This window comes from Diadema antillarum, unplaced genomic scaffold (genome assembly GCF_040938485.1).
Source record: "Diadema antillarum isolate AM-2024a unplaced genomic scaffold, OU_Dant_1.0 seq00000688_RagTag, whole genome shotgun sequence".
In the NCBI taxonomy this organism is placed as follows: domain Eukaryota; kingdom Metazoa; phylum Echinodermata; class Echinoidea; order Diadematoida; family Diadematidae; genus Diadema; species Diadema antillarum.
Window position 1 is genome coordinate 1404144 of NW_027271593.1, and position 72089 is coordinate 1476232.

At 38.3% G+C, this 72089-nt stretch overlaps 3 protein-coding genes across 5 annotated transcripts in view; 2 read left to right on the forward strand and 1 right to left on the reverse strand.

Annotated features, from left to right (window-relative positions):
- Positions 1-25164: 25164 nt before the first annotated feature.
- On the forward strand, positions 25165-30796 carry LOC139737302 (E3 ubiquitin-protein ligase TRIM45-like). Its single transcript, XM_071647974.1, has 2 exons — positions 25165-25281; positions 28933-30796. The coding sequence occupies exon 2, from the start codon at positions 28942-28944 to the stop codon at positions 30790-30792; it is 1851 nt and encodes a 616-aa protein (XP_071504075.1). The 5' UTR covers positions 25165-25281; positions 28933-28941; the 3' UTR covers positions 30793-30796.
- Positions 30797-35878: 5082 nt separating this feature from the next.
- LOC139737263 (major vault protein) lies at positions 35879-57420 on the forward strand. 2 transcript variants are annotated; one of them, XM_071647938.1, is made up of 15 exons: positions 35879-36018; positions 40969-41161; positions 42182-42377; positions 42822-43169; positions 44377-44502; positions 45306-45416; positions 45920-46045; positions 50094-50246; positions 50827-51062; positions 51676-51873; positions 52893-53037; positions 53239-53450; positions 53887-54130; positions 54804-54992; positions 55773-57420. In XM_071647938.1, exons 2-15 carry the CDS (start codon positions 41019-41021, stop codon positions 55914-55916), a joined length of 2571 nt encoding a protein of 856 aa, XP_071504039.1. In that variant the 5' UTR covers positions 35879-36018; positions 40969-41018; the 3' UTR covers positions 55917-57420. The 2 variants fall into 2 exon arrangements, with proteins under 2 accessions (XP_071504039.1, XP_071504040.1); XM_071647939.1 differs by lacking the exon at positions 35879-36018 and adding an exon at positions 36067-36170.
- Positions 57421-67016: 9596 nt separating this feature from the next.
- LOC139737264 (uncharacterized) overlaps positions 67017-72089 on the reverse strand; it is an 18048-nt gene continuing 12975 nt past the window's right edge. For both annotated transcript variants that reach the window (XM_071647941.1, XM_071647940.1), the window contains exons 3-4: positions 68256-70466; positions 67017-67152 (exon numbers count right to left, since the gene is read on the reverse strand). In XM_071647941.1, the coding sequence (XP_071504042.1) occupies positions 67085-67152; positions 68256-70466 (2279 nt within the window). In that variant the 3' untranslated portion in view covers positions 67017-67084. The remainder of the gene's footprint in view (positions 67153-68255; positions 70467-72089) is intronic.

Here is a 72089-nt window from a genome sequence, read left to right on the forward strand (position 1 = left end):
ATTCTTTTAGCTAGTTTATCACGTTTATATTGCATTTTTTAAACCGACATAGTATATAATACTTCGATTGTCCCAATTCTAGAACCCAGCATATGAAAGTATGGACATTTTAAATGTCTATAAGCGCAAACGTGATTTAACATGCGAAATAACTTTTGCATTTGAGGGACAGACAATATTTTAAGCGCAAAATATCCTTCAAACGATGTGTATACTTTAGACCTTATGCTTTGACACCATACTAAATATTACTTGATAATACAGTAAAAGCAGACAAAAGGAATAGTAAAAGTTCAACTTTCATGAAATAAAAAGATTTGGGAATTTAAAGCTCCACTTTGAATTTTCATCTTAAAGTGATTTTGGTCTCAACCACATTTAGAAGTCAGCTGAGGTGTTGATGCAATCAACTCATAAACTCATCCTTTGATTTGTGCACATACGAGTAATATTTATGTCCAGTGAGAGAAGTTGGACTAAAGCACCAAACTTTTGGGTTAGGGTGTAACAAATACAGAGATATATACATCAATAACACAAATTAATGTAACACAATTGCAACTGTCGACGTAAGTAGGCAAATGCAACGTTTAAAGAATATAAGAGAAGATCAAAATGCTCAAAGAGCTTGACAGTGAACCTTGGCAGTACGTCATTAGAACGCGAAGATAATATAAAAATGATTTTTTTTTTGCTTTTATTGTTTGTTTCTTTGTGTTCTTTGTTTGTTTGTTTGTTCTTTTTTTTTGGGGGGGGGGGCTCAACCAAATTTTCTGTAATCATCATGTTTGACAATGAAAGGACGCTATGCTGGACGTAAGTACCGTAAGGTGCATGCTTTCGCCCAATTCTTCCCATTAGACATATATCATACTTGTATGTGCATAAATCAGGATGAGTTTATGAGTTGATGGCATCAACACCTCAGATGATATCTATATGTGGTTGAGACCAAAATCACTTTAAGATGAAGATTTAACTTTTGTTCCCAAATCTCCGTATTTCATTGAAGTTGAACTTCTACTATTCAGTTTGACTGCTTTCACTGTATTCAACGTAGCACTGATTGACTGAAGGCTCAAAGAAAGATGGGATTATTTTCGCTGGTAAGGAATAAAGGAAAAAAATCATGGCAGCCAAATCTTTCCCGTAGTCTGCAAGAGCATTTCTCTGGACGCTAGATTCATTTCATGTAATACATCAACCAAGAAAGGACATCGAATCGATGATGTAGAGACTTTAGATCACAAATGACTACCTTCAATCACAAAAGGGCTGGAGGATCATTCCTTCTTAACTCACTTACCTTATTCAATACTTCCTTGAACCATTTCGATAAAATTTTGTGACCATGGGAGGCTACGAAGGTCTTTTAAAAAGTACTGCTTCCGGTTTTGTTTGTCCATATGAAGTTTGGGTAATCTTTGCTCTTGCCTTGTTTGGTAAATGAATAAGATTCTAACAGGAAGCCAATATCTTCAAGCAAATAAGAAAAAGGAACTATGTAAAACAAACACCCGTGGATATAGATATTTTGTGTATGGATTGAAGACACCTTGTTCATTGGTTGAACGTGTATCGCATGTATTTTTGCAATGTCTTTACTGTTTGTTTGATTCGATTTGATTTGATTTGAATCCATTTCCACTTTGTGTTCACAAAGACACAAATAATATACTGAGTTAATATGATTTAACTATACAAAAATATCTTTTTATAATTGAAACATATATTCTAATAACCTATACATTTGCAACAAATCTTAAGTAAGTAGTAGTCATTAGAACCAAAGTGGGGAGCCTAAATCAAAAGAACAGTTTGTGTTACCCAGGTCCCCGAAAATTAAATCACATCATAGTGAGACAGTTAAACACAATAAACCATAACAATAACAGAGTAAATACCAGAATAGCGTAAAGAACAACAACAACTTAAACTAAAGCTCCCCATTTGATATGTGAAAGAGATGGGAAGAGAGGATAAGAAATAGAGGGATGAAATAAGATTTTTGTTTCATATGACTGGATGATAATAAATATATTTGTTTTATCATCAGTTTCATCGTCATGTTTTTCATGTTTGCTCTAAAGTGTTTATAGCTATGCAAAAACAAAAAAAAAAATCTTTCGATTTGATTTTCATAGGAATGTCTGCTCAAGAGATTCATTAAACAGTCCAGACTCAAATCAATTCTGTCTGTATTCAAGATTTTGATTTGATTTGATTTGATTTGCTTTATTTCTGCATTCAATAAGATAAAATTTAAATACAAATTTCAAAAGTACAAAGACAAAGAATAGCAAGTGCAGTGAAATAAATCGATAACCTGATAACAGTACACTAACAGATACACATGGGTGATTGCATTGAACAGTGTGCATACACAAAAACATAAAATAAAATGTACAGTATTTTTCAGTAAATAACAGAGATCATTGGATGCAGGAGACAACCATCGTAAGTGATTAAGCTTGAAATGGATGGAGGCCTCATAAAAGGACTATCCAACGACACACTACAACTCTCTTGGAAGAAAGTGATCAGTTGGGTGCAGTGCAGTTGCAGGTGTGAGTACAAGATGCAGTTGAAGGAAGAAAATAGAGCTAGAAAAAACAAATAACAATCATTTACCATATATATTTGTTATCTTGATGAGTGGGGGAATATGATTGTATCAAATATCGTTTTAGTGAAGCTTTCAAAGAATAAATACATTATACTAATATTGTTTATGATTATATTTTTATCTAAGCAAGCCATAGTAGTAACTGGCTTTTAAACGTGGGAATCCAGCTGCATTGCTGTTGCTGTCATTCAGATTAATATCCAGCTTTGTTTGGTTGATTCAAACTAGTGGGTGTGTGTGTACTTATGTGTTTGTGCCTGTCTGTCTCTCTGTCTCTCTGTCTGCGTCTGTGTGTGTGCGTGTGCGTGGTGGTGGAAAGATGAGGCAACATTATTTGGTTCACGTTTGTTTTATACACTGCCCGGCATGGGAATTTCTAAACTTTATAGTTCTATTTCCACATGTGAGAAAGTTTCTCATAGAGCCAATTGAGGCTTTATCTATAAGGCCTAAACCCAATTGGTTGTGAAGCTCCTGAGGGCTGGGGACTGGCAGAGCTCATAGAACATGGTTTTATGAAGCATGGTAGAGATTACTTAGAATTCATCATATTTGGGGTTAGTTTTGAGAGGAGGAAGAAGAAATGAAGAACAAAATAGGATTTTAATACCTTTAAACAAAAAGATGAATTCATGTGCTTTAAGCAGTGACATCCTGTCTTTGTTTATTTGACGATAAATTTAATCACGTTGAGATAATAAACCTGAAAATAGTAGTAATTAAAAGATAAATAAACATGTGACTACGTGCGATTTTCAAACATAGTTGACAAACCTTTGGTCATGTTGGTCTAATAACAACCTTTGGTCTAGTGGAACGTCTCATGAAAAATTAAATTAGGCTACTCAGTATTTTACCAGAGGCCTATATGCGCATAGGGGTGTTCTTTTGGTGTTTCTTATATCCTCGACTCTCCGTTTGGGACTTATTGGTAAGACCTACATCCTATCCAAAGGGGCTCAAGATACAATAAGTTGTGAGTCCCTTCACCTAAATGCCAGACAAACGCCGGACATGCAGTGTAATTGGTAAGCACATGATAAACATGCTTATATCAATTTGTGCTAAAATTCCTCTGCTACTATTTGATATTCTACTACTGTTTTTTTCTTCCTGTAATTCCGTAATACAGAATAAAAAAATGCACTATGGCAACTATTCAATTCCGAAATCCTACACGTAGTTTCACGCATACAAAGGATCACATTTTGTTTAGAATTGATTCTTCCCAGTTTGTTTTGTTCATGCTGATGTAATAATCTTGTTGGGTTTATTGGACATCTTAACCCCACATAAGCCCGACAATACTGTATCAATTTCACTGTAGTTCTACTATCAAACAGACGTATATAACTATTTTGTGATTGTTTGAGTGATTGACATTTGGTTTTTCTTTTTATATCATATCATTCTATACTTCATTCATTTCAACCATTTCCAACAAAAAAAAATGTAAACAATCATCAGCACAACGTGTTACAGAATTCTTTTTGAGAGATGTATGTTCTTATCTAAATTATGACCTATTTGAGAAATTATAAATGAAATACATTCGCAATTGATCCTGTACTATCAATATGCACATTATTACGTTTGATATTAGAAATACATGACTTAGAATTAGAATAATTAGTTGCCATATCAAAAGTTTAACAAGAATTTATAATTTCATGTTCAAACAAAACTAACTGTTTATTTTGATATTCACTTATTTCATTTGGAAGTATTCCAGCAAGTGTATTTTTATAAGAAGTGTATTTAAAGCGACAATATTCAGTTTTTACATTATATCCATATGATATATGTCGTGTTTTCGATTGATAGAACGCAACGAGGACTTAGAAACTCATGAAAGTCTTTTTTTGATATATTTCGCTTTTACAAACGGAATATTCTTACCTTAATGATAAATTAACATTTTCATAAGATTATCATAATATTATGAAGTACTTGCATCTAGTGAAGTGTATACATTTGTACAGTCAGCAGCATTTGAACTGTGTTGTAAAATAGCCAAATTATTAATTGGAAGTCTTATTTTTTTGTCAATTCCTTATTATTTCTAGATTTAAATGGAGATGAAATAAGTATACGATAATGATCAGATATGTCTGGTAAAGAAAAAATCCCTGATTAAGTTAATGGAATGACATTAGTAAATACATGTGAATTATCTATCAGAGTGGCTGTGCGACTGGTCCCCGAATTAATCTATCAGTAAATGGCAGAAAAGAACCAGTTAACATAATGTTTTAAAAAAAATTGTGGGGAATAAATTCAATTGAATTTACATGAATCTATATTGAAATCCCTCGTTATATAACAATCTCTCTTTCTGAAAACAGGATTGTGTATTCCATATAACTTGTAGAAAATCAAAGAAATCATTGGTATTTGGATTTGGAGGCCTATGAATAATAACTAACTTAATGTTTTTTATTCTCTTAAATTCTAATTTCAATTACCGGAGATTCAATTGCATCACTCTTACGATTAAGATGATCATGAACAACATAATCAAATCCTTGCTTTAAATATATGGCTACTCCTTCATCCAGCCTGTCTTTTCTACTATTTTCAATGAGGTTAAAGCCGTGGAGAGTAAAAGATGAGGCAACATTCCGTGACAGATTTTGAGGTATTCATAAATATCATATGAGCTCCCTCGTGGAGACCTAATTAGCTCCTTTGTGGAGACAATAAATGAGCTCCCCCGTGGAGACGATATGAGCTCCCTCGTGGAGACTTGGTACATACATATATATTTAATAATCTTGTTTATATTTTTCTAAGATTTATAATGTCTGTTTTATGTTGAGTGCTGTCTGGGGCAAATTATTTGTATAGGGCCCCATTTTTCTCTCTCTTCTTTCTTTCTATAAAACAACAACAACAACATTCCGTGATAGTCATGTTTCCCTTAATCCGATAATTGGACACGAAGTTTGATGCGAATCATCCATGGGTAAACAAAATTATCAAAATTGTAATTCATATTTCTTATGTTTAAATGAAAAATAGAAATACTGTCATTTACTTTACTGAAAGCTTTGAAATGATCTAGCTGGAGAAAATATTCTGAAAGTTGGACATGGGACCTTCGTGGGATCAATGAATGTCTGATTTTCTATAAAGTATAGGCATGCATCTCAGTGACATTGGCATATCATTGGGTAATATTTGGTATAAGGGATATGCAATTTGCTCTGGTCTTCCCTCAGAGATATACCAGCATCTCAAAATGAAAAAAAAGGTAGTACCCTGCCGATAAATCAAGTTGAATACACGTTGATAGCATTGCTCAACAAAATAGATTTGTGTAAAAGCCCATAGCCATATTTTGCAGACAAACACACTGACAAAATGTGTTAATTGTTGCCTTATTTTACTCAGTTTCGCGATATTGTGCTCCTCTTACGAAGCGACTTCTTTTTATGTCTTTATGTCTTTATCTGTGGAATTAGATTCTGCCATAAGCTTAAAGTCGCAAAAAACCATGGCAACAATTGGTGGTATTATATTTTTCGCTGTGATTTTGTGTAAAGACACGTATAATATCTCGGATAATATTGCAACAATCGGAGTCAGACGAAAAATACATAGAGAGGGTCCAGTGTTCGGGAACGAAAGTCGTTCCCACTTTCAGATCGTTATCCCTCTGCGATCAACAATGCTTCCACAAAATCTTTTCATCTAGAATGTACCAACCCCCCCCCCCTTCATGTTACATCGTCAAGATATCTGTAATCGAAAACGAAAGAAAATACGCTAAGAATAAAGTTTTGTGTGTATCTTTTTTTCAATTTGTGTGTGTTTTTAAGTTGAGCATTGTTGTGAGTATTATGCAAGGACTTATTGAAAAATAGTCTATGATGAATGGGTGCTCCCGTGTTGAAATCAATAAAAACGAATGAATGAATATGAATAGCGCACACAAAACACATCTCACTAAAATAAACAGTTAAGAATGCACCATTAACGGTAATTGTGCAATGTGATTGCAGATGTATCAAAAAAAAAAAATCAGAGAGAGAGAGACATAAAGAAAAAAAAGCTTCGAAAATTAAAGCTTGTAGGAATTACAGGTATCCAAGGAAACTTGTTAGTTCATAGCATTTTGGTTGTCGGAAATGGTTTGAAACTGACCAAAACAAAATACACATACGAAAAGATGCAACGAAACAAATTTCTGTTTTGAAGCACAACCATGATGTATAGAAGTAAGATAGAGTAGTGAGTTCACTCACTGAAGAATTGCAAATGGAAAGACAATATAATTACGTAGTAAATAACACTTGAAATCTGAATACCTGTTTTCATCGATATCTATACTGATATAGTGCCAGAGTAGTTACTCAGTAAATATAATCTTAATTTACATTTGAAAGCATGAAGAGATACAGTATACTCTTCGGTAATTTCAAGCACCAAAACTTTATGTCGTTAATCTTGTTAACGTTCCCTTTTCTGTCTGGCGAATATTCATGTGATGATTCTGTCAATATAATGTTGACACTTATGTTTTCTTCTACGTGTATCTATTGCTGTTAGACTGACAACCACCGTATGGCAACGTTTCATCAAATCAGCAGCCACAATCTGGAGTGTTCAATATGTCTGACACTTTTCAGCCAACCTAAGCTACTGGCATGCTCTCACACCTTCTGCAAAGACTGTCTGGAACACATCTTTCAAACTCAGCCTAACCAACAAACTATAACATGTCCTGTGTGCAGGAAAGGAACGCCCGTACCAAGTGGGGATGTGGGAAAGTTACAAACAAACGTACCCCTGAGTTCTCTAGTGGACGAAGTGAAAACCAAAAGCCCAACGTGCACAGTTTGTGAGATGGACGAAAAGCCGCCAGCTGTGTCCTATTGTCAGGACTGTGAAAAATATATGTGTAAATCGTGTGATAAGGACCACTCTATCTGGAAACCGCTTTTCAGCCACAAAGTAGTGCCCATGAGCGAGGTGCTCTCCGGAAAAGTTCCGCTGAAGAGACGACGGAAGTGTAAGAAACACCCCAGCGCTGATGAAGAGTGTTTCTGCACCTATTGTCGGGAGTACGTCTGCATTGCTTGTGGGATGCTAAAGCACTTGCAAGCTGGTCATCATCTAGAAGAATTAAACACCTATCCATGAGAAGATATATGAAGGAGTTGAGATAAAGAGCAAAATCAAAGAAAACAAACGTTGGAAACGACATTGACTTCATGGAGACACAACGCAATAAAATCAAAAACACGCTGAGAAGGCTCAATGATGACATCGACAAGACGTACAACGAAGACATGAAAAATTGTCAGACAGAAGAGAGGCGCTGAAATGTCAAGTGAAACGACGGTCGGAAAAATTCGACAAGGAAGAGAGTCGTTATCTGTTTTTCACTGCACTGCTCATTGTCATTTTGTTAATCATTTCAATGATGCAGCCATGCGAGATTATAAGGTTTTTCATAGCTGACAATTTGACAGCAGCTGAAATGTGACTGATTCACAGCTCAGGATCACGAGTCCAGTATGAGCCGTGATTTTGTGTTCTACTTTGCCTTAGATACACCAGTACACTGTATAAGAACGAGTAGACTTTACATCGTTCCACTGTACCCGAATAAGAAAAGTTGTATGAAGAAAGCTGAGTAGTAAAGTCAGGAAAGGAAGTCACAATCGACTTTACACTGTCGTCGCTGTCGCTTTAGTTTTCCTAATAGAATAAATGAAATTCATGCAGAAAATTGTAGTCTCCTGACTCTATAGGTATTAGGGTAAGAGAGCTTAGAGGAAGAGAATTTGCATAGATTTTGGAATGTTTTCACACAGGAGTTCTTTTTTTTTCTATTCTATTCTTTCTCATGTGTGCAAACACATATATATATACACTTTTGAAAGTACTTTTTTCGCACTTTAGGAACGCTTCCCATACTGTAAATTCTAACCCAGAAATGTAATACTGAACCATTGATAAAGTCTTCGTTAAACAAAATCTTGTTTTGTCTTGACACTCCAATATAGGTATTGCCGAGACTAAGAAATATTATATCCAGCACAAAGACATCTATATCTGAAATGATTAAAGATACTATCACAATCAGGAATTCGGGATTCTATTGTCATTTATTTCATATTTGTATGATATAACAACGTTGATGTGGTATTTTGCTCAGGATAATGTTATACCGTTCCACACCAGTGTGTGGTCATGACCAAATGTATATGAAGTTTATTATCTATCTGTGAAATGTTGATATTGATATGTACAGTCCCTTGTTAATTGCTACATAATTATGATTATTATAACGCCATACTACAGTAGGCAAAATGAGATCTATTCTTCTTCTTGTTCACATTAGTTGAAAGAGCGATGCTTACATGATTACGATGAAAAGCGTATTTGTATTGTAATGATTGATGAATGGCATGTGATCTGACACTTCGTCACATAGTTTCATTAGACTATCATTGAGAAAATAAAGTAATCGTTAGTACCACGTGATGTTTCGTTATTCGCTCTACATACAGGGACGGTTTCTTCATCCCCTCAACTCATCATCTCTCATTTTCTTCCTATACTTGTTGGTTGAGATTGTTATTATGTGAACAGACATCAATCGAGCTAATATGCCTTAATGGTATCCCGAATCTGCTTTAGTTGTTCCTGTGACATGGCATGTATGCTTGTTGTTCTTCCAAGGAGTCCAGTGCAGCCCAGAACAGATATGTCACAAGTTGTTTGTATATGGTACATGGATTATAATGGTACATCATGTATGAATATACTATAGAAATATGCATGCTGTCAATGCTCTGTAGATAACACTTGAATGCAAATGAAAGCGTTGACGGTTCAACAATAATTATTTTTTTGCTTTCTAGCACTCTCATTTATGTTTCTGTGTGTGTATGTGTATTTGTGTGTGGGTGTGTGTGTGTGTGTGCGTGTGTGTGTGTAATGCTCGCCTCCATGAGAGGTATCAAATAGAGCTTTAAATTTCTAAGTGCAAACATGTAATGCATTTTCCGGAAGGTCGTGACTCAGGCCTCATTGCGATAAAATTAGTGTCAATTAAGATTACAGTAAACATAATATTGTAACGAAATTCGGTGGAACCGATTCGATTTAACTGTTCGATTAGTATTTATTATGTTCGATAGTGTCTATAATATAGAAAGGGGCACAATATCGAAACGTTGGACAAACGTTTCAAGGTGGTAGAGCATCAGTATGAGTTTAAACATTTATCATCTAATATGTGGTTACTTGTTTGTCATGGGCAAGTTTGGATTATTTTAATACCAACTCCGGTTTAGACCGATGATACATGCCGAATTATAGTAACCATGTACAAGAGATACTGCTAAAATGTATAATCCTTGTACGAATTTGATAACCACGCCAAAATTTGTAAATAATTTAAATGAGTACTGGGGGTATTCTTCCAGCTGCTTGCGGCCGTGCGGGATTGCCTCCTCATTCCGCGATAGGAGAGGCATATAAAGTGGCCGTTGTGTGACATAGTCCACAACAAGTAGCCCGTGTATGCTACATTTGCAATGTGTTGTTAATGTTTACTTCTATATGTAATAAAGTGTACCTGTGTTCCTGAATTGCTGTCTTCACTGTGTCTTCTTGAGGGTTCTACCACAGTACAACAGCTTGGAGAGTGGTGGCACATGTTCCTGAGAAGACCAACTAGCAAGTCATTGGATTTCGGGTAAATGGTAATGTGACTTGTCGCATAGTCCGTGCCCAATCCAAGTTCCAGTCGTCGCCGTTGGATTTCGGGTATATTGGTAATGTGACTTGTCGCATAGTCCGTGCCCAATCCAAGTTCCAGTCGTCGCCGTTGGATTTCGGGAATAGTGGTAATGTGAAGAAGTTGGTAACGGTGCGATACAGCACTTTACCCCGTGCCATCAACGATACCTGTGCCACCATTATGGTTGTGAAAGGTGTTCCACGTTAGCGTGACTGAGTTGGTAGCAAAAGTTGGTAGCAGAACTTGGTAGCAAGAGTTGGTAGTAAAAGTTGGTAACAAAATAAGTGTACCAATTTAACATCCTCTACAAGTGACACTTGGGAGTGACATACTTTAAGTGATGCTGAACTTGGTATGTGTGCCGCTTGTGTTGGTGAGCTGCTTCTGACACAACACAATACATGGTAGCATAAAGACTAGTAGTTTTAATAATTTAAAGGGATCGTTGTAAACTGCAACAAAACGAACCCCGCCTACTCGGCCATCCTGACACGGCTCGCGGAGACATTTGTACAAACAGTCAAATACACTCTCTTACTTCACGACGAGAAGGCGAGTTCGTCACAATATATATATATATATATATATATATATATATATATATATATGTATAGATGTATACATATATACACATCCCACACACACGCATATATATTCATACATATATATATACAGTGTATATATATATATATATATATATATATATGTAATATCATGTATACCAAGGAGAGACGGACAAAGAGAAAGAGAAACATAGATTTTATATATTATGCAAGTGCTTTTCTGGATGCCAACAGGGAGGTGCCGAAAGTTAGTTCATCTCACCTTCAATGATGTTAAGAAAAAAAAAAGGAGGATTTCTTTTCATGTTGTTTTTTTAACATCTCTGTATAATGTATCAAAACTTCGTTATTTTATTTTTCCTCGAATAACTTATAGGTAGCTTTAACACAATCACAATAATCTTCAAAGACTTAACCCATCCTTCCCTGTCATGTACAAAGGCGAATGATAAGTAAAATGAACACATTGTGAAGGTCATGCATGAAAGAGATTTTAAAGAGAAATTCAACATTACATAGAATCACTGGAAATCACATACATGATAAATAAATATACAAAATTGTATTCGTTAACAAGTACATGTATACATGATCAGAAGGGGAAAAAGTGGATATACCTATCAGAACTATTGTGTCATGAAATACATCAAATGGCTGAATTATCTTTTCGAAACAAGGTGAGTGGGTTACATCATTCTAGCATGGTTATTATGAAAACTTAGTGACGAGAAACTTTCTTTGTCTTTACACGTTGAAATTAAGGTAATTCTGCAGCGTAATGTGTTTACAGTGTCTTCCCAGTTTTTGAAAACTGAGTACACGTGTATTATATAGACGAATTTTGATGGTTACTTGTCAACGTTTACTCTTTGTAAATTAGTGATATTGTCCAAAGAATGACTAGAGGATCTCAGGAAAAATATTTTGATGTGTATGCAGAACATTTTGTAATTATCGTTTTCATGTTTTCATAAGCAGCTTTTAGAAAGTCAAAAGGACATTGGGTGCCCAATGGGAGAATTTTAGCAATAAGGCCTGTAAGCATGTAATACAACTCAGTGCAAAACAGGTCAGTCTGCACGTAAAGCAACAATGAACCTGAAATGACAATGCTAAAACAGAAGCCCTAACGAAAGAAATCATCGCATAAACACCAATATAAGAAGGTACTCGGGAGCCTGCGGTGGAAAGGGTCGGTGACGCCCTGAACAGCAAACCCAAACTTGTGACCATTCATCGTTGGCGAAGTTTTATCGAAAACGCCAGCGTGAAGCCTCTGACGGGTGTTCGTCTATCAAAGTGAGTATTTTACGTGCATATTTGGTGTATGTTCTACGTTATTTGCACGGGTCACAATATTCAGACTTCGACTTATTAATAAAGATTTCTTCGCCTGTCTTTATCTAACAACTCACTATGTTCATTTACATTTGTCTTAGGTTGTGGCATTTCATTAGAAATTGGGATTTTACATCAATTTAAGCATTAGTTTGTCGTTGATCATATTATCTTAAGTATTATCATAATCATCACATAGCAACTATCATTGTTTTCACTTTTTCTTTCCCAAAATAAATTGTGGAACCGGGTCTACCATAATGAATCTATGATGAATATCACGTCTGGTAATAGAGTTGTTCCCGACCGAAAAGTATAAAAAGAGAGAAATGAATGATAAATTATGTACAGGCATGTGTCTACGTGCATTTACCCATACAACAACCTTTAGTTCATAGAACCTTTGATCTGGTTACGCCCAAGACAAAAAATAACCATACAGACCATGTTATGAGTGCTTATGCCTGTATTATGTTGGTGTCTCCTCAATTCACAGCACTCCTTTTGAGCTCACATCGGTAAGACTTTGATTTATTTATTCATTCGAATTTTGATATGCACCCTCCTAGAGGCTCAACATGCAAAAAGTTTTGATCACCTTTATTGAAATAAATTCCATCAGCAAGTACAACATAGGAGATGTCACCTCCCTGATCATACTTGGTGAGCACAACAAACAATATTCACACGTGCATGTTACCTTTGTGCCTCTATAAACACGCCGTATGTCCTAGATATTTGATATTTTAATACTATATGTTTGTGCTTATATGCATGGAACAGACCCATGACAACGTTTTATCAAATTAGTAGCCCTGCCGTACAAATAAACGCATTTGCTAGATTTCTTTTGACTTTGCTAAACGTTAATAGCCCCACAGTATTAGCCTGAGCAGGCATGTCGTACCGCGGTAGACTGTAGTTCCAGTATACCTGACACACTCTTTTGTATGCATGTTCATTATACAACTGTGTATTTTGTCAACTTTGTGCATTGCAGTGTCATGGTCGTTTCCTTGATTATACTTACTGGTTCTTTCTTTCTTTTTTCCTACGTTCTACTTCTGCTTATAGTTTACCACATTTATGAATGCACTTCTGTGAACCCTTCGTGTACAAAATTATTCATCTATGCCATTGGCCCTAGTTTTGATCATCTAAAATTCGATAGATACATATTCTGAATGTTCTTTAATGATGCTTCCTCTTCGTTTGGTCCATGAACAGTGTTAATTGATTTTATTTAAAAGAAGAAGCCTTTCCTCTCTGACTCATGTTCATGACATTTCATGGAAATAAAAGTAAAACAGGGTTTCCGATATAGAATATTCGTCATGGAATCTATTCGTCATGGAATCTGACGGAAGAAAAAAAAATCGTGACTAAATCAGAATAGTAGCATTAATCAAATGAAAAGCGAAATCCAACATAATTTGTATTTTGGTCAATTCCACGGAAAGGTTGCATGCATTTTATGAAAATCAAACTATTAAGTATAGATGATTAATGAAGCTTAATTAGATGATCTGGTATTGTTTACTCAAAGCAGCCTTTCACAACGGATATTTTGATACCTCATTTGTGAACATCGGTGAACGTGGAGTGGAGTTATATCCGAGAAACCTTCAGTTTTCATGAAAATTGCGAATTTTTGCAGAATTTATGTATCATTTCTAATACACTATCATGACCATAATACAGCTTGTGTAATTCTCAGATGGCTTATTTTCTGAATGTTCTTTGGTCATAGATTGGTTTTATGATGTTCTAGAACTTGTTCCGGCATCAGTAAATATTATTCTCTCAATCTCAAAATGTGGTAGTTGATAGCGTCCCATAAGTCACGGTTTTGTGTCCCATCAGTCACACTGGTTTTCCCTATCCTGCTACTGTACCAATGAATAGATATTCATACCACTTGGCTCAGGGGAAGTACCAACCCTTTGCTACATTCAGGAAAGAAAATATCTTTCCAGAGACTCTGTGTGTAAGAATATTTCAGAACTTACTTTCCCATGTGAAAAACGGTGGTCCTCAAATGTCCCATAAGTCACGACAGCAATTTTTCGTTGCTGTACGTAATGCAATGATACTTTTCAAACTAAGTATGGTGTTTTCATAAACTGATATGATGGATCTAACCATGAACTGAAAAAAAATGCATTTGATGCAACTATTTTATCAAAATACTGGTTTGAAATTGCCGAAAATGGTCACTTTGTCCCATAAGTCACAATGGAATTGACCTTTTGTATTGACATTTTGAATAGAGTGCATGTACCACTCGAAGAGAAAATAGGTTCAACTTTGCCCCTTTACCACTGACGCACTGCATGGGAGCACCTTTCCGTGGGCAACTTCGTTCCTTTCAGACCAGAAAGGTAGGGCCTACACAGTTGTACTTTTAAAAGAACATCCAGTGCATGGGCGTCACCAGGGGGGGTGCGTTGGGTGCGAACGCACCCCCCTTCAGACCCTAAAAAAAAAAAAAAAAAAAAAAAAAAAAAAAAACCGTCAGTCTGCGAGCGACCTCAACGCCGGACACTAAATGATTATCATTTTTCATTTATTTATTTATTTTTTTTGATATTTTGCATCGGGAACAAAAACAAAAACAAAAAAAAGAAAAAATCGTGGGCAAAAGCAATTCGCACCCCTGGTTCTGGCAGCGCTGATTTTATACATAATTATCTAATAGTGCAAGTGTATTCTTTACAGTGTTGACTATATACATAGAATTTGGACATCCTTCCCATACTTGGTCACTTCGACGCCACCTCGGTCATACCTCCCCCAGTCATGAACATAAACCGACACCCTTGACTACCAGTGGCGGATCCAGGGGGAGGGGCGCACCGGGCGTCCCCCCCCCCCCCCCGCCCCCTCTTAATTTCCAAAGCGAAAAAGTATAGCTACAAACGGCAGTTTTTGGACTGTAAAATGTCAAAATGTTCAAGCTCGCTCGCTGGCATTTAGTCGTAATGCCATTCTCCTGAAGTTGCTGCCAGTAATTGCCGGCAGTTCCACCCGGTGCGCCCCCCCCCCCCCTTACTGCAAAAAATATAGCTACAAACGGCAGTTTTGGGACTGTAAAATGTCACAATTTTCAAGCTCGCTCACTCCGCTCGCTCGCATTTAAATTCTCCTAATATTGCTGCCAGTAATTGCCAGCAGTTGCGCCCGGTGCGCCCCTCAATTTCGAAAGCAAAAAAAGATATAGCATCAAACGGCAGTTTTGGGACTGTAAAATGTCAAAATTTTCAAGCTCGCTCGCATTTAATCTTTATGCAATTTCCCTGATGTTACTGCCAGTAATCGTCCAGTTGCGCCCGGTGCGCCCCCTCCCCCCCCCCCCCTTAATTTCCAAAGCGAAAAAATATAGCTGAGAACGGCAGTTTTTGGACTGTAAAATGTAAAATTTTCAAGCTCGCTCTCTTCGCTCGCTCGCATTTAATCTTTATGCAATTCCCCTGATGTTACTGCCAGTAAATGTCTGCAGTTGCGCCCGGTGCGGCCCCCTTAATTTCCGAAGCGAAAAAATATAGCTACAAACGGCAGTTTTTCTACTGTAAAATGTCAAAATTTTTAAGCTCGCTCTCTTCGCTCGCTCGCATTGAATCGTTATGCAATTCACCTGATGTTGCTGCCAGTAATTGCCAGCGGTTGCGCCCGGTGGCATGCGCTTCCCCCCCCCCCCCCCACCCTTAATTTCCAAAGCGGAAAAATATGGCTAAGAACGGCAGTTTTTGGACTGTAAAATGTAAAATGTTCAAGCTCGCTCGCATTGAATCGTTATGCAATTCACCTGATGTTGCTGCCAGTAATTGCCAGCAGTTCCGCCCGGTGCGCCCCCTCCCTTAATTTCCAAAGCGAAAAAATATGGCTAAGAACGGCAGTTTTTGGACTGTAAAATGCAAAATTTTCAAGCTCGCTCTCTTCGCTCGCTCGCATTTAATCTTTATGCAATTCACCTGATGTTACTGCCAGTAATTGTCTGCAGTTGCGCCCGGTGCGCCCAACCCCCCCCCCCTTAATTTCCAAAGCGAAAAAATGTAGCTACAAACGGCAGTTTTTCTACTGTAAAATGTCAAAATTTTCAAGCTCGCTCTCTTCGCTCGCTCGCATTGAATCGATATGCAATTCACCTGATGTTGCTGCCAGTAATTGCCAGCAGTTGCGCCCGGTGGCATGCGCTCCATCCCCCCCCCCCCTTAATATCCAAAGCGAAATAATATGGCTAAGAACGGCAGTTTTTGGACTGTAAAATGTAAAATTTTCAAGCTCGCTCGCATTTAATCGTTATGCAATTCCCCTGATGTTGCTGCCAGTAATTGCCAGCAGTTCCGCCCGGTGCGCCCCCTCCCTTAATTTCCAAGGCGAAAAAATATGGCTAAGAACGGCAGTTTTTGGACTGTAAAATGTAAAATTTTCAAGCTCGCTCTCTTCGCTCGCTCGCATTTAATCTTTGTGCAATTCCCCTGGTGTTACTGCCAGTAATTGTCTGCAGTTGCGCCCGGTGCGCCCCCCCCCCTTAATTTCCAAAGCGAAAAAAATATAGCTACAAACGGCAGTTTTTCTACAATGTCAACATTTTCAAGCTCGCTCTCTTCGCTCGCTCGCATTGAATCGTCATGCAATTCACCTGATGTTGCTGCCAGTAATTGCCAGCAGTTGCGCCCGGTGTTATGCGCTCCACCCCCCCCCCCCTTAATTTCCAAAGCGAAAAAATATGGCTAAGAACGGCAGTTTTTGGACTGTAAAATGTAAAATTTTCAAGCTCGCTGGCATTTAATCGTTATGCAATTCACCTGATGTTGCTGCCAGTAATTGCCAGCAGTTCCGCCCGGTGCCCCCCCCCCCCCCTCCCTTTATTTCCAAAGCGAAAAAATATAGCAACAAACGGCAGGGTTTTTTTTAACTGTAAAATGTCAAAATATTCAAGCTCGCTCGCTCCGCTCGCTCGCATTTAATTGTTATGCCTTTTCCTGATGTTGCTGCCAGTAATTGCCGGCAGCTGCGCCCGGTGCGCCCTCCCCCCTTATTTCCAAAGCGAAAAAATATAGCTCCAAATGGTAGTTTGTTTGTTTTTTTACTGTAAAAGATGAAATCCTAGCGACGCCGGTGCCCTTTCCCCGCTTGGTTTCCCTCAACAACCGTAAAAGTCTAGGGATTGAGAGCTTCCTATATTCCAAATGTCTGTCCAAAAAAAAAAAAAAAAATGTCGTTACATTAGGGTCAAAACGCACCCCCCTCGAAAAAAAGCTGGTGACGCCCCTGCAGTGTGACACTAATTTTTCTGAAAGGTGCAAAATTGCCCTCGTAAAGGTGCAAAGTTGAAGCTATTTTTAGATAGAGTGTACGCCGTGTTACATGACATGCCAACAGTTAAACGGAGATCATTTTCAATAAATTAATAAATAAATTAATTAATTAATTAATAAACAAATGTCTTATTTTCCTCATATTATCTTTCATGAAGTTCTTTACCGTACTTTTGTTTACATCGTTCCAGTAGATTCTCCACATTCAATATCGGAAAAGAAAAGGGATTTACTAACAGAGGCAATATTACATTGGGCGCTGCCATTTATCAGATAGACACACAGTATTCGAAAAATGGGGAAACCCCGCTTCAATAACTCTAAAGGGTCACAGTGAAAAGGTCATACCTTAGCTGCGCGAATCGCCATTTTGTGAGAGCTGCGTAATGCATCTTTGTTGTTCATTATATTTTACTCTCAGTACTCTGTTCCAATCTACCTAGTAAGACCGCCTGGAATCCAATTTGTACTCTCACCTTCCTACAGGTTACACAGGTTCTGGTCTCATGCCTAAATGTACTTCGGAGCCACACGTAAATCAGCAATATTGAACCCGGAAGTGCAGTATACTTGGTAAGCATATAACGATAGTCATACACACGCATGTTGCTTGTGCCTGACACGGAATGTAATTTACAAATGCATGATCAATAAATATGCTGGGAATTCTCCCTTGTTATTTTGGTAGTGCTATGATTTTGCTAATTCTGATGAACGTATTTATCCCCATATAGTTAATAGTTTCCTTAACAGAAAAACTAATGTTGCCTGTTTTGTAATGTTATATCTGAATAAAGATATCAATCACTGGCCGCCTTGAAAATAAGTCAGTGTCTAAGGATTTGATCACAAAATGGTGAGATGAAAGCCCTTTCCTCGTGACAAAACGATCAAAAGCTGAGCTATAGCAAAGGATTCACATGCAAAAACAGAAAAGAAAAGAGGGAAGGTGCAATTAAAGAGGCGATTCGCAGTGATCATTATAGAGTGCTGGATCGTGACGCATCTCTTTCTTGTTTGACTTTTAGGCCTGCCACAAGTCTCTAAAGGTTAATTATGTGGCGTCTATTTTAACTCGCAGCATCTTATGACAGGCTCACAAGATAGCAGGGTGTGATCTGTTACATTTAAATGAACTGCACTAAATCATCATTACTCGTTAAGAATAAGAAACGGTATTCAATAACACAAATGCTAAAGTTGTGCTAAAATGCTAAAATGTAAAGAATGTCAGAGCAAGCCTTGTATTGCCCTCCCGTTTCTGTCTGATGAATATTCATGGTATTAATTCTGCTGATATATTTACCGCTTTGTTTCTCCTTTCATAGGCAATCACCATGGCAACGTTTCATCAAATCAGCAGCCAGAATTTGGAGTGTTCTATCTGTCTGACACTGTTCAAGGAACCTAAATTATTGGCATGTTCACACACCTTCTGCAAAGACTGCCTGGAACGTGTCTTTCAAACTCAGCCCAGCAAAGAGACTTTAGTATGCCCTGTATGCAGAAATGGAACGCCCCTACTAAATGGAGACGTGTGTATGTTACCAACAAACGTATCGAAGTGTTCTCTCCTGGAAGAAATGAGAACCAAGAGTCCAACCTGCACACTCTGTAACATACAAGAAAAGCCACCAGCTGTGTCCTACTGTCAGGACTGTGGGCAAAATATGTGCACATATTGTGAGAAAACACACTCTATCTGGACACCGTTCTCTGCCCACTCAGTGGTAGCCATGAGCGAGGTGCTCTCGGGAAAAGTTCCCATAAGGAGGCGACGAAAGTGTAAGATACACCCAAGCGCTGATGAAGAGTATTTCTGTAACCATTGCCGGGAGTACATTTGCGGTACTTGTGGCATGGTAGAGCACTCGCAAGCTGGTCATCAACTGGAAAGGGCATCCATTCATGAGGAGAAACTAACGAAAAATATCAGTGAGTTAAGAGAAAGAGTAAAATCAAAGAGGGAAACCGTAGAAAACCACCTTCAGGTCATAGAGACACAACGCAATGAAATAGCAAACATGATGAGAAGGCTCAATGATGATATAGACAAGGCTTACGAGGAACATGTGCGACTATTGTTAGCTAGAAGACAGGCTCTGAAACATCAAGTCCAAGAATGGTGTGGAAATTTCGAGGCGGAATCATGAATCATAGTGGAAGAAAGTAAGCTAAATCAGGGAGGTGGTAGAGAGTTATGAACGCTATGTACATTGACGAATATGTTTGCACACGACCCAGCAGCTGTGCGAGAACTTGAAGAGCTTTTGACAATCAAGCTGACCTTACAATCAATCACTGAGAGAACGAACCCAGATTTTTATACTCCAAGTTCAATGAACTTTTTTTTTCTCTCTCTCTAAGATGAGGAAGATTACAAGTAGGTATACGATGTCAAAGCACATGACAGAGCTCCCCCTAACAACATGACTTGTATGACCAGTGATGACTTGTGCACCAGACGGTAAGATAGCGGTGGGATCGTCTACAGGAGGAATACATCTCTACTCCCCTGATGGCGAGTTACAACAGAGGGAGCTAAAACATATCGACATTAGTGGAATTGGATTCCCTTTTGACGGTTTAAGTGTTTCATGTGTTCCTTCAAGCTCGTGAAACCAAGAAGATGACATGCACAGCATACGTGTGATGGGCTACTACTTTACTGTATTATTATGAATTATCACTCCTACAACATGTAGGTTCCGTATACAGAATAATTTCATGAAATGCTTACGTGTATAACATGCATTATCTCCGATCCTTCACTTTTAATTTTTGTCACTGTTCTTAGTTGTCAGATAAAAAAAAAAAAAAGATGTGTGGCTTTGATGCTGTTTTTGCTTTCAATGGAATATATCTATTGCTAGTGATGAGCTCAAAATAGAACAGTGCAACATGTTAAAAGGCATGGCAGCGACGCGATACGACTTGGAGTGCAGTTCATGATTCAGCTTGTCATATACTGAAGAGCGCCCTCCCTCGAACGAGTGAGACGTGCACATTGGCCTCCAACTTCCCAATCTGCATGTGTAATTTCATGAAAGGACAATATTTCCACAGAGACTCCAACCCCAAGCACCTTCTGATCTGGAGATTCTCCCGCCTGAAACCCTTAGCAAACGGGAGACTCCAACTTGATGTGTGCGAAGCGCGAAATTCCCAGGGTTCTAGATGCTCTCTGGTGCTATCTAAGGCTTACTTTTTCAACATACGATAGAAATAAGTAAGAAGTCCCTTCCAACAGGAGACAAAGAGCCAGGGCGGGAGAAATTAAATCTCAAACGGGAGAACGGGAGATTTTGCAAATATGGGTTTTTGGCGGGAGAGTTGGAGTCTCTGTTTCCATCTCCCTGAATGTGATTGTCCTCCGTGTTTTAGGTTTAACACTCTGCTTATAGTAAATGAGAGTAATGTTTGAGCAAATCAGATCAGTTCCAAAAAGGTGTCTCAACGAGAGAAACACACACGCACACACACACACACACACGCACACACGCACACACGCACACACACACGCACACACACACACACACACACACACACACATTTTTATTGCCAGGGCCTATACGGTTGGGTAGTGCTTGCACTGAAGAGGGTACTCTGTTTATCAAAACAAGATCATATTCTTCAAAATTTCATTATTCTTATTAAGAAAAGAACAATTTCCTTCGTCTTGATACTGACATGGCGCAATGGGTATAATCCCCCTGCATTCTGAAGGAGGTAATAGTTAGTGCGCTTTGTTGTTGTGCTATAAAAACAAACAAAAAAAAAGAAAATCTGTAAATATTTCCGTTACACCATTCTCTTTCTGTGACATCACGAAAAGTTGTAGTCTTCATATCGAGTAATAGCAACACATTTATTTAACAGGATTGAAGAAAATATAACTTCTGAATGGATTGTTAATCATTTATTACAAAGTAGTTGTTTGAAGTCATGCACATTTTGATATCTTGTCAAATAGGGTGATTGAATTATAATGAGAAGCAGTGTATAAACAGCAGTAAAAGAGATCTCAAGTTCATTTTTCGGAGCATAAAATGACGATGCGACTTATCACAAGGAGATTACCATGGTAGGACTATAAAATAATTTCCACTCATTTTCTGAATAGTACAGTAGTAGCAAAGCAAAAATGTAAGTTGACTTCAAATGTTTGAATTTAAAATCAATTTGATTATGTTATCAAAGAATTACATACAATATCGTTTATACTTTGGTGTTAACAAGACTTTACTATATAGTGCTGGTGGTAGAAAGCGTTTACTTTGTATATTCATAATCATCGTGGGTATTCTTGTACATTCTTAATTAAATCATTACACTATCCATCAACTGTTTCATGTTAAAAAGAGATTTTATTTGTAATTAGAGTAAATATCAATAGCGACATGATTAAGATTTACAGTGCATAACATTTAGAATTTACTGTGTATTGTTCGTTGTTGCATGACCGAAATTGCATTGTTTCGTTATGATGACTTCCTCCGCATTATATAAAACCAATAAGTCTGATCATCCATCTACGATGTTACATTAAACACTATCATTTGCCGTCGTCTTGTTTGCACTCTCTATTTTTCTCTATCCTTTTTCTGCAAGAAATAAAAAACGTTGAGGGTTCCGCGTTGTATCCAGTGTATGTTTGAATAACAGGAGCATACTTGTAAGCTAAGATAACTTGAGATTTTGCTTCATTCACACTACTCTGCATGGTTCTTCTACATAATACATTCTTGAGACTTAAGTTCGCTATTGGATGTTCGCAATCACTAATTGACTATAGATTCTATTTCTTCTTCCCTTCTCATGCTTCTTTATAGTTATTTATTGGCAAATGTTTACTAGATTACTGATATATTTTGAAAACTTTGTTTCCTTTGCTGTAGTTTCTTTTTATTCTTTTTTCTTTCTTTTTTCCTTCCAACCTATTTTTACTTCCTGTCAGTTGACACTGGTTCGTTTAATTTTGTTTTATATTGCTGTTTTGTGTATTTTCTGAGGGTCCCATATCGTACAAGCTTTTTCTTAGTGGGACCCTTTATTTCCATCTCCATCGTGTACTAACTTGTATTACATGCTTTATGTATATATTAAAAAAGATATATATTTGTGCATTTTTTTATATGTACTTTGTTTATCACATTCTACAATTATTACAAATATCCTGTGTATATACAATGTATATAATTTATTTGTTTATTTGATGGAAGTGAAAAATAAATTTGAATTTGAATTTGAAATTCAATTTCCATGTCTCGGTCGGTGTGTGTGTGTGTGTGTTGGTGTGTCTGTGTGTGTGTGTGTGTGTGTGTGTGTGTGTTTGTGTTTGTGTTAGACTTAAGCCGATGTGGCAGTTCATATTGAGCGTAATAATTATTTAGTTGGGTTAATGGAGGATATGGACTGGAGGAAGCTCGTATTATATACAAAATGTCTTACGTTCAGGAGAGCAAAAAACATGGCAGCCAATTTAAAGCACTGTATCAAATGGGAAAGCCTTTCCTTTGACAATGGCGGCTTCATTTTTTGGGTAAGACAGCTAGGATTCGGGCGGGACATCGCTTAAACTGATTATCTGACCATTAGTAAAAAAAAGTCATTTTCACGAAAATTTCAGATACGAGGTCTTGTCGCCCCAGCGACGATAATGTCAGAGTGTGTGCGTATATGCACGTTTTTCGTTTGTGGAGTTTTTGTATGGGTGCTTGTGTTTTGTTGAGTGTGTGGGTGTATGTATGTATGTGTGTCCTTTGTCGAGTGTGTGTGTATGTGCATGTGGCTTTCGTTGCCTTATTCTTTCTTCTTTTCGTTTTTTCATTTTGAACAAAGAGTGACAATGTGCAAACTTATCACTAGAAAAAAAAAACACTAATATGAAAATGAAAATGAATACATGATTGTATTCTCACTATACGTCGAAATATCCTATAAACACCATGAATTCAGGAAGAATGAAAAAACGGTTACATGTAATTTACTGTGTAATGTTGAAAATGGAGGGAAGTCAAAAAGCAGAGCTTGTAATATCCTTTCCGCTCAAAACCAATATTGATAAAGTTGTTCCGTTTTGCTTCGTTGTTGCTGTTTTGTCTTGGGGGTTTTTCTGGGGGAAGTGCAATTTGCTTCGTGAGTGGGTAGAGGTGAACAGGGGTAGGTTCGGTGTGTGTAGAGATATTTCACGTGCATGGGAACGGAGTTAAATGGGTAGTTGTAGTTAGGGCGGTAAAGGGTTATTATCATTTGTTAGGATGATGAAGTAGAGATAATTATGTTTTTTTTTTCTCCAATGCAGTAAGCATACATGCATGTGATTATTTTGTTTTGTGTAATAACATCAGATATTGTGGTAAGGATGACAGGTTGATAAAAAAAAAATGTTGAATTGAAATCGCTTAATTGAAATATGATAATTATTCTACTTTACTGCAGGATTTGGTGAAATGCTGTACTTTCAAGATATTGTGCATTTTTGCAATATTAAGCGGATGTTAATGACTTTAATAAAGTTGATCAAGATGGAATTTTGTATTAGCATTTAACAACAGTTTGCGGGTCATCCAAATAAAGGAATCGGTATATCATATCACCAATTTGCTATTTGAAGTAAACCAGTAATGATCATTGTGACTTCTGTGATGTTGTCCGATCTTTAGTACACTCTTCTTCACCTGTATCAATACACAATGAAATAGTGTATATAGTTTTATTGAAAATCAGTAGTTGTACTGACCAAAAATGTGAGTTCTTTGTCTAGCTTACCATTACTCAAAAGTCGAAGAAGACACGGTACAGCATGAAGTTGAACAACAATAATGACAAAGATAATAATGAACAATAAGTAATTGGAAATGTAATAAACCAAGGTGAAACAGCACAAGACTAAAACGTGATAAAGCATGAAAAATTATGAAAGAGAGATATAACATACATTTAAGAGTCAGAATTCAGTGTGTGTGTGTGCGCTCATGTGTATGTGATATCGTGCATTTCCAAAACAGTTCAAGTGCAGTAAACACCTATACGGTATAGCTTACGTACGAAGGTGGGTGAATATCTTTTGTTTTGCCATATGGGTTGTTCGACGACAGTGCCTGACTTGGCAGTGTAGTGACCCCAGTTATGGCCTTTGCGTTTCCCGATCAGTCTGTCATTAGTTTCGAACATTCGTGTGATTTACCTCACGTTCTCGTTTGTGTGTTAGTTTATCAAGGTAGTTTCATTTTATAATATTATTTCAGCCTCAAATTTTCCCGAAATACAATTTCGAAAAAAAGAATGCTAGTCAAAGCAGTCCCGAGTAAACTCAACTCGTCGCAAGCGTGTGAGAAAATCTGTTTCCAATGCACATTATTCATTGTGAAAATGTCACTGTAATTAAACAACAACACACTTTTCTTAATAGATGACGATTTCTATGTACGATATTTTTCTGGATTTTTTTTCAGTTATGGCAGAAGAAAAAATATCTGTAGAGGGCGATATAACATTGTTAGCTTGGATTTAACTAGGAGACAGCAGTGTTCCACCTTGTGGGGAATACCCACTTCTGTAAAAGATGACTGTGAAAAGAGATACCTCCCAATAGCTATCTGAACGTCTGACCATTTGGTAGTGCTTCTTGATACGATATACTACATAGGGCTTTCCAATCTGACTGCGTCCGTAAGTATGCCATCCTACAAGAACAACTGGCAACAGTTTGTGAATACTCCGCATGTATCTATCGGCATTTATCAGTGATATTGAACCCGGAAGTATATCCTTTCATGGCAAGCATGGGGACATTGATACACACCGTTGGCGTTGTATCTAACTTGGGCCTGCTATATATTGCAGCTTATAATGCAAACCTTTTTAATGTACGAGTTACAAATTACGCTTAATCGTTACTCTCTATTGTGTGTTTGTTTGTTTGTGTGTGTGTGTGTGTGTGTGTGTGTGTCCGTAGGTTTCTTTGGGATGTGGTAGGCCTAATTGTCGCGAAATTTCCTCGGGTGTCTTTTCAATTTTCAACCCCAAATTTTAGTTTCACTGGATAATACCAGTACTCCCAATATTATACTGGTCATTATCGTGACTATAGTTTTGCAGGGCTGCCAACTCTCACTCATTGAGAGTGAGACTCACTCATTTTGGTCCTTTCTCACTCTAAAACTTTATTTCATTTGCATGCATTTCTATTGATCTCACTCATTTTGACTCTTAAATTATAGCATTGGCCTATGGGAGTCTCACTCTCAACTAGTTTCCAATGTTGGCAGCCCTGGTTTTGTCATATATGTTTCTTCTTATTCATCTTCAGTGCTGTAACATAATATGTCTGGGTGACTTTTCAGTGATGGCAAGCTACTCGTAGAACTCGAGTTATTATCGTGATTACTATAGAAAACCATTCCTTTTGCGTTTTGCCCCTCCCCCAAAGAAAACAACAACAAATACTATCAAAGATGAAACCCTCCGCGTTCCTCCTTTGGACCATGCATAGTGAGAGCGGATTTGAACCCTGGCCATCATGGTCAACCCCTTTACCCCGTCAGCTCCACCCAACCCATGATTTTTCGTATATAGCAACTGAACATTTATGGATACTTCCTGTCGTTCAAAATTTTATGTGTCATGATGTGTAGTATATACTACCCTTTACCTTCAATCAATCAAAACTCACTTCCAAGCCATGCAAGGAATGTTCCAGCTCGTAATATCAACAACATTAATGCTGATGAATATGAATTGTCTGCATTGTTGTCAACATTGCTATCGTTATTATTATTGGCATCACCATTATAATCAACATTTTCATAGCTGGTTTTATTTGCTGAACCTTTCATGGAAAATATTGTGCTATTCTTATAACTCAATGCTATAATCAAAGTCAAATTCAACTTTATTTTCACTTCTTTTCAACACAGCTCTCCTTCATTAATATTTGACATATCATCTTAACATATACTTCACATGTTACCTGTGCCCTATTACAACATTTGGGTTGTAATACAAAGAATCACCGCAATGGTAAAAAAAAATCGACTCTCCATCGTTTATTTTGATTTATCTACTCATCTGAGAAAAAGGGCCAAGTTAGTTATTGCAGAAAGCAAAATCAAGGAATCTTTAAGAAACCTTGTTTTCTAGAACCAAGGCTAAAAAAAAAAGTTGGTGCTATGAGTAAATATATTGGTGGCTCTATTTATAGTTTGGAGTTTGTTCATGGGAGACTTGGGTGGGCCGGGGGTCGGGGGAGGAACAAATTGGGCCTAATTTTCACATTTTCATCTCCTACTTGAAAACGTATGCCTGGTTATATTCGTCACCAAAATATGTTATATATTCAATTAATTACATACACATATATACATGCATATCATATCTATGATATAATCTTATATCTACACATAATTTACAAATTTGCTTTTATCTATTTGTAAATGTGTGCAAACCTATGTGTATCTATATTCTATTCCATCTACTTCTATTATCACTTCTGTCTTCATCATTTTTAAGATAATCATTATCATAATCATTATCATTATCGTGGCATTAGTTCCTGTTCTTGAATTCGTACTTTTAACAATTTACCGAAGATGTCAACAATGACGTGAAAAGGAGCCTATCAGGCATGTAGAACATGTCCCTCTCTCATCGCCGAGTGGCACTAAAGTATCATGAGTCATATAGTGTTATGTTCCGATTGTATCAGATATATAGCATAATATACTGACAATGTTATCGACGTTTTGAAAATCCTGTTATATACTATATGAAAATACAGCTATAGGGTAAGGATTCAAGGAGACATCCCTTAGATGCTCGAATCATCCCGCTCTTGTGTTGCAATATTTCGATCACTTTATGTGCTTTTCTTTCTCAAATAAGGGTACAAACTTAAGACTCACACCTTTGTAACTGCGTGCATTTCAGCTAGATACCGCGACAATAGTTGCCAAATATCACCGCTACCAATTCTATGTCTTAACGGCCAGATTTTGCCAAGCATTTTTTTTCACTGCCAGATTTCATGACCAAGATTGTTCTACCTATAAAGATAGAAATAAGTCTACCCATATCATTATGCTGAACATGAATATGTGATGCAATTGCAAAAAAAAAAAAAAAATCTTATTCATGCCTCAATTCTATAACGTTATGTATTATTGAAGCTATCATTATACCTGCTAACTTTCAAATACAGTGTACTTATAATCAATAATTACTTTCACTGTCTTTCCTTGTTTTTTCGGAACATAAAATTTCATAGCAGGGCCGACAAAAAATCAATTGGATGATTTTGCTGGCCCGAACGGGCAACATAAAAAAAAAGAACAATGTCGAACCTAATATAAATTATATATATATATATATATATATATATATATATATATATACATATATATATATATATATATATATATATATATATATATACATAATACATATATACATCAAAAAGCGAGAAGATGAAGCATGAAACATGGTTTATTGCCAAGCACTGAATAAGTAATGAAGGAGGTAAACTGGTTGTGTGCGCGGTCGGGACCCCATCTCGCACTCTCTCTCCCTCTCTTTCTCTCTCTCTCTCTCTCTCTTCATATATATATATATATATATGCATTTATTTATCTATCTATTATTCTATCTATTTAAACTTTGTACATAGATTCGTATATGTTTCATTTTTGTTTATATTAGCATCCAAAAAGTACAAAATCTTTCCAAAATATAGTGGTAAGGATTTGTGCAAAGAAAAAGAAATGTCACGAAGCGAATACAAATAAAAACAATATTATACAACAAAAGTATATGATTACTTTGTATACATATTTATATATTAAATACATATATATTAACAACAAGTCTATATTTTCTGATTTGGGTTTTGCGAGACTCATGTTTAACCGAATTCGAACTCTTGAACACAGTTCGCATTTCTTTTTCATTTCGCTTTGATTTCTACGATTATAACTGTTTCTACGAAATGTGATCCTATACAGGGTCTTTATAGTGTATGACATTGATTCTAAGTTGAAGCATCCTATTACAAGTTGTGATCTCCTCCACTTAAATGAATTGCCTTAAATCAGCATCATTGAGCCTGAAAATAAAGCATTTATCGTAAAATAAATCATAGATAAAGTGATAAACGGTAATCACGCACGTATGCTAACTTGTGCCTCATTACTTCATTGAATTTAACAGAATGCAAAGAATGTCAGAGCATGTCTGGCATCGATCCTCCTCCCGTTTCTATTAAACCTTGCGATTAATTCTGTTCACATTGGCTGGTATATTTACCGTTCTGTGCTTCTCCTTTAATAGACAATCACCATGGCAACGTTTCATCAAATCAGCAGCAAGAATCTGGAGTGTTCAATATGTCTGTCACTTTTTGACCAACCGAAATTACTGAAATGTTCTCACACCTTCTGCAAAGACTGCCTGGAAAGTATCTTACACATCCAGCCAAAACAGCAAACTATAACATGCCCTGTGTGCAGAAAAAGAACGCCTCTACCCAGTGGAGATGTGGATAAGTTACAAACAAACGTACCTATGAGTTCTCTCGTGGAGGAAGTAAAAGCCAAGAATCCTACATGCACAGTTTGTGAGATGGACGTAAAGCCGCCAGCCGTGTCCTTTTGTCAGGACTGTGGGAAGTACATGTGTAAATCCTGTGAGGAAACACACTCTGGTAGAGAGTCATTCGCCACCCACTCAATGATACCCATGGACGAGAAGTGCTCGGAAGATGTTCCATGTAAGAGGCGACGACAGTGTGCGAAACACCCTAATTATGATGAAGACTGTTTCTGCACCGGCTGTCGGGTCTACATTTGCAGTACGTGCGGGGTGATAGAACATCTGCAAGAAGGACACAAGCTGGAAGAAGCAACCATCCATGAAGATAAAATAAAAGGAAATATCAGGGAGTTGAAAGAAAGAGTGAAATCAAAGAAAACAACAATTGAAAACCATATGAAGGTCATAGAGACACAACGAAATGAAGTAATAATTATGCTGAAAAATCTTAATGATGACATCGACAAGACGTTTGAGGAATACATGCAAGTGCTGTCAGACAGAAGAGAAGTGCTGAAATGTCAAGTGAAACGATGGTCTGAAAAATTCGACAAAGAATTAAAAGTCATGGATGAAGAGAGACGGCAAACAATAAGTCACATGAATAGTATGGAAGAGCTTGTCACTAACGGTACGAAGGTACCACTAGAGAAAGACGCCTTGATTGCACACGACACACTGTGTGAGAACTTGAAGAGCTTTCTTGGACGAGATGATCCTGACGACCAATCACTGAGAGGTGTGACAGAACGAGCTCAGAAGATTTCATTCCGTAGATGCGTGAAGGTCGATGAACTTTGTCTAGGAGAGTTGAAAGATTATACGTGGGATGTCAAAGCAGACGTACAGCTCGGAGTCAAAAGCAGCATGAACTGTATCACAAGTGCACCGGACGGTAAGATGGCGGTGGGATCGGAGAAAGGAGGAATCCATCTCTACTCCCCTGATGGCGAGTTACAGCAGACCGTGCTTAAGAATGTCCGTGTGGCTAACATAGGATTCCTGTCTGATGGTCGAAGTGTTGTACGCGATAAAAATAATAAGATGGTGCTGTACACTCCTCAGTGGGGGAAGCTTGACGTCACGTTCGAGACGATGAGTTTCGATGAAGGAGGGTCGGGTGGTCTCACTTTGGGTAGAGATGATAATATCTACGTGGGTTATATGAAGCTCAAAAATATCCAGGTGTTTACCCCACAGGGTGGTAAGGCAATCCGGGAAATAACATGTGATGGATATTCACCTCAGCAATTTTTCTCCTTTCCATGCACCATTGGGAAACTGTTACTGACAGATTCCTCAACTGTCGTGTGTCTTGATGATAACGGGAAGAAGGAGAATGTCTTGAAGAAGAAGGGTATGTTTCCCCTCCTGGCTATTTGTCGAGATGATTCAGTCATTGTAGCCTGGGTGAGGTTCAAGGAGGATCTCGTCAGTATCGATCGCTATACGAGAGATTTGGGGCACCTGAGTAGTATCATCACTGACTTCAAAATACAAAAACCAATGAAACGAAATTGGTACTATCTACAAGAGTTTGAGAGCGGTGAGATAGCTTTCTGCACTTCAGACAGACTATACATATTTGAGGCAAAATAAACATGGAAATCGTGATTTGAGGTTTTGAGCATCAAGTTATTGGGGAAAAGATTATTTTAATGGGAAATTGTGACTTGAATAATAGATCACTGAAGTTCACATATAATAATGGTCATGGGCTTCATCTGTGCTACACGTGCCTAAATGAATGCTCATATCAAAAGGTTTGTCGGTTTCTTGGCACTTGCTGACAGGTACTGCCTAATTTGTATCATATGGGATGGTACTTGTCTTTCAAATAGTCACAATTCACAACTATGTTACACAGCGAGTATTTTCCGATGTTATTTTTATTTTTGTGTCATTTCTTATTACATAAAGAACCATTCCGCAGTCTTATTCCGCTCCGGGCACATTGCATATCACAACATAGTCTAATAAAGTCAAGCCGATATCTATTTTGTTCTTCAGGCTGGTGAAATACTAATCACCGTCATTCATTGCATGTAAAATTTTGAGAATATACGTTCTTTGAGGCTAGGTGAACTGAGATGCTTGTAAATGTAATGTGTATCAACTGCATGTCTCTGTAAGCCGAACGTACGATTATTACTTCATAGAAACATCTCATAAACTGATATGCCAATGACAAGGGTTTGTGCTATACTCTTCACTGTCCTTACGCAAAAGGTTGTCTGTTCCTAGATATGCTGTGCTTAAAATGTACAGACCACAGTGGCATGTATTGATGGTACAGAATAATGGTATATTGTGATGTAAATGTACATGATGGTATGTACAGAATATACAAAGTATTGTAAATGTATGATTAGGCTCCATCTAAGCTGTACTTTTATTGGGTTTTTTTCTTTCTCCCTCGTTTACATAATTATATACGATGTAATGTCGCTTCTTCTTATGTTATCTTATCAGCAAAACTGATCAAGTGCAGTCTTGTTATGAAACTGATAATTCCTACGTTTATTTGAATTTTATCTGCATTATTGTTTTATAGCAATTTCTCATTGTATTTTACGAAAAAAATCAGGAATAAAACCAACATGATTAATTTATATATATATATATATATATATATATATATATATATATTGAGATATATATAACTATATGGCAACGCTCGACAGTAACCTTTTATTTCGATTGTCCGGAGGGGGCACCAGAAATTAGCCTTTTATCTTGTTCTTTTTTATATTTTTTGTTGTGCTTGACAAAGAAACTCTGTAGAAAGAAATGTAGAAAAATATAGAAAACATGATAAGAACTTCATCTGAAAGATCCTTGAAGTAATGTAACAAACCATGATAATTATCTTTAAATTGGCAGGAACAGTATGATAAAGAGCTTAAATTACCGCGAACTGTGATTGAGAAGTAAGGAAAAAGCATTGAATTGAAATAGGTCTACAGATTCAAATATTGAATTGATCAGTTCGATGACAACACATGATATGATTATATTTGACATAGCGATGGATTGATTGCCTATATTCAGCTACATTTTATCGCGCGCGTGGTCTTCTATACATGGGGTCCAGTGGGATGTGAGGCGGGACCACTTGTAATCACCGGGATATGCATCCTGCTCTTTGAAACGAATGAATGAAGCGGGATTTTTACGTACATGAGTTGTAATGGATCTCCATTTTATGTCCTATATGAACGACAGAGTATTTTGCCTTTTACTAGAGGGGAGGGTATGATTATACACAACATTTGCTCAATTAGACTCGGAAATATAAATCTAGAGAATTCAATATTACGCCTAATACACACAAATTGAAGAGTTTGTTCGCAAAAACCGATAAGTCCATACAATTGTATTTGCCAAATGGAGATATTTGCGATTAAAGGTCAAGAAAACTAAAGAGAATAATAAAAAAATTTTTGCTTCTTTTGACCATAACTTCAAAAATGTACTTTCATATCTAGTGACCAATATATCATTTAAAAGGTATTATTTTGTACTTTATGACAGAGACCGTACTTCAAAATCTTCAAAAATGGACTTATCGGTTTTTGCGAACAAACTCTTCAATTGTACTTGTGACTCAACACTCCCGTTTCCTTTGTGCTTGTCATATACAAACATACAAGTACACTCGTGATGATATTCGTCGCTATTCAATAGTCCCAAATCGTCTTTTGATATTTTCTGCATTCCAAGAAAAATGCTACTTCACATTCTTTTTTGTTGAGTCTTTTGTGATAATACGATATATATATATATATATATATATATATATATATATATATATATTTATGTGTGTGTGTGTGTGTGTGTGTGTGTTAGTACATGGCATAAGGGTATGTAATTAAATCTTGATTTACTTCATAGATAATTATGAATCACAAAATAACCACATTGACATGGTACGACTGTCGGCGTCTTGTTACCCAGTAATTATATTCATCAATCTATCTTTCATACGATGCTGACATTAGACATGTTAACATGTGCCTTATACAACACCCTTGTGGGAAACGCTACTATATCAGGTGTTGATGGTACAAGGCTGAACGTCAGACAACTATTTGAGAAGTAATTAACATGACTTGGAAAATGGTGATTACATGATTATGAATAATGTAAAGTACGTTTTCACTGTTATGAATGTTGAATGACATTTGATCTAAAAGCTTCTATCACATTGTAACATTCAGAAATGTGATCATGCTTCGCATTTTAGACTTATTTCCATAATTCATTTTACTCTTCATCTAAGTTTGTCCCCCATAGTATAAAGAGCAAAAGCGGAATCACAACAGATGGAGTACCTTTGCTCTCTCTTCCTCTATCTTTTTGTTTTTTCTCACTCTTGATCCTACATGTATCTTGCTGTTCTTCTCATATTTATGATAATCATGTTCATTCCTGTGTAACCATTTGAATGATTTGAAATTGTTGCCTTCTTCATCATTCTTATGTTCTGAAATTCCTCGCTTTCAACCCGTCGAGAGGTCGATTTTGACAACTTGCCTTAAAAGCAAATCAGAATGCTGTTATTATAGGAAATGTCTATTTTGGTCGAATTATTAATTGTGGCGCAAAGAAAGTCTTTTATGCAAACCAACAGTGCGGTTGCGGTGTTTTCGAAATGGCGCCATCTACGAAAACATGGTTTAATCCCATGTATGTGCTTGTGTGTGAGTGTGTGCGAGTATGTGTATGTGTGTGTGTGTGGTTAGTTTTTTTTTTATTAAAGGGATCGTACAGTTCTGGTTGGGACCTAATTTCAGGTTTCTAACATTTTTAGGTGAGATAATGAGAAATCTCATATGAAATATGAAAGAGCATGCAATTTTATGAGGAATTCAACGTTTATTTGATAAAAATTGGTTTTGAAATGGCTGAGATATCCAAAAAAGAACTATTCTAATAAAGTGTGGGACCCACACTTTGTAACCATCGCTTTGTTTTACTTTGTTTTTGGATGTTTCAATTATTCCAAACCTGATTTTCGTCAAATAAACTTTGAATTCCTCTTAAAATGGTATGCTCTGTGCTATATCATAAGTGTTTTCTTGGTATCTTACAAAAATTCGAAAGCCTATTTCTCATCTCAACCAAAACTGTACTATCCCTTTAAGTGATTCGTGAAATATCACAGATCACCTTTTGTTTCTGTACGAATTCTTTATGATAAAACTTTCACTATTATTTATTTACTTATCTATCTATCTACTTATATAACTGAGTCAAAACTTTAAACTCAAGAAATAAAGCTACGTACTCTGAACTACAAATCCAGTTTCAGGAGGAGCTTATGTTTCTCTGATGTCTACTTGTACATAACCCTGGACTGGGTGATGCCTCTACATCAAACAACGAACATATCGATCCCGAGTAGTTACACCGATACACTACAACATTTACATCTTTCTGTGGTTGGATATTTCTTGGATTGCTTATAATAGATAAAAATAGAAATATATATATATATATATATATATATATATATATATATATATATATATATAGATAGATAGATATTTCTGTCGCTCCCTTTTTCTTCCCACTCTCATAATTATATGCCCCACTGCGCCTCACAATAGGCAACATAGGTTGATGGCGCATTACAAGTACCGCATGATGTCCCACTTATAATAATTGTTGTTATCATTATCATTACTATTATTATTATCATTATTATTATTATTATCATTATAGCTTAAAACACATTTCAGAATTAAGTCACGGATAATATTGCTTCGCTGTTAAACTCTTTCTTTAGAGTGTGTGCAGTATATTGTGGAGTTTTTTAACCGACACTCGAAACACACAAATAACTGCAAACTGTCCGGTTGTGCTGGGGTGGGGTCCATTGATAATCTCACGCAATACACCAGCAATGACAGCTTGAGCATAATTGGTTAACACTGGGTTCACTCTGAAAACATGAATATGAACCTTATAGGGTAATAGAAATATATGCACACACGTGTATAGTAGTGATTGAGATGATTATTGGGCCTTCAACATTTTGCAAGATACAAAGAAACCAAGTATGCAATAGTACATAGCATACCATTCTAAAAGGAATTCAAAGTCTATTTGATGAAAATCGGTTACGGAGTGGCTGAGACATCCCCAAATGAAACAAAGTAAAACAAAGTGATCGTAATGAAATGTGGGTCCTACCGTTTATTAGGATCGCTCTGTTTTCGATATCTCAGCCATTTCAAAACTAATTTCATTCAAATAAACGTTGAATTCCTGTTAGAGTTACATGCTCTTTCACACTTCATATGAGGTTTGTCATCATCTCACAAAGAATAGAAACCTGAAGCTAGATATGTCAACCAAAATTCTTTGATGTCGATGCACACTTCAAAATTCACTTAGAACTCTACACAGCTGCTCCCCCAGTGCCCCCCATTTGCCAGGTTTCGAGGCCCGCGTCGCGTCACCTACTGTGACATCAGAAAAACGTCATCTCATTTGTTATGCAAATTGCTATTTAATTTTCAGCATGAGCGAGGCGTTCCCAGGGGTTGGGGGCCAAATGCAGCCCAGCGATTGGTCTGTTGTTGCAACACGACTCGTAAAATCAAATTATGTAATGTTTATTTATAGATCGTACAGGCCCACAGGACAGGTGTACGTTTCTATCATATAGGGCGGAAGAGGAAACCTGAGTCGAGTGGGAGAATACTGTACTCAGCGCTCGTTATAGGATTGCAACAGGACATGCAATAGTTTGAGCCTACGCCTGTTTCATTCACAAGAACATTGCGAGGGACGTTGCAACAGCAGTGCTCCTTGACGGTAAGTAAAACTGTGGAATACTATAAAAAGGGGTTGTGTTTCGTTGCGAGAGTCTTAGTGCAATTTAGTGCAAGATGAAGCTGAAGTAAGTACTGTTTAGAGTGCTACTGCCCCGGACTGTGGTAACTTCACGCTGTCCACCTTCCATTGACGTAAGTAGACACCAAATTACTTTCTCATCATCATGATGTATTGCAAATTTACGTTTTGTTAACGTGACAACCCAAATTACAATGTGTTGTAACAGGGGTGTATCCAGGATTTTTTCTGGGGGGGTCGTAACCAAAATTTTTGGACCTTTACCTTTGCGAGGGAGCGGAGCGACCGAGCGGGGGGAGGGTGTGGGAGGGGGGTGTCCCCCTTTCCACGGTAGGGAGTTTTTGAATTCTATATATTAAAATGGGGCAATTTGGTGCATACAAAAGTGACTTTTTCGGCATGGCAGTGCAGCTTAGAAATAAGGTAAATTATGGCATACTAAAACTAAGTTACGAAATTTACGAGGTTTTTGACAATTTGCTGGAACACCACCTACACCTGGTCACTTTTTTTTCCTGTTGTAGGCCTATATAGAGTAAAAAGCCCTCAAAAAAAAAATGTCTTTTACAAAAAGTGGACCTCTTGAAAATTTGGGGGGGGTCGTATGACCCTCCCGACCCCCCCCCCCCCCCTTGCATACACCCATGTGTAAGCAATGATGGGGAGAACGTTTTCGTTCAGCTGTCGATAAGAAGATTTGATGCTGAATATTTCATTGGCGTGCCATTTTATTTTCTCTTCGACCGGTTTGATTATTGATAGGTGTCTAAATTTGAAATGTTACTGTTGTCAACACGCATCAAATCTCAATACTGCAATAGAGACAGTAGAGTACGCTAAATCTCGAATGTCAATAATTAGACCTAATGGTCGAGGCAGTAGAGTGGACTGCAATGTATCTAGATATAACAAGATACCGGAGAGTTTATTAACCATTGCTTATTCTGCATTAAAGATCCTGCATGCCTTGTGACACCTGCCCTAGCTGCTATTGAAAAACCTGTAACTGTAGCGCAGTAGCCGCCGTAAGGCCAAGCCCTAGATTATATACCAAAAGACTGGTTAACAATTTAGCATACTTATTGCAGGGCCAGGGGCGGATCTAAACAGAATCCGTCAGTCCGGAGGAGTCTTTTATTTTTTGACGTTCTCGCTCTCTTCCCATGAAGCCAGACGCAGTCTCCGCAGAACATTTCCCAAACGACCAGATACAGACTGATCGCGGATCCAGAAATTTTGTAAAGGGGGGGGGGGGGGGATGGTGCTCCTCTACCAAATTAAAAAAGGGGGTTCATGCACCCTCCTCCCATTTTTTTTTTCTTTTTATTTCGTTAGTTTTAACCAAAAATAAAGAGGGGGAGCACACCCGGTGCGCCCCCTTCTGAATCCACCACTGCATAGTCTTAATGCATATTCTTGTCGCAGAGGTCACAGAGGTAGCGAAGCCACTTCAAATGGAAGTGGATTCCATGCATTCTTAAACACGTACATGTACAATTGTACATGAGGGAGTATAGTAGCTTGTTAATGTTATCAAGTCCTCAGAAGATTGGTGTCAGGGATTAAGGAAACCACCCTCTTCTCTTGATTTCATGAGTTTTTTTCAGTGTCTGTGGTTATGTTCTGTATGTAGTGCATTGCTGGTTTATTCTTTTTTCTTCTTTCCTTTTTAGGAACATTTTCCTTTTATAACTCAGCCAATTTTAGCTGATTAGCTCTGGGTGACAGGCATCAATATTACTAGCTGTTACAGTACGGTAATTTAACAGAAATGTCATGACTCTCTGCAGTGGTAGATACGTGAAGGCAACCTTGCTCTGATGAAGGAAGAAATGTACCAACATTTCATTGAAATTACCATAAACCATTGGACTTGCAAACAAGCAATACAGTGTAAATCGATTTAGCATTAAGTGTCAGGGTACAGATGTATAGACTCCTTCCTCAAGGTATTTTCACAAAAATAATGTACAGGATTTGATTGCAGGAAAAGCTGCAGTCCTGACATTATGAAATCATATCAGCTGTTAGTCATCAAATGGCTAATGTATCGATAGTCTCGATTCTAAGAGTGGGCTTACTGAGTTTATAGTACATTGTGCACATATCCAGTTACATTACATACTTCGATTTATGACAATAAATGCTGGTAGTTTTATAAGTGCAGTAGAAGAAACACAAATGAATCTACATAGCATTATTATATTCTTTGTTAAACTGTTGTGTTCATGCCTACATTACTCTCTGAATATTCATAATACTGTGCTTATTTTTCTAAAACTGGAAGTGCTATAAGACCATAGCATGCATTTCAATAGGTTCAACTGGCCAACTTCAATTACAACTGGACATAAAGATACATTGTCCCAGACCAACTGTCACAGTAAGTGCAGTAGGTATTCAGCAATCCAGTGTGTAACTGGTAGAGTCTGTCTTGTAAATGACTATATCTACAGATCTCTTTATGAATTTCAGCCTGTGATAAGGCAAGGAAACTCATGTAAGTCACTGCCTTGCATGCCTAGTTAAATGCTGTATTTCAGTTGGCTAATAAAAAAACCTCTATTTTTCAGATTCAAAATTACTTGAAGCTCTGGGTTATGGATCCTCTCTCTCTCTAATGCTATCTGAACTTTTTTTTATAAACAGTTGTGCCTTTAAAAAAGCTAAATTTGGCCGGAGAAAGCTAAATGTTCATAGAACACTGTGGTAGTAGAAAATTTGTGTTAAGCAGGAGACTCACAGCTAGGGTGGGAGAAATTCAAATTTTAAGTAGGGGGGGGGGGTGAGAGAAATATAGCAGAAGTTACTTCAAAATGGGAGAGATGGAATCTGTGCTCTCTGTATTCACCACTCCCCTGCACCCACCCTTTAAATCTTTAAAGTACACTGGTGAATATGAGTCCTAGCTGCATGAATCATCTGGAGATAATCCAGTGGTAAACAGGATGAGGTGCCTGGATAGATTTCACCTTCTATCTCTCAGCCTCAAACCAGTTGATGTCATCTTAGTTGTATTATCTCTCCCTGTCATTCTCTCTTTCTCTTTTCTCCATGGCTAGTTTTCTTTCCCTTTGCTTTACAACACTAATTTGAACACTAATTCTCTTTATTCTGCATCTGATCCGATCCCATTCTAAAGAGGACTTCCTGCTTCAAAACTTACTGCGGTTTGCTGAGCAATGTACTATTCTAACACCGTGTACCTTGTGGAATCTCTGTGTATGTGTGCATGATGTGTGCAGGTGAGAGTGTGTGTGTGTGTGGGGGGGGGGGGTGTTCATGGAATTGGGCTTTCACTAGTTAATTATGAGACCTTACTGAAGAGATTTCCAAGAAGATTATCTTTCTGTAGTAGTTGTCAGCTAGCAGACAAGAAGTGAGATGATTGATTTTCAGCATGATGTGTGTCACATTGAACTGTGATGCCCTTCCACAGTCAGTCGTTGCAGTGCTGCAGCTCAAAAAGCAACCGTCAATCACAATATTGTGTGCAGGCACAGTTCAAACCCCCTGGGTGCAGTTGTTGTCTACCAGTGACATGTCTCCTCATCACACTGCACTGTGCTGTGCACATTCACAAAGCAGTTGAACTTCTTCAGGACCTCCTCCTTATAACAATGTCAGCATTTCATACAAAGAGATGGCCTACATTGTTCTCAGGGGTCTTGTCATGCTCACATGCCTGACAAGCATTTTCTCGTACCTTGTGAAAAAACAACTCCACCCTCCCCTCCCCCCCCCCCAAAAAAAAGAAGATATTATATTAAATTTTCCAACTGACACCAAAAGTCCCATTACTGTATACTATCAGGAGCAATCTTTCTTTTACCACAATAACTCAAAATATTGTATTTGTACGAGATTGCATGATTTACAGCTTAAAAATATCAAAGCTGGTTACACCCCACAAGCTCTCCTGGCCTAGCTACTCCCAACAATTATGATAGGCCACAAAATATCACACCTCTGCTCTTTGACCTCAGCAGCTTTTTGGATGATTGGTGAGATAAAATCCATCTGCAGACTGCATGATGATTAAAACTGATTGATATCATGATACACAAACATCTATAGCTTGAGACCTGGTTGGTTTGTGTACACTTCAGACACAAAGCAAACATTCTCTCATTTGATTACATGATATCAAGGAGAATAAATTGAGTAACAAGACATGTTATACAAGCATTGTTAAACCAGTGTTTTAGCCTTATCATTAATACCATAATATGACAGAAGTGTGAAGTTGGTGTATATGGGAAATTTATTATATCATAGAAATGAACAATGATGAGATTCTTTGATCTGAAGGTAAATGGCAAACCAGTCTAATGGGGTGTTGCAAGAAAGTTGCAATCAATTGCAAATAATTGCTAATTTTGAAACAACCATTCTGATTGGCTCAGGGTCTGCCCTTTGAAGAAGACATGCATGCAACAATGATTTTGATTGGCCAGTGACAATCAGTTGCAAGTTCCAATTGATTGCAACTTTCTTGCAACACCCCATTAGTGAGTTGTCTGTCCAACACTGCCTTGCCTGTATACAGCTGTATTAGCACATTGCATGTAGAGTCCACCAAATAGAGGGTGTGGAGTAGAGTCGACTCTGTTCCCTGTCATTGGTCAATGATTAACTTGATCATCAGTATACAGTGTCTCAATTTATGTGGAAACATGCAACATGTCTTCATAAGGCCTATATGTCAGCTTGTGTGTGTGTTTGTTTGTTGTTGTTTTTTAGTGTGTGTGTGTGTTAGTGCTTTGTTGGCCAAAGATATATTACACCATCTTCTGCCCATTGATATAATAGAAAGTGACATTGCAAGGTTCCTTTAAATGTCCTACATAGAGATACCATAGGAGTATGTGTTTTCAATAAATGTAAAATGTGTGCTCTCCTCCCCTGCAGACCACATCTCATTCTTTCCTTGAAGCAAGTGACCTTTGACCTCAGCCATCATGAGTTCTGCCAAGCGAGGGAGCCAGGAGGAGTCCATCTTCCGCATCCCACCATACTACTACATTCATGTCTTGGACCACAATGACAACGTCACCAAGGTTGTTGTGGGTCCCAAGACCTACATCCGCCAGGACCATGAAAGGTATGGAATTCCCAAAGCAATAACGTCAATACTTTGAATCAATAGTCACATGTTTTACCATTTTGAGAAAATGACATCTCTCATGGCTTCTGAAAGTATGTCTGGATATTTATCAAAATGTGATAGATTTATTAGACAAACTAGATGTACCAACTAAGATTTTAAAGGGGATGAAAATGAGTTATGTGGTAGCATGGAATGTGTCACCAAAAGATAGTGATATAGCCAAAAATGCTTTATTCTCATAATAAAGATAGAGAGGAATAAGTGTTTATCCTTCCACCACTCACATCAAGCCTGCAGCTATGCAGATTTTTTCCCCATTCTAAACTCTTGATATTATGCCAAAATGTCATAATTCGCAATGTGCAAGCTACAGAACTGGCGATGTCATCATATCTTGAACTTCATCATCTCTCTACCACTTCATCTCTTACTACCATTACATTGTCTCCTGCTACCATTTAATCATCCCTTACTACCACTTCACCATCTCTAACTACCACTCCATCATCTCTTCCTACCACTCCATCATCTCTTCCTACCACTCCACCATCTCTTACTACCACTTCATCATCTCTTACTACCACTTCATCGTTTCTTACTACCACTTCATCATCTCTTACTACTACTTCACCATCTCTAACTACCACTCCATCATCTTTTCCTACCACTTCTCCATCTCTTACTACAACTCCATCACTTCTTACTACCATTCCATCATCTCTTTCTACCACTTCACTATCTGTTACTATACTACCTTATCATCTCTTACTACCACTCCACCATCTCTTACTAACAATTCATCATCTCTCACTGCCACTTCCCCATATCTTTCTACCACTGCATCATCTTTTACTACCAACTCCTTATCTCTTATTACCACCTTGCCATCTCTACTACCACCTCATCGTCTTTTACTACCACTTTATTTCATATGACTACTTCATTTCTTACCACCACGTCATCATATGTAATAACTATCACTTCATCATTTTGTACTACTACTTATGTCATCAGGGTCATCTTTGGGCCTGAGAAGATGATCACCGTGCCTCCCAGGCATTACTGCATTGTGGAGAACCCTGCCGTCAGGAATGAGGCTGGTCAGGTGATGGTGGATGAAAATGGTCAGGTCAAGCTAAGCCATGCTGACCAGGAGATCAGGCTTGCCCGGGAACCCTTCCCTCTCTACCCTGGAGAGATCCTGAAACAGGTGAGACTCATAAATGCCTTGCAGAAATTTTAATCCGTCCAGTGATGAAAAGGTTTGAATTGAGCAATAAGGGATAGAATGAACAAATGGTGTCAAGTGTTGGAGTTGATGATATCTACCAATCATGCACTGGCACAGCCAGTGTAGATATTTTAGCATCACCTTCAGAAAATACCTTCATTGCTGTATGAAGTGTTTTATGTTGACTTTTTCCTCTAGACATATTGAGATGCAACACTAAATAAGTTTAAAAATGCAGCTTCTCTCAAATACAGAAGAATAGATAAGATTTCAAGTGACATACATGTAATGGTCTCGGGTAAAATTTCGGCGGTGTGATAAGTACTGTCGAATATCTCTTAGATACTGTTGTCATTACGAGGCAGGGTTCTTCCATTCATGCCAGGCTACTAATACTCCTGTCTGTGAATCCTAAACTTGCAGGCTGTGACTGCTCTGAAAGTAGTCCAGGCAAACTGTGCCCTCAGACTGCGAGCTGTGCTTGACTTTGAGGATGGGGACAAGAAGCGCGTCGCTGGCGACGAGTGGCTCTTTGAGGGACCAGGGACCTACATCCCTCGTAAGGAGGTGGTTGTGGATGAGACGATCCGAGCAACCATTATCCGACCCAACCAGGCCATCAAGCTTCGGGCCCGTAAGGAGACCAAGGACAGGGAGGGCAACCCAAGGGTGACTGGTGAGGAGTGGCAGGTCAAGAAGATTGGTGCCTACCTCCCGGGGGCCTACGAGGAGGTCGTCGACACGGTCAATGCTTACGTTCTGACAGAGAAGGTAAATCATTGATTAGTAGCGTATTTAGACCATACTAATTACCAGTGCAGTGGACTCCCATTGTAACGAAGTCCTTCAGAATGGCATTCTTTTTTGTTATATCGAAATTTCTTTAAAAAACTGAATAAATAAAGGATAAAAATACATAGAGTGGATAATGTTGCGGCCTGAGTTTTTCTTCATTATGACTGGAATTTTGTTATAACCGTGCTCGTTATAACGGGAGTGTACTGTATCCAGAAAGCTATAAAACAGCGTTAGATGAGTGTCTATGGCTGGTTACTTCATCATTGTAAGCAGGAAGTAGAGAACCGAGAGCTCAAGCGGCTGATTACTAGCGTGCTTCCTCCGCCTGTGACCTCCAAGCAGAGGAAATGAACAAGGTTCTAGAGAGGAAGTTTGGTGTGGAAAAGACCTTAACTAATCAATACCATTAACCTCATTCTATGATGGTACAGGCAGCACATGTTCTTGAAGGCAATATGATAGAAATCTTTTTTTTTTGGGGGGGGGGGGGCAATATTATAAAAATCATGTGATTGTGAGCTGAGAAGCAGAATGATACTTAAATAAGTGTGTCCGTGTTACAAGAGGCTTTCATACAGATTTTGATTTACAATGCTCAGACAAAGATATGCATTACTGCCAAAGTGTGAAGAAAGCAGTGCGTGTGAAATATAAAGAAATAGATAAAAGCCATTTTCTCATTATGTGATTCAAAAAGGGGGGAGAATTGTGCACCTTACTCTTCCTGTTGTCAACGTGGAAAGACTTGTTAACCTGTTGAGGACGGACTGATTTTGCTACAACACGCATTCCCATAGACACCTGCTTGAGTATGTGTGCTCGGGCCTCATCCTCAACAAGTTGATGAACACTGTAGGGGCAATTAGAGTACAGTGGTACACACATGTGTTGAAGAAGGATGAAGATCATGTTCTTAGGAAAGTAGTCAAGTGTATTTCAAGGGAATGAACCATGAAAGCAAGGCTGACCAAAGAAGGAGTGGAAGAGACAGGTGGAGTGGGAGCTTGGGAGGGTTTGCTTGAAGCAGGACAATGCCCTGAATTGGGCGAGATGGGGAGAAGCTGTGAGAGCGCTTGCTGTTTGTGAGGGATATCTAGCCACCATCATTATCTAACACATATGTGAATCAGAACTAAATAATGATGATTATGTGACTGGTTTTTTGTTTGTTTGTTTTCAGAATGCTCTGCATGTGAGAGCCACACGCACCTTTACCGACATGAAGAAGGTGACCAGAAAGAACGGTGAGGAATGGCTGATCACGATGAAGGACACTGATGCACACATTCCAGACGTCTATGAAGAGGTGAGAAACTTGTCTTGTGTAACAACTGTAGAAGTATTTCTCCCCCCCCTTTTTTTCCTTAATATCACATGTTATGTCTGATAACAACATTTGTGGGATTCATAGATACTTACCCATAGACACTCTTTCACTTCTTTCAATCTCAGTAAAATCATAAAATGGTTTGTTTAGTATCCATTTTCTGTCAGCATTTTTTTTCTTAACACTTTTTTTCTTAACACTTGGAGTTTTGATAGTTGTCATTTGGCATCTGAAAAAGTGAATATAGTATGTCATTTCAGTTTCCGTAGTAGGCCAGTTCATAGTTTTGCTTTGTGCTCTACTAGAAAAAGGTAATTTGTATGATCAAGGAATTTCGGCATTTAATTTTCCTGAGATAATCATCTGTGATGTAATAACATGTCATTTAATCCTCTTGAATGGTGCTTGCCAGCACTTCAACCTGACAGCAAACATAATGCATGATAATATGACTAGTAATAGAAAAAGTTTGTTGATGCATTCAATGTGAAACCAAAGCAAAACAAAGAATGAAATGGATGCCACCTTAAGTTTTTGGTGACATTCCGTTATGACCACCTGGTTTAGCTAAGATGAACTTTCATTTGAACATGAATTTCATCCCAGCTTACATGCATTACGTCAATTTGAAAACAAGTGCTTGACCAGCTTAGAGAGAGAGAGAAAAAAAAGGTCACTGTTATTTCCATGTGCTTCTCATATCGCATCAGTCAGAATCACTCATTCAGTATTCACCATTTATGTATTTATATTATGTATGCATATATTGCCTCTTCCGATAGGTTATTGGAGTTGTGAACATCAACACTCTGACCAATCGCCAGTACTGTGTCATCATGGACCCCGTCGGGCCTGATGGGAAGCCACAGCTGGGCCAGAAGAAGCTGGTTAAGGTAAGAAAGATAGTCGTTGCCATTGATATGTTTCAAATGAATAAAAGTCTTTCCTGTGTGGACTTAGTCTTGATTTGTCTCTTCTGATTGTAAACGTAATAGGATACACTTTCCTTTATGGGGAAAAACATTTTCTAGGTCGCTCTATCATGAACAGAAGAACCCATTCCATAAATGCATAAAAGTAAATTTATTACCAGAATGTTGCATTGATGTTACCAAGCTTCGTTTAAGGGATATTCTTTCATTTTCATGAAAGACTTGTTAGAGCAGTTTGTGAAGACTTTCTCATAATGCTGTGGTTTATAAGGGCAGTTATGAACTTTAGTATGTGTATGATAACCAAAGTAAAATATTTAGTTACATGTCCAGTGTGTATTACTCATCTGCTGCCAGTATATTATGACCTTCCAGATTTTCCTCTTATCTGTCACAAACTGAGATGTATATAGCTCTCAATGAGATTAAATTTAACTGCTGTCAATGTTTATATTCTGCTGCAGGGTGAGGTGTCCTTCTTCCTTCAGCCTGGTGAGAGGTTAGAGCAGGGTATCCAGGCAGTATTCATCCTAGGAGAAGATGAGGGACTCATCCTCAGGGCTCAGGAATCCTTCAAAGATGTCAATGCTGTAAGTGTCACTGGACTCTAACCTAAGAGGTTAAATACTTGCATAATGTCGCTGGGGTGATAAGACCTTGTATCTGAAATTTTGGTGGAAAGGACTTTTTCGGATAAATGGTCAAATAATCGATTAAGGGATGTCCTGTCCAAATCCAAACTGTCAATCATACCCAAAATAATAAGCCACCACGCGGCCGTAATCTGGCAGAACTCCCTAAGTCGATTTTGGTCGATTTTCAGGTTTTGAGTGTTTTGTGTGTTTTTTCTCATGCTCTTTCAAGTGGGCCAAAAAATAAGTTGTGAATCGGTACAGAAAGTTATATTTAGAAAGTAATTTTGGCAAAATTCCTGAGGAGAGAGGGCGATTAATCTGGCAGAACTGCGTAAGTCGAGATTCGAAATGAATTTTCCGATGTTAATCAGGCAGAACTGCGTAAGTCGACTTACGACAACGCTTGGACCAAGGTGTTCCTGCATCCCGCACGGACATGGTATATCTTAACACGCGCATGCGCGACCTTGGTAGTGACGAACGCGCTGCGCGTTCAGGCTAGCAGTGCCTAGCTAGCTAGCTAGCTAGACACGTCGGTACGGCGCAGCTACGTACGTGTATTGTACACGACGACAGTCACGCTAAAGCAATAACCCTCGTTACTCTTGGGGGAAATTGCCACTTTCTTTCCCTTCATAGACTGGCAGGCTTCAAAACAGGTCAATATGCGGTATGCCTTACTATTAAGTTTTGCTACAATCTAGTGTTTTTAAGCCTAGAGCATTTCTAGATCTAACAAACGTTATAGTTTGCATCTTGTCTGACATCACGCTCCAGTCAACTTGAGGCCTAGGCCTACTTAATACTGCTGTAGCACTTGTCCATTGTTAATGTATGTGAAATCAATGTACTGTGCGGTAGCGTAGGTCACGCGAACAACAATATCTGTAATCCATTGACCATAGCTTCTTATTTTGTTTTTCATTGTAATAAGCGATTAGTGGGCTTGGATCTATGGGATTGATCTCGAGAAGTTTAATGAATATCTGGGATACCGTCCATAACGATGGCATTTTCGATCCAATCCTACAGACGTCAGAAATTGACCAATACTAACACTTTTACAGTTTACTTTTTAATACAGGTACCGTACCGGTACTCTCAGTAGAGTTGTGCAGTAGGGGCCTACTAGACTACTGGGGCCTACCGTTACTTAACTTAGGCTGAATCGCCGATTATTCTGTCTTTACTCAGTTTTCTATTTTTCTAGATTTGATTCGGCCAGACATTCTTGAAGTCTGTAATATGAAGAATCTAGAATCTACAGGTTAAACGCTAAATTATAAACATTTAGCCCTAGAAATAGATCTGAAACTTCGATTTAGCATTAGATCTGTGTTCTATACATTACTACTACTAGACATTTAGGCTATAGACTTTATAGACTTACCGTTTTAGATAGGCAGGTTAGGCTTTACGTTGTTCTTAGATCTACTATAACATTAGTACCTTCTAGGCCTAGATCCCCAATAAACAGTCTAGCTGTAGATTTAGCCCCTACCTGGAAATAGAGTCTAGATCTAGAGTCTAGACCAGAAAATCTACAAACTAATTTTCATTGATCTACTAGTCTGTTATAATGACGCCCCAAAATAGACGTCTGGATGTTACATAGACCTAGACAATCGAGTAGACAGAGTTCGAGAGTTCTTGTACGTTTTTAATAAACCTGCGTAAATAGTAACGGTTAGAACACTACTACCCTAACGTTAGTACTGTAGTGACAATAAGGCCTACAGTAGGAGTCGACACAAACGAGAACTAGGGTCTATTTTTTTATTTTCTAATAAAGCTGTAAATAAACTTTTAGTCAGGCCTAGCTCCTAGTATTCTTTAGTTTGAATAGAGTTTAGGCCTTCAGCCAAAAGGGTCTAGGCTTACTCTTACTTGGGGCATAGAGTAGGAATACTAGGAATAATGATGAGATCAGTAGGCCTATCGTATGCAGATTCCTACGTACCGCTCTAGTCTCTAGATGTCTAGTGTATCGTTAGGCCTGAATAGACTACGGTCTAGACGGTCTACAGTGTTGTACCTGTACCTGTAGTCTTGATGAACAATATAGCTTAACATCTAGAACCTAGTCTAATATTATTCTTAATCCAAATGCAATGCTTCATGAGATCGACAATAACCCAAGCAACAGCCAGGCTTTTGATGTAGCAGTACTTCTTGTGCCGCTAAATAATACTGAAACATGAACACAGACTGACAACATTTGGGGAAAGCAAGTTATTTTCCACATACAAATGAATGGATAAAATGAAATTAAATGTGAATCAATAACGATGACTTTATACAATACAAATACAGTGTATTTCAAAAAAATTGTACTCGATCTAGAATATTCATTGTTTTGACACTGCATCCGCTGAATAGTAAGAGGGTGGATGGTAAAATACGATAGACAACCCGCAGAAAATAGACCGAGATACGTAGTTCTGGTTGATAAACCACGTGTTTATCAGCCAGAACTGCGTATCTCTAGGAGATACGCAGTTCTGGCTGATAAGCACGTGGTTGACGACGAAAAGAGATACGTAGTTCTGCCTGATGAAACACGTGCTTATCAGGCAGAACTGCGTATCTCCTAGAGATACGCAGTTCTGCCTGAAAAACCCCCTGCATGGCCAAAAACTTGCGCAGTTCTGGCTGATCAACCCGGGCACGTGACCAGAGATACGCAGTTCTGCCAGATTACGATCGCAAAAATTTGGCGACGATTAATCTGGCAGAACTGCGTAAGTTTTTTAAATTGGTAATTTTTACTACGGTACTTAAAAAGGTCAAATTGTCATTTTTTGCTGAAAATAAATTCTTTAGACCAATTATGACCGAGAAAAGAGGAAAAATGCAACTCATCGTATCTCAGTTTAGAAAGGTGTAACATTGAATCTTTAAACCCGTTTTCTGGCGTAATGTGTTAAAGGAGATACGCAGTTCTGCCAGATTACGATCGCAAAAATTTGGCGACGATTAATCTGGCAGAACTGCGTAAGTTTTTTAAATTGGTAATTTTTACTACTTAAAAAGGTCAAATTGTCATTTTTTGCTGAAAATAAATTCTTTAGACCAATTATGACCGAGAAAAGAGGAAAAATGCAACTCATCGTATCTCAGTTTAGAAAGGTGTAACATTGAATCTTTAAACCCATTTTCTGGCGTAATGTGTTAAAGGAGATACGCAGTTCTGCCAGATTACGGCCGCACGGCTTGTCAAAGGAATGTCTATCCCATTGGATACCGGGTACAGTGCTTTGGCCGCCATGTTTATTGGCTCTCCTGAACATTTGACATTTTGTAGATACCAGGTCTTGTCACCCCAGCGACGATAAGTAGTTATTGGAGTGTTTACACTCCAGTGTATGGAATGTATGGAGGGAGGCGCTCGGCAGGCTTGCCCCCGGGGCCATCATGGTAAAAGGTGCTCCTTGCTAGCATATTCTAACAGCCTAGGAGTGCGGACTCACAGTACGCCCTGTGCAGTTTTGTTAGTGTGCAGAGCACACACACGGACAAAGCTAAGTCCACCATTACTGGGTAGGGCACTTTTGCATATCCTTGTGATGACATATGTTGTACGTAGTTAGCCCTCTATAGGCAGTGAGTATATAACTTCATTGACTCTCACAAGTTTTGTCCCGACATCACTCTACTTCTGTGGAAGTGATTCGTGATTATATTGACACAGAACACATTCTCCTATATCATGGTAGGCCTACTTGGTGTGTGCCATTACTTTGGTATGTATTGTAAGGAGATCTTTCACACAGTACAATAGATTGATTGGAGAATGAAATTAACCATGATTTATAATGACATTTGACCATCACTATACTACAGACAGGGACATTTGACATCAATTCTTATTGCATTCTTATAAATTTTGTTTTTGCTTATTTTCCTATGCTGTAAGATTGGCTTTTATATTTCATTTGTAAGTGAGCAATTCCTATGTCATAACAAACGATGATAACTAGGCTGATAATTTGGCATTTCACAGGAGGGCGTCGTCCGTAACCCCGGAGACAGGTGGATGATCCGTGGTCCCTGTGAGTATGTGCCCCCTGTGAAGGTGGAGGTTGTTACCAGGCGTAAGGCCATCCCTCTGGATGAGAACGAGGGAGTTTACATCCGAGACACAAAGACAGGAAAGGTGAGGAAAATATCAAGAACTTAGAGTTTTGGTGTAAACACACCCACATCTTTAGCATATGGCCAGCATGTCTGTGAGTACATAGTAGGCTAAATTGAAGTCACAAATACTGGCTTCTCCTAAAGCTAAATTGTCTAGTCAGATGAATGAGGGTCACAACGAAGCTTTCATTGGTGTGGAGCAAGACATGCTTTTTTCACCTATTTTCTGACATAATTTGGCAAAGCCTAGACATTTTAAGTCATGTATTAAACCACTGACAACATGGTGCAGATTTTATTTCAGCATTTTAAGCATGACAACAACAACAACAAAAAATAAAATGTATTGCATGAATCTGAAAAAAAAAATAAAGGAAATCAGTTATTTGTATTTTGATGCAATGTCAGTGGAGATTGTATGTTCATTTGCGATGCTTTCATAGGATTTTTTTGTGTGTGTGTTTTGTTGGTTATTGGAGAATTTCCAGTGAGTAAGCAATTGGTAATTCCTCTGACAATACATTTGTGAAATCACATGCATTATGTGACTTCCTGAAGTCCACATGTTTTGATTGGTAACTTTTGACCTCTGACCTAAGGTGCGTGCGGTCACTGGAGAGACCTACATGTTGAACCAGGATGAGGAGCTGTGGTCTAAGGAGCTACCACCTGCTGTGGAGGAACTCCTACAGAGTGCCCGGGACCCCCTTGCAGACCGGAGTGACAGGAGGGGTGGGGGCCAGCCCCGCCCCAGGGAGAAGACACGTGTTGTCTCCTTCCGAGTTCCCCACAATGCAGCTGTACAGATCTATGACTACAAGGAGAAGAAGGCTAGGTAAGAATGCTTGAACCTCTTTATCACAAACTTTTAAACTTATCTTTTTTCCTGCAACTGATTTGCAAATTGCCGTACATGGACATAAATAAGCACTGATTTGATCAGTGTTTTAGTGTAATAGTAGCCATGACAAAAGAAATCCTGGGCATTATACATCCCCGGTACTTGGGCAGGATTCAAACCTATGACCTCCTGATCTCTGGACAGGCATCTTATCCACTAGACAACCAAGTTTCAAACCAACAGCCATTGCTGGTTCTAATCCTTGTAGTTTGCAGTGGGTACTGCATATTTACTCAAATTCATGAACTTGAATTATTCATTCTCTTTTGAGACAACCTAGACAGTAACTTCCATGTACATTGAACAAGAATTTTTGGATCATCTTTATGGATGAGAAATATGTTGTGGGCAAAACATGCAGATCTATTGTGATGCAATATTGACATCACAAAAATTTGATTTTACATAAACATGTAGATATTAGATATTGCACGGAAGGAGCACTTGGTTACGTAATGTTTACAGTTGTTATGTCATTCTCCACACTGTCAGCCAAAATGATAGTGAAGAAAGAAAAATGCCATTTCTTCTTTGTGCTGCCCTCTAGGGTTGTCTTTGGGCCAGAGTTGGTCATGCTTGGACCAGATGAGCAGTTCACCCAGCTGAGTCTGTCTGGAGGCAAGCCAAAGAGGCCTAATGTTATCAAGGCACTTTGCCTCCTCCTTGGACCAGATTTCTGCACCGACATCATCACCATAGAGACAGCTGACCACGCCCGCCTCCAGCTGCAGCTCTCATACAATTGGTGAGAATCTCTTCTCCAATGTATACTTGTTATAAATTCTGAGAGGGGTTGATGCATTGATGTAAATTCTGTGAGGAGCACTGTGAAGGTAGTTAATACAGCTCTATAACAGAGATCTCCCAATTCCATATCAATCATTCAAATGGTGTAAACAATTACAATTAAAGCCATCACAGTACCTGAAATTGTATATTTTCAGTTTATGCAATTATTATTAGGAGAAATTTAAAAGGCAATCATTGAGACAATTTGATATTTGTTGTGTCAGGAATGTTTCTTTACAGGGGTATGTAGGGATGTTGTTCTTGGTGATCTATCCTTTCTTAGACAGGTGCCATATATTGTCCCCACAAGCATTTCAAAAAGTTTGTGTGTCTCGTTATGCTGTAGTTGTCAAAGCTTTTAAATGTGCTCCCGGGAAATGGGAGTCGTCCACCATCTTATCATTCACCATCAAAGAATTGTGTGTGACAATCTAAGATACTCTGGTCACCTTTAACCCTAAAAGGGCCGGAATCCGCCCCCCCCCCCCCCCCCTCAACGTTTCATGCTATAATTCTGTAACGTGAGAAGGCCTCGTCGCGAGGCTTCTCGACTTTGTTTGTTCAAGTCTCGCGCAACTTTTGAGACCAAATTTGCAACGTCCGCGCATACTTTTGCAAAGCCACGCCCATTTTTGTAACGGAATGTCGCCCCAAAACGGGCACAATTTTGTGATTTTGTGTACATTTCCTATGGAAAACAGTGCTCTGTCATGAAAGTCATAAAAACCTGACTATTTTTACAATTAATCACTTTCATTGATTAATTTTGTGCTATATGGTAGAAAAGTGGTCAGTGACAATTTCCAATGAAAAAACAAAAGTTGAAAAACAAAGATTTGTATGTTGTCCGGTCAGAACTGTGATTGTCAAATTGTATTTGAGAAAAATTGATGACCACACACAGAATTTGCATATATACTGTATCATCACATGTGATATGAAATGACAGCCTGTTTGTTTGTTTCTATGATGCAGGCACTTTGATGTGCCTGACAAGAAGGACCCAGCTGCTGCTGCCAAACTCTTCAGTGTGCCAGACTTTGTGGGAGACGCCTGTAAAGCCATTGCCTCACGGGTCAGGGGTGCTGTGGCTGGGGTCCAGTTTGATGACTTCCACAAGGTACTGAATACACTTCACTTTATCTTCTTTTGGTGATTTCATCAATTATTGGTTTGATTGCAAAGATGTCAATCTTTGCTTGTGAAATCCAGTGAATATGACTACACTCTGTATCTTTTCTATTGTAAGACTCCATAGAAAACTCTACATTTGATTTTCATTCATCACGGTATCATTCTCGTCATTCTTCCCCAACTGCAGAACTCGGCTAAAATCATCCGTGCCTCCGTCTTTGGCTTTGACGACAACAGGAAGGTTCGCGAAAAGTTCCTGTTCCCCCAAAACAACCTTGTCATCACCTCCATTGACATCCAGTCTGTGGAGCCAGTAGACCAGAGGACCAGGGATGCCCTGCAGAAATCTGTGCAGCTGGCCATTGAGATCACAACCAACTCACAGGAAGCTGCTGCCAGGTAGGCGAACCCGGCTACCCCTTTTATACTCTTATATCAACATACACCTTACACCAATACCATACCCATTGCTCTATCATTACAAACTCTAGTGGGAGGACCTGACTATGAACAACTTCAAAAGCAGCAGATAAATATGGAAGGTGACACAGAAGCCTCTTCACAACTACTTTAAAATATAAGACCAAGATGAGATGCTATGACTTAATTACTGGGACAAGTGTTCATTTATATTGGAATTGGCAGTATCCAAAAAGTTTGGGTTAATCATCTTTTATCATTGTATTGGTTTTTGAAAGTGTCAAAGTATTATTCAATCAACTAAAAGCTACATTTTATGTCATTGTTGCATCTACTGTGGGAAAATGAGGATATATATGACACTCCTGATTGATCTGAAATCATTACTAGGCATCTTCTCTCCAACAATTACCAGGCACGAGGCAGAGCGTCTGGAGCAGGAGGCCCGTGGCCGGCTAGAGCGTCAGAAGATCCTGGACGAAGCCGAGGCAGAGAAGGCCCGCAAGGAGCTGCTAGAGCTGCAGGCCAACAGTGCTGCAGTGGAGAGCACTGGGCAGGCCAAGGCAGAGGCTCAGTCCAGGGCTGAAGCAGCCAGGATTGAGGGAGAGGCTGCTGTGGAACAAGCCAGGCTGAAGGCTGAGGCAGCCAAGATTGAGTCAGTGAGTGGAGATGAGATTGTATGGGAAACTATCATCATAAGTCACATGACAAGTGCCTTGGCTACAGACTAAAACCCTTAAAGAGTAGCGAACACTCTTTGAGGTAATAGGAAGTACACCTGCATACACATGTAAGATGCTAAATGTACACGACACCTTTCATTAAGAAATGTACTTTGGTTTTGATAGTGGATAAGGAAGTGAATAGCTACTAACACAGTTCATGTGTGAGGTAAAGATGTAAGCTATGTATGATGAATTTTTATTTACCCAGTAACCATCAGCTTTGACTTAAGAAACTGTAGGCTTTACAAAAAAAGATGTGAGATAATAGAATTTTTTCATGAATGCAGAGGTAGGTTTTGTAGGGGTCTTGGGCAATCATGTCCTGGGCAATTACCCCAGACCCTTCCCCTAACCCTAATCCTAATCCTAATCGTAACCCTAACCCTAATCTTTACTGTAACCTTTTCACTAACCAGTATTTAGCCGGTAGTTAATTGCCCTGATACAATTTTGTAGACATGTGCAAACCAAAAAATGACAAACAATAGGGGGCAGCAGACAAATTCTAGAAAAAAATATAATTACATGTATATTATTTTGTGTAGTATCGTGCTATCCTTGCATGTATCTTAATCTGTGACTTCTAATTCTTGGTGTCCCTCTACAGGAGTCTGAGTTGCAGCGTCTGACCAGTGCCCGGGAGGCCGAGACCAAGTACATCCGTGAGCAGAACACTCTAGAGGTGACCAAGGCCAAACAGATGGCAGACATCGACACTGAGAAATTCAGGAACATGGTTCAGGCCATCGGTGCCGACACCATCCGCTCTATCGCCACTGCTGGGCCAGAGATGCAGGTATGTGTGGTGAAGAGTTTCCTTCTCACTGTGTGTGTGTGTGTGTGTGTGTGTGTGTGTGTCCAAACTGTGTGTAGAGTGTCCAGAAGGATACAGAAGTATGTCTGTATACACCATGTATAAAGTGATTTCATACAAGGATTTATTTGTAAGAATGAGTATGATGTTTTACTGTCTGTTTATAGATACATCAAAAACGTCTCTTGCCTGACACCAAGTGGATGGGACAATTTGTAGAAGTGTAAATAAAACAGTAAAAATTCCAGTTATTTTTTTTAATGAACATTTATGCAAGTTTTGACTTATGAAATTCTCAGTTGATGAGCTAATCATTTTTGTAAGAGACTAGAAAGATACTGCACATAGCCTCAAGAACCAAGGAGATAGAGGTATAAGAAGTTTCAATCAATAACGATGTCATTTCTGATGGCAATGCATGGGAAACCAGGAAATATTGGACTTTACAAGTGCAGTTTTCCATATTGTTCCATGTGAAGTAGACTCTGCACTAAGTTGTGACTTGCACTTGTAGCCAGAGTTTGCGCACTAGGCAAGTGCGTATGCAACAGATGAGGCAAAATACAGCGTATTATAGCACGACTATTTACCACAGTAACCTACAATGTATGAGGAATTAATACTCTTGTCATCGTGTTTCATGGGACATGCCTAGATATTGCACAGGCAAATTTAGGGACCAAAACATGCATTCTTAATGCACCTCTAAAAAATACCTTATATAGATAGTAACCTTGATAACTTTTTTGATGCTTGTTACAGGTGAAGCTGCTGTCCTCCTTGGGTCTAAAGTCTACACTCATCACCGATGGTACCACACCCATCAACCTTTTCAACACTGCACATGGCCTGCTGGGTAACCTGGCCACCAAGCGAGGCATTGAGCAGGTTGATACTGATGAGTGAGCTTTGCTGCAGTGAAGCGTTAACTGTCGGAGTAACTACATCACAAGCTCTTATATCAATATAGGAACATAGCTCCCAGGAACCTCTTCTACTCTTTATGTTAGCTTTAGCATAACTATTAATGTGTAATACAGAAACACATGTGGTGTGTATACTTGCAAAGCTTATTGTTAGACTAACTTTCAATGTGGAAAGAAAGTCCATGGACAGTAGGGGGTGGTGTCAGTAAATGGGAATGATATCCTTATTCCTATAAGAAACGTTATCGGAAATAAGGTCTTTTTCTGCTTAATCAAATTCTCTGAAATGAATTGAATGGTCTGTGTTCAGGACACAAAAGATATGAATAAGTCTGCGTATCTCTTTGAAGATTTTTTTTTTCTTTTTTAAAACTGCCAGAGAGAATATGTGATCTGAAGAATGCTTGGAAAAAGACATATTTCTATGCTTCTTTTTTTTTTTTAATGGAATAAATGCTGAAAATACAAATAGCATTTTAATGCCTTGAGTTTCTACGCTTCAGCTTGATTCATATTCTCTTTGGCTCTTTATCACTTTTGCAAAACACTTCACGTATTCAGTCTTGAAAATACCCCAAACAAAAAATGGCATATGCAGCAGTGATACCTGCTTGCTGTAGGATAGAATTCTGCTGAAATGTTGTTTGAAACTCAGTAACAGGAAGGATCAGTGCTGGAGATGGAACCATGGCCCTTCATGCTTTGTGAAGAAAGTTGAATAGATGCTTAGACAACATATCTTCACTTTATTTCAACATAGAAATAAGGGCACTCAGGATTTCAGGTATACAGTCTTCTGCTGTCCAGTGAAAGTTTAGGTTATACAACATGATTTGTATCATAACTTGCTATATTATATACATACTCGTCTGTCTAGTCTTTCATAACATAGCTGAAACTGAGACCGTACCAGCATGATATGCATTCAGGATATAAGGTGTACCAATTTGAGTGAATAAGGAGAGAAACATGCAAATATGGCACAATTAAGGTAGAAAACAAACTTTGTGTAGACTCGTGCCTTGCAAATGTTTTTGTTTCTAGGAAAAGACCAAAGTAATATATGTGTGGGTGAGATCTAAATACATTTCTGTGCTAATAGGTTTTGTGTAGAACACAATCTGTAATGTGTGACTTACTGATAGTTATGTGCAGCCATCTGTGTGTGGTGTGTGTCTTTTGTTTGATTATGATGCTACAGTAGGAAGTTCTATGGCATCATGGAAAAGATGTTCAGCTTAGAACTGAACGATATTTTGGATATGGAGTATGCACATGGTTGCTTTTTTAATTTTCATGACATGAGAATGTCAGGTTATATTTTCTGTATCATTGTTATTCTATTTGTGAGGTTTCTTTGAAGAAATCTATATCTTTTTGTATCTTGTTGACACTTTGCAATTATGTATTTTTCTATTTGAGATTTATTGCCTATACACATATTTGTTATGAGAAAGTGACCATATAGACCCTATTGTTTCTTGTCAAGAGGAAATAAAGCTCTTTATCATCTTGGAAATGTTTTGTTTTGCTTCTTTTTCTTTTTCTATCATGTTATGATCTTGACAGACATTGCTGTCTTGTGCATGCTTGTGTTTAGGTAAATATGACCCTGAATGAGACCAAAGGGCATACATGTAATGTCCATGTGTATTAGAGCACAAAGACAAAGAAATATGGAGAGTGGGGACCTGCAAAATCACTTTGATGGAGAGTGGGGACGTGCAAAATCACTTTGATGGAGAGTGAGGACCTAAAAATCACTTAGTTGAACAACGGTTTTGTTACACCAGACCTCTAATTAACTGCACATGTAACAAGATTCCACTGCTATTGATGTAACAACTACCACGTACTGTATATGCCATATATTTAGCAAGTCTAAATTTTTGAGAATCGGAACTTCCCGACCATTTCCCCAGTGGTTAAATTCGCGATGATGGAATCCTGTACTGAACGGAGAAATGTATACGCATACGTCACATTCAAAGCGTGATCAGAGTCAATATTTTCCTGTGTCTTTAATTTTACGAATAGCACCCGACTCGCGAAAATAAAAATCTCACAAAAATATTTGGCATGTACAGTATGTAGCATTGTCACTTTTGCAAAAATTAAAAGAACTATTTTCACACACCTCTCTGAACACCCATACAACCAGTGAAATGAATACACAGAAAACAAGCTTTGTTTTCAACTCTTCAGCAGTCACCTGCCAGATTTGTACTTCTTTGAACCCACATGACATGCCCATGGTGTAGCCATTCAAATCATATTTATAGAAAATTAACTCAAGAACTGCTTAAAAATCAGAAGCAAAATACCTACACTGTAACAGATTGCAAAACCTACACAATAAATGCTCTCACTTGGAGCACAGTCCATGTTCCTCAATTTCAACATAAAAATTCAATTACTTTTTGAACAGTGCATTTTTACTAAAAGCGATACCTAGAAGACTATGTATATATTCATATATATTTATAATATGTATAACCTTAATTTTAGCATTCATTATAAATACCTCTGAACAAAATCTGCAACAACTCTTTCCTAAAGCTGGGGGCTGAAATGATCAGCATGACAGTTACTTTAACACACTCTATAACTTGTATACTTTCATGAAAATAGCTGCACTTTCTTCATCATTTGAGAGGGGAATAAGAGTTCCCCAACGAGGGATCTACATTAGGTGTTCTGTCAACACTTTCCTGCAAGTTGACATCTTGACGTACACTTTGTGTAGTACACCTTCATCTGGGACTGGAGATACCTCAAAACACAACCTGCATTTCAACTTCATTCTGAATACACAGAAAGCAATGTGTTGGCCTTCCATATTTTGTAAGAAACTTGAAGTAAAGAAGATTGTAACATTGTGACCACCGGGTGGTAAAGAACAGACAGGCCACGACTGCTGCCTAGGGGATCAAATGAAGAGTTTGTTTGCAAAAACCGACAAGTCCATATTTGCCAAATGAAGATATTTGCGATTAAAGGTCAAGAAAAATAAAGAGAATAATCAGAAAATTTTTGCTTCTTTTGACCATAACTTCACAAATGTACCTTTATATGTAGTGACCAATGTATCATTTAAAAGGTATTATTTTGTACTTTATGACAGAGACCGTACTTCAAAATCTTCAAAAATGGACTTATCGGTTTTTGAGAACAAGCTCTTCAAATACTTCAGTCACTCAATGATGTTCAAATGATATGTTACATCCAGGTTAGAATGTTGTTTTGCAGCGGAACCTTGGCCCAATATGATGCTTCTTCTCATACCATCTTTGGCAACAAATTAAAATGCTTACAGCTGACTGGGTGGAGGCTCATTGTAGTTGTACATCTCTCATTATACAAGGAATGTTAAGCATTGTAATTAAACATAGGGCCCTTTATTAACCTTTTTGACAAACAAGGTTGTGTATGAGAAGCAAGCTCAAGATGTGTGTCAAGATTTCTCAAAACATAGAAAGAAAAGCCTTGATCTAGTGGAAATCAAGTTTTCTCAGTAAATCAAACACACCCACCACCTGTTAGAGATGAGGACACTCTGTGTGTACCCACACAAGGAGTTCAGTTAAGCAATTTAGCAACATGTATAATACACTATAATTATCCTTTTATGCAGTGTATGTCTCAATTCAAATAGGAGACCCCTCACAGCTGAACAAATACCAGTGTGCACCAAATATAACTTATTATTATCACAGAACATTTCAGTTGCATGCTCACAACTGCAGCTCTGCTTCACGATGTAGATTACTACACATTTTTTTTTTCAAATTTCAAAACATGTACATGTACTGATAATTTCTGTGTTTACAGTGTACATTTATTTTATTTCACTTCATTCAAGATTTCAATTTTTAAACAAAATAACACACAAATGACTTGAAAAGAACAGTCTATTCAGTCACTCTGCTTGCTGTGTACTACTGCAATAGGATAGTCTTGCATTTGCCACACATGTCTACACTTTCATGTTCTGCATACAATTTAACAGAACTGAAGGTGAAGATAATATGAACTAGCAAAGTGCTGAAGACAATGGAATCTTGCAGTATGCATGTAAAACAGGCAACATAACATTCAGTCATCTGCATTACACAAACGCCCTTGCAATTAAAGAAAAAATGATGTTGACACATACTTCAGGACTAAAGCCTATGATATTCAACTCATGTATCGAGTTAATTTTTGAGTGCCTTTCTTATAAGTTCCTTTCTCCAAGTTTTCTTTCAAGCCAACAGATTACACACTTGCTTCAAGTGGCTTGTTACTTATTCCAAAACACAACCATACACACACACACACACACACACACACACAAATAAAAGAAAACAAAATACAAAGATGCAGTACATCTAATACAGCATCTAAAATTGCCATCACAAGTGTATTAACGAGTAGATGGCGTGTTAAACCTTTGTTGCAACTCAAAACACTACAAAGATTGGGAAACACTCACTGCAACAAACAGCTTAGGTCATTAATTTGCTTGGCTTGATAGTATGAATGAGATTACTCCTGCATTGTAGACATTCAGTACAACACTCAGAATGCAGGAGTGTCATGGAAGTCAACTCACTTTATCACTGAAGGTAAGCATGAAGATGACTTGAAGTCATCAAACTCTCTGTATTCATAACATTTTAGACAAACAGGAAAAAAAAAATTGCATCATTAAATGCAGAAGGTGAAGTGAAAATATGACAAAAAATTGCAAATGAAAGAAATAACCATGTATGGATAATCTACACATACAATGGGGTGATGTGTTATTTAGACAATTACTATTAATTATGCAAAACTCATGAAGTATCGATTATAACTTTCATATCCTCTTAGAGACCTTGCCAATGACAGTCATCACTTTCAATGGAATAACAATGAGCAAATCCACACAACTGACTCCTGTAAGTAGTACAATACAGTTTTGTAGTGTGTGGATAAAAAATGTATGCTGGCACTTCGACAGGTGTTATCCAGTCTCCAGTATCGGCTACGGTCCATTGCAGTCTGACACACACTTTGATGCCACAAAAAAGTGATACATTGACCTGTAGCAACACAATGTGATACACCATCTCATTCTTTGTTGCTACAAAAAATGATGCACTGAATTTTTGCAACATTATGTGATACACTGACAATGGACAAATTGCATGTGTGGTAATAATGGGAGGGGTATAGAATACAGTGTACTGGGATGACAGTTAGAGTTTGATGGTTGTGGTCAAGGTGAATATTTTACGAAATATCACTTATTTCAAAATGCAGTAAGTAATTTAAACTCCCACCAAGATAGATGAAATCAAAATTGAAGTACAAATTCAGATATTCCCTTCATCAAGTGTAGAACACCCTGATTCCTTTTCCTCCAGTAACTTAATGTAACTGTGTGTTTTGTGGATTCAATATATGAATGAAAGTGAAAAGTCAATCAAAATAGAGCTGTAATGAAGATTGTGTCAAGAGCTATCATTTACTTCACTTTCCTGGCAGTAAATCTCACTCTGACAATACATTCAGTCTCAGGGAGGGTTGCATTTCAATTAAACCCACTTGTGGTTGTTACAATCAGTGAAAACAAAACATGCAAACAAGATTCAACCTCATCTCATTCTCATGATCTCATATTTTTTTTCTAATTACACAACTGCAGATGATTGTTTCCAAATAAAGTTCACGTAATGATATCACGGCATAAGTACACTAATAGCACAATGTGACAGGTAAACATGGACATGCTATAACTCTTTGTTTGCTGCCAGATTGGTTTAGGGTCATTGACATTCTAGTACTCCTTTGGATTTAGGCTCATTTCAAGAAGTCTTTAACAGTCTCAGTATCTTCTATAACAACGAGTGACCCACATCATGTGGCTGACTCCTCAAGCTCTGGATATAATATGCTCATAGTCTCATATCTTAGAATTCTCTGTGTGCACTAAACTATTAATCCATCATGACTTAGTCTTCTACACATATCGGGAATTCTCTTCAGTGTGGGTCAACATGACAGACTTTAAATTGAGGGCACAGATTCAGGACACACATGTTGTATTTGAATGAGAGGTCATAAGAGGAGCTTAGTGGGTCAAACGTAATACGGTTTATCAGTAAACCACGGTTCTTCCATTTTGAAATCAGTTACAAAAGACATTATCGTCAATGCTTTTTCTTACAATTTCAGTTCCACATCCAAAATCAGCCGCCACACACTCATAGTTCAGTACAGAAGAATATTTGGACATTTGCCTTCATTCACAGACAGCCTTTCATGTAATGGTAATGGCTCCAAAGTTGACAGCGTCTGCCATTCCAACAAACATAGTGTGCCACCTGCATGATAAGAATCTTCTATCACTAAAAGTCAAGCATTTAGAAACTTCAGGTACTCAGCCTCCTCCTGAATAAGACTCAAATACAGTATCACACTTCTCCCTTTTTGTTTTGTCTTGTTTTTCCATGTGAAATGAATTTTGAGTCTTATCCACTTCCATGTCATAGCGCCATACTGCAATACTCACTGAAGTGAACGGTGATTACCAAATACAGCTGTCTACACGAGGGATACTACTATAGTGCATGACAAGTACTGGTACTTAGTAAACTTTGTTGGGAACCAGTATTGAAATTCTCAAATGAAATCAAATATCACCATTATAAAGGCTTCTTTATCAAGGACATTGCTTCATCCGTTTCCCAACAGTCTTTAATGGCTGACTGAAAGAAGTCCATACATTCAGCGTGGGCCACGTTTCATTTCTTGGGAATATTACACTGAAGCTGAGTGGGAGGTTAGTTTACACAGTGGACTTATGTCAGTCATATATCACTTGTTTTGTTTAGTTGTTTTTTTTTTTTTTCTCTCTAACAAATTTTAGTCACCCCACTCTCTATAAGGAATATGTGTAAATGGCTGTTCATTTTGAGGTTTAAGTTACAATGTATAAACAAACAAATTTCTTCAAGCATTATCATCCATCTCAGTATGGACTTTTCATACACACTGCAAAATGATATCAGTGGTTGTGGTGATGTTTTGCGTATAACCAAAAAGTGCATGCTTTTTTTTTTCACAAACAGGACAGGAGCTTTAATCATTTATTCTTTGAGTAGCTTGAAACATGCCAGGTGACAATATTGGATTCCAACTGGTCAATGATTGTCCCATGTCAAGGAAAATGGCTGCATATCAACTTATGACATCATGGCATGTAGTTGCCCTATGAAAGTCATTTTTTGTTTGCTTTCAGGGAGACCAAGAGAGGGCAGCAGCACTGATTCATCCCACACAGCATCCCTGCTAAGCAAACATGGCATAATAACATATGAACCCATGGGTTAATACTAGGCAGGTTGATTCTCAACAGGGCCTACGAACACCAGCAACACGGTCACAACACATGCTGCCACTCAGGAGGAAAAGCAACACTAGCCTCCCTTATCATCAGCTTCGAATGACTTGGGTCATGGCTGCAATGACAACCAATAGACAATTTGAAAATAGGCCTGTCATGTTGCTGATTGACCACCTAGCACACAGTACCCTCTGTCAACAAACAACTTTCCATTCATTACACACAAATCTGGCTTGGTTTCTCTCTCACAGAGACATGTATACAAAGGTCAAGAGTGAGTCAGTTGGTCTGAACACTGAATGAAACCACCCTCCCATGTTCATGCCATCTACTGAACTCCATGGCATTAATCATTGACCAATTTATGCTCAGCTTCAGGCTTCAAAGTAAAAAAAGTTTGATGCTACTGAAAAAAGAAGAAGAAAAAAAGGAAGGAAAATATTAAATTCATCAAAGACAGAGTGTTTCACATCACATTTGTGAGTTGCCTGTAGATAGCCATTGGACCGTTTTGTGTCTTGATGCAGATATCAAAGAAAAGAGAGCATCATAGCCAAGCTGTGCATCAAACTCTGGATCAAAGTTACATAGTAATAAATCTCTTCTTCCTTCTATAATTATCAAAATATATGCCTTTGCTCTTCCTTCCAAATCACACACACTTTGTGTCAAATCTTTGTATAAACATTTTTTAACTCTTAATTATCTTTTTTTTTTTGAAAAAAAAAAATCTTTTTCATTTTTAATGAGTGCAATTAAACTATTCACATAACTCTTAATGTGTAAAATTTACAGAAGCATGCTACATAACAACACTTAAGGGAGGCATATCAAACATATGCTAGTGTGTGTTTGAAATAGAAGATTCTTTATACAGTTGTCCTACAGTACACTGTCCCTCCATTCACCATATCTCATACCCTTCTGCTTCAGAGACATCCACAATTCTTTGATTACCAAACTCTGATACATTATCATTTACACACAGACACAGACACTGTACTGTACATCAGGTCAGGATGTGAACTCTATATTTACAAAAACCTTTTCCCATTACCTTCGCTATTTGCATGCTGAAAATGACAGATAGCATTGAATAGTACTCACTTCATTGCAAAACCTTCCTCTCTTGCAAACATCCCATAAATGAATTAAAAGAGAAGACACCTTTTGGAAATCCTAAGTCAAGTCACGGATGCTAGAAAGTTTTGTCCCCTTAGTAATTCAAATTTTAAGAGGCAGAGAGTTATGGTAAATTACACAGAAGAAATATTGGTTCTAATTAATCTACAGGAACTACAGTGGAACCTCGTTATAACGAGGTCAGATATAGCAAGATACCTGACATAATGAGGTACTCTACAGGTCCCATTTCCCTTATATTTCTTTATATCACTGATATAATAAGATACTTGATATACGGAGGACATTCCACTGGTCCCAAAGCAGCTCATAATACCGTAAAGATGTTCCCATGTACTTGGCAACTTGTCATGCTTGGCTGATGAGCCTCAATCAACAAGATGCAGAAGACCTCTGAGAGTTTGATACCAGCAAAGGATGGCACTAGTTGTGTGACAGGAGGAAAAGTAATCCAACTCAGGGCTGTTCTTGATACCACCTCTCCTACATGACTGTAGATTAATCCTTCTCATAGACAGAGATGCCAACCTTGTAAATGGCATTACAGTACTCTGATGACTGAAAAAGCATATTCTCAGCAGAAAAATATTATTTTTTTACATTTGTCATTATAGAATTTGGAGAAAAAAGGTATTTACCATGAAACTTAAGTATTTGGGGCAAAAAAAAAACACCTACTAAATATGTTTTGTACCACAAAAAAGTAACAGCTGGCATTTCTGTATGCATTCGTGATCAACATATTACCCTCACTCTAGTATAATTACCACCTGGTTGGTATACATTCTCGCTTGTACTGTATTAACATGAAAACATTTTACACACAACAAAAACATGAAAACAAAACTAATCCTCTCTGTCTAAAAGCTAAAGAGGGAACCTTCACTTCTGCAGCATGCCATATAATGCATTGTAATAATCTTGGGCATATTGGTAGAAGTGAGAAAATAAGCTGCCACTATGAAGGAGATGTTTCCAGTAGTAATCAGTGTTAACCTGTCAGTCAACCTGGCAGTTGGTAGGTATTCTTGGAGCAGTAAAAGAGTTCAAAAACCCAAATGTGGGCAAAATTGCCTCTCCATGACGAATGAGAAGTATTTGAGTGCTATTGTGTCATTGCATTCACTTTACCAGCACTTTGATCAACCTTTCTGAATATTAGGTAGTAATGCTAAGTTTACATCATGTTCCCAGCAGCCATGGCAGCCCCATTTGCCTGAAACAAAGTACATCATGGATTGTCTTCACCCCCCCCCCCCCCCATCCGCATTCCAGCCTTTTCGTTTCATTCTCTGCTTCAGTTAACATGCCGCTATCAGATGCCTTTCTCACTGCGTCTGGTTAGGTCAGGCTAAACTACATCATATTTCTTGTGGCATCCCATTACAGACTGTCTCCATGTTAGATACGGCCTCTTGAGTGCTGTCACGTTTTCTTGCGTTCACCCCTATTACTACGGTCTGCTAGGTTTATCATCAGCACAGTGACTACCAAGGCAAATGTTTTATTGACAGTTCAAAAATCTGATATGGCATTCATGGCAGCCACAGTCTGCTACATTTGCCCATCCCATATCGTCCCATGTCCATCCGTTTTGTCCACAGTGGCCTGCAACATGACTGCCATTGCCGCTGATAGCATGGTGTAAACGTAGCATTATACAATGTATGTTTAAGTTACTAGTAATTTGCTCAAGAGCCCCCAAATCTCCACCTTCCACATATCTTTGAGGACACAAGCTGAATCTTGTGGTCTCAATTCAGCATGGGCCTGACAGGAGCTGCAGCTATGGTGACTTCAATGCACTTCCATCAGAATGTTTCTTGAAATCACCTCACAAGTTACTTGTTAATTCATGTGGAAATCTTTGTACAAGTTCCAGCAAATATCACCCTACACCTCAAGGATAAATACATTCAAACTGGCACCTGGTTTGTCCCTTATGACTGCAATATTTGTTAGTAGTAATGAAGGTTTAAGTACCATTTCATATAAGGGTATATCAAACTCCTAAAAGATTAAGTCGTACATCCCTCAGACATTGTGATCATCATTGCTCTGGCTCTCTAGAGTTAATTCCATTATTTTAGGAAAATATTCACTGCTTAAATTTAATCATTTTGGGTACTACACACAAATGCTCAGGTTGACTTGATTGGCACTGTCTATGCTCTTTGATTTATGAGTGAGAGAAAAAGGTGACAAGCATCCCATGTCACAAGACATTGTTCCTATGTATGAGATAAGGGTGTCTCGGTGGTCCACATTGGTTTGTCCACAGCGCCAGCGGTCTTACTCACTTCAGGGCACAACAAACAAAATCTTTGGCAAACAATAGAGTGATTACAGTAGTAAATCTCACTAATGGCCTTTCACATAAAAATATTTTGTTTTCACAACTGGAGCATTGTATTTGAAAATAATCACTGTGTAATGAGAAAAAAAACAAGAAGGTCACTTGCACATGAGCCCAAATACTATCGTAAATCATCATGATAAAAAAGGAAACCTTTTGTCACATAATATTAATAATCCGATTTCATCAGAAAATAACTCCATTCTAACAATACAAAATTAATGCACAAGATGATATAAAATTCACTGACAATGCAGAGAAAATGATTTTCTTTCTCCTAATCCTCTTCATAGAAGACAACGTGAGAGGACTGGTTAGTCAGCTCCGAGTTCAGCTTCTCCCAGTCTGCAGAAAGACACAGAAAAGACAGAACAGGTTTAGACAGTATGACAGATACTTGTCTCACATCATCTACACGTAAAGCAATAAGAGGTCCCACAGTTGATTAGATGAAGGAAGTGCGAAAAGATCATATTTGAATCATACGCAAACAGTCTTTTCCTCAATAAGGGGCAATGCCAAGTAGGACCAAGGGCAAAGGTTACCATCATAAAATCTCTGTAGGAATCTAAAATTCAAATTTTATATGAATTCAATATTTTCCAGTATATTCACTTGCATACCACTTGCATGGGTACAGGTACACCAACAGTTAAAGTTGCATTAGCTCCAGATTGATACTACAAAATGATATTGATAATGAAAAATTGTTATGAATAATAATCAAGCATTTCATCATAGTTTTTAATTTCCACATTGCCACTTAAGTACAATACGCAACACAATGGCCTTGTGTGCTTCAATTCTTTGTGTTTTAAACTGTCATTTCGCAGTAATACAAACATGTGTTTGTCCAATCAGTGTACTCCCAGACTAGGTACAGTGTAGCTTAAACTCTTTCTACTATTGAAAATATAGTAACTGTTTTGATAGCATCTTTTCTGTTTCCTTTCAGACACCCTACAGCCCTCTGTGATCACATACATGCACATTGCAGGTAGTAGCATAAGAGTAAACATTATATTGCAACAATGCCAACATGAAATTAAATTAAGTGATGGCAGCACAACATAACAGACCAACTCAAAACTTATCCGACACTTGACTCAACTTGCAACCAAAAATGGCCTCAGAAAGCGAAGCTTAGTTCCTTCATCAGAAGACCTTGCCTCATTGGATCACTCCCAATACATTTGGCATGGACCTGATATTCAACCAACACAAATCAGCTTCAGCCAATTTTGATACAATTCCCTTCAGTGGGTGACCAGAAGAATAAAATGTTGCTTCCAAAAAGTGAAGGGAGGTATAACTAGTAACTGGTGAATTATATCCGCTGTTGCACTCAGCTTTCATGTTCCAAGCCATACAAGTCTCCCCCCCCCCCCCCCCCCCCCCCCCCCCCCCCACTTCAAATTATCTGCCCATTTCTGTTTTCTGACTCTCACCTTTGAGAAGCATGTCTGCCAGTTCTGTGTGGTTGAAGCCTGCAGACCAGTGTGGCCTCTGGTTGCGGAGTGTGGAAGAAGACTCCTTCTGCATCACTGACCCAGGAACCATGTCAATTCCAGAACCCTTCATATTACTGGTGTGATTCCTTTTTAGGGGTGGAGTGTTGTTAGTCTTACCACCAGACAAAATTGCAACAAGGTTGGATCCTACTAATGGCACTGCAGATGTGTTATTTGTACTTGGCTTCTTGCTCTGATCTCCAGTTTTGGTTTCAGACAACGGACTCTTGGCAATCCAAGCCTTCTCAAGCTCCTCACAGCTGACCTGTTTCCCTGCAGAGGATGAGGTTTGTGTTCTAGTTATCACAGGTTTGTTTGGAGGGACAAAGTCAGCAGTTGATTCTGCCTCTGACTTGGGCTCTGGCTGCTGTCCACTTTGCACAACTTCATCAATAAGTTCAAAATCACTCTCACAGAATTTCACAGAGCCAAATATTATGTCAAAGCTTGCTGCTGGCTCCGCTTCAAATGGGAAGGAGTTATCCTGGATGACTGGAGTACTTTCACAAGTCAGATTAAGGCTTGTTTCTGACTTGACAGATCGTATGTTGTCCTTGTCTTTGCTACTGGCAATGCCAGTTTTCTTTGGCACTACGGCTGGAACAGGCTGAGCTGAGTCAAGACTGACAGCTTTGTGGCTACTTTCTAGCTTACTTGACCGTGGCGGCTTGGTGCACTCACTGCCATGCAGTTTCTCAGGATGCTGACTTGATGCCCTACTTGAAAGTTTGGTATCACTTGGCTTACTTAGACTATTTTTAAGGCGTGCTGCATATGTGTCTTCTAAGTCTAGATATTGCACAACATTATCTGCACTAGTGTTGTCCATCTTTGGCACATCAGTGCCTGGCTTGCGTCCCATATCACGAGGAAGGCTAGCAGACTTAGCAGCTGTGGCAGCACTAATGCCACCACAAGCACTTGGGGGAACACTGCTCATGACACCATGACCCTCTGCTAGTCCTCTACTCATATCTGTTGTTGAGGATGATACATTCACGTTGCTTTCACACGGTTTGCTTGATTCTCCTTCAACTGGCTTTTCCTCAGCCATCTTTGGCTCTTCTTTGTTGAGAGAAGACACGCCAGCAAGATTAGGTTTACCTTCCTCCGTCTTGCTACTAGCACTTTGTACGTCTGGCACATTTCCTACACCTTCTTGACTCTTCTTACTGCTTCCATTCGGTACAATTGGTGGTTTAGATTTTAACTTGGCAGCATAAGAGTTCTCAGAGATAGGCATGGGTGGTTTTGGAACAGTTTCCACTGCAGGGGCACTGTCTGGCTTTTGAGTGAAACCATGATATTCTTCTCGCGAGAGAGAGTGGCGAGAAAAAGAAGAATGCCTGTAAATAGGCTTGCTATCACTGACGTCATTAAACTTGGAAATGCCTGATGGTTCACTACTAGATTTCCGCAATTGTGGATCGAAAGGGCCACTATAGTAAGAACGGCGATATCCATCTGGGTAAGACGGTCGGGGGAAAAAACTGTTTCTATCTTCAGCGGCATAAGCTCTTCTTTTACTCCTCTTTTGACCATACGTCTGCCACTCATTCCCATTACTATCATCATCGTCCTGGTAGGTTTCATCTATTGAACTGTCTTTGCTGGCTGCAAGACTGGCATCCTCACTGCTCTTTTCAATGTCCAGTCCATTATCTGATTCATTGCTGGAAGTATTGTCTTCTTTGCTGTTCCACTTTTTACTTTCCACCTTTAAAGTGTTTTTCCTCTCATGGCATACCTCATCTACAGTCCTGCGTGGATCAATCTCATTTGATAAGTCTACTTTTTTGGGTCCATTGCTGACAGTAGTGGGCTTGTTTGACAGTCTTTCTGTAGCAACAACTGACTTGCTGTCCTCGGCTACTGCTCCTGAGGGTTTCTTCCCATTATTTATTTGCTTCTTTGAATGAGCATCGGATCTATTGTCAGATTTTTTGTTTTTGCTTGATACAGATGTCTTTGACTGTGGTGCACTGGGTCCATTAGCAGGAGTGGCCTTTGGAGGTGGGACTGGCTTTGAAACCTCTACTGGGGTCAAGGGCTTGCTGGAATCCTCTGCTCCTGATGTTCCAGGGGAAGTTAGCACTTTACTCTCATGGTCTGAGCAGTTAGCCCCGCCTGGGTCACCTTCAGATGTACCTTGGGTACAGAGAAGAGGAGTTGACAGATACAGGCAAAGAGAGAGAGAGAGAGAGAGAGTTATTAAGTGTGATGACGAAGGGAAGCTGCACAATGAAACTGATCTCTGCACAGACTACCCACATGAAACAATAAGGTCACCATTTTGGCCCTCCTCTTATTCTCCATTTTGAAGCACAAATTATCTAGAATCCAGACAAAGGCTTGAATACTTGAACATGTTATGGCCCTTTAGAGACCCTGCACCTCAGGCCCAGAGGAACACCTCATGTATACAGTGTATTTACAACATCTCCGCATTTTGCTCTCTCTAATAATGTACAAAACTCAATGTATTTCTGTCAAGTGTAATCGAGCATGTAGAATTCAATATCAAGGTTATATTTGTTTTATTCTTGTTTTTATTTTTTCACATTAAGGGGTCACTTTTCTACTTGAACTGTAATGAAGGATGCATTTCTTTCCAATACACAACTCCTCTACAGCATGCTATTGATCTCAATATTTTTGATCATCTGTACAATCATTGTTGATTGGGGAAACTGCATGTGCCCACAGCACACATCACAAGCTCATACATTGTAGCGCTCAATATTTAGCAACTTTTTTCTTGTGCAACTAACGTTCGATGTTCTGTCTCAAGATTTGCACAAAAACTTGGGAAGTAATTTGATGTTTAGCTCTAAAAGTTATGCAAATGTTTTTTCATGCCTGATTATATCTAATTTTGAGTACGTGGCCAATTCTGGAGGATGTTGCATAGCATATATTGCTTGCTTTTGATGGTGTTGCACAAGAATTCCAACATACTACAGTGACATGCTCAAACCCATTGTGGACTATCCTGCCATTTACATGTGTGCTATCCTACAATGTATAGTAAAGCAATGCTCATTTCCAAATATAAAATCAGTACAGCGGAAACTCGTTATAAGGAGATCTGGGCCCCATTTCATAAAGAGTTTATTTGATGACTACTCTTTGCTGGAATGACTATTGTCATGGTAAGGACAAGAATACAGCTTCCTGATTGGCTGTTAGCTGTGGAAAGTTGTCATTCCAGCAAGAGTTGTCATCCTAACACCTTTTATGAAATGGGGCCCTGATGTAACAAAATATATCAACAAACTACAATTGTAATTTCTCTAGTCCCAATTAATTGACAATTGTTCCTTTAATTTGTATTGTTTATTGACTACAGATATAACACAATATTTGATATAAAGAACAAATAGGCTTGGTCCCAAGGATCTCATTATACTGAGTTTCCACTGTACCACCTCAAATTAGTATTCAAACTTTGCTATTCAAGATTCGATTTTTGGTAGATAAAACAAGGTGAAACCCAAAATATTTACAGTAAAGAGATGCATGCTGGGTGCTACATAACTTCTTTTTTTTTACTACTTGCCCAGTCAGGCAAGCAGATTTTCAAATTGTTGCAGAACACTTGCCCAAACATGAAAACATGAAAGAAAGTCTAAAAATGTAAGAAAATGATAAAGAAAACCACTCAAGTCAAGGGCTTGATAAAATATAATCATATAAATAAACAGCATACATTGATTCACATGAGTTACAACTTGGTTTGATCAATTGTTGGTGCTGCATTGCATTGGGGCT

Coding starts and splice junctions, on each gene's coding strand:
- LOC139737302 (XM_071647974.1), top strand. CDS start 28,942: ATGGCAACGTTTCATCAAATCAGCAGCAAGAATCTGGAGTGTTCAATA.
- LOC139737263 (XM_071647938.1), top strand. CDS start 41,019: ATGAGTTCTGCCAAGCGAGGGAGCCAGGAGGAGTCCATCTTCCGCATC. Junction 43,170..44,376: donor CTTACGTTCTGACAGAGAAG/GTAAATCATTGA, acceptor GTTTGTTTTCAG/AATGCTCTGCATGTGAGAGC. Junction 45,417..45,919: donor GCCAGAAGAAGCTGGTTAAG/GTAAGAAAGATA, acceptor ATTCTGCTGCAG/GGTGAGGTGTCCTTCTTCCT.